The 72,089-nt window shown below is 44.0% G+C and overlaps 4 protein-coding genes across 6 annotated transcripts; 3 read left to right on the forward strand and 1 right to left on the reverse strand.

Annotated features, from left to right (window-relative positions):
- The first annotated feature begins 6,321 nt into the window (after window positions 1-6,321).
- Window positions 6,322-10,853, forward strand: LOC142658567 (lipocalin). Its single transcript, XM_075834138.1, has 7 exons — window positions 6,322-6,480; window positions 7,372-7,511; window positions 7,635-7,711; window positions 8,195-8,308; window positions 8,390-8,491; window positions 10,332-10,348; window positions 10,740-10,853. Exons 1-6 carry the CDS (start codon window positions 6,385-6,387, stop codon window positions 10,343-10,345), a joined length of 543 nt encoding a protein of 180 aa, XP_075690253.1. The 5' UTR covers window positions 6,322-6,384; the 3' UTR covers window positions 10,346-10,348; window positions 10,740-10,853.
- Window positions 10,854-13,837: 2,984 nt separating this feature from the next.
- Window positions 13,838-34,371, forward strand: LOC142658568 (olfactory protein-like). 2 transcript variants are annotated; one of them, XM_075834139.1, is made up of 8 exons: window positions 13,838-14,158; window positions 22,742-22,884; window positions 28,368-28,504; window positions 28,596-28,666; window positions 29,265-29,375; window positions 31,319-31,420; window positions 33,938-33,963; window positions 34,153-34,371. In XM_075834139.1, exons 1-7 carry the CDS (start codon window positions 13,915-13,917, stop codon window positions 33,961-33,963), a joined length of 834 nt encoding a protein of 277 aa, XP_075690254.1. In that variant the 5' UTR covers window positions 13,838-13,914; the 3' UTR covers window positions 34,153-34,371. The 2 variants fall into 2 exon arrangements, with proteins under 2 accessions (XP_075690254.1, XP_075690256.1); XM_075834141.1 differs by having other exon boundaries at window positions 34,261-34,371.
- A 3,690-nt stretch (window positions 34,372-38,061) lies between these two features.
- AMBP (alpha-1-microglobulin/bikunin precursor) lies at window positions 38,062-46,457 on the forward strand. Of its 2 annotated transcripts, none has more exons than XM_075834781.1 (10): window positions 38,062-38,289; window positions 40,733-40,875; window positions 41,163-41,239; window positions 41,322-41,435; window positions 43,640-43,741; window positions 43,977-44,014; window positions 44,962-45,037; window positions 45,546-45,713; window positions 46,093-46,266; window positions 46,368-46,457. In XM_075834781.1, exons 1-10 carry the CDS (start codon window positions 38,182-38,184, stop codon window positions 46,397-46,399), a joined length of 1,032 nt encoding a protein of 343 aa, XP_075690896.1. In that variant the 5' UTR covers window positions 38,062-38,181; the 3' UTR covers window positions 46,400-46,457. The 2 variants fall into 2 exon arrangements, with proteins under 2 accessions (XP_075690896.1, XP_075690895.1); XM_075834780.1 differs by lacking the exon at window positions 38,062-38,289 and adding an exon at window positions 40,128-40,315.
- A 16,006-nt stretch (window positions 46,458-62,463) lies between these two features.
- Window positions 62,464-63,846, reverse strand: NRARP (NOTCH regulated ankyrin repeat protein). The gene is made up of 2 exons (XM_075834142.1): window positions 63,590-63,846; window positions 62,464-63,501 (listed from the first exon to the last, which is right to left on the reverse strand). The coding sequence occupies exon 2, from the start codon at window positions 63,152-63,154 to the stop codon at window positions 62,810-62,812; it is 345 nt and encodes a 114-aa protein (XP_075690257.1). The 5' UTR covers window positions 63,155-63,501; window positions 63,590-63,846; the 3' UTR covers window positions 62,464-62,809.
- Between the last annotated feature and the right edge of the window lie 8,243 nt (window positions 63,847-72,089).

Raw genomic sequence — 72,089 nt, forward strand, 5'->3', positions numbered from 1 at the left:
TCCAAATTTTCACTCCTTTATTATTGTGTTGAATGTAGAAATTATCTGTAGTATGCTCCCCCTAGTGGTGGCTGCAGGCAGACAGAATTTTATAATTTAACTCTTTGCAGGGGACTTGGAGCTCTGTATCTGAGTGGACATTAAAGGGGTTGTCCAGGCAGGCGACGGGTTTTCATACTGATGACCTATCCAAAGGATAGGTCATCAGTATATGATCAGTGGGGGTCCGACACCCGGGCCCTGCAACGATCAGCTGCTCCGGCTGCCCTCGGGCACCAAAAGTTATTCAGTAGTGTACCCATCACAGCCGTTATACAGTGTATGGAGCCTTCTGCTTCCAGGACCTACCACTGCATAACTTCCGATGCCAGAGAACAGCTAATCGGTGCGGGGTCCGGGTGTTGGACCCCCACTATCATATTCTGATGACCTATCCAGTATGAAAAACCACCCTATGCCCTACAACCCCTTTAACTTTAAAGAGGTTCTCCTCTTTGGACAATTCCTACTTGTTACAAAGGTACTTAGAAAATAAGATGATTACAAAGTGTCTCCCTGGTAAGACCCCCAGTGATCAGTTGTGATCTGTAGGCAAACCTGGCAGTAAGTGTTCAATTTCCCTGCAGCTCCACCACAGGGGAAATGAAGTATTACACAGTGTCCATTCATATCAATGTGTTGTGTGTGTAATGCAGGACAGGACAAATCCTCCAGAGACGCTCTATATAACCGCTCTCCACGAGGACAAGACATGAGGATCCTGGACAGAAGACCCCCCCCCCCTCTATTAACTCAGGATTCCGTAATAGAGTGTAGGAAAATGAGTTTTCTAAATTGGACACCCTTTTAGGACTGTGTCAAAGACGCTTCACAATATGTCTTGGTTATAATCCGCCTTTACTTGTTTAATATTAGCTGTATATAAAAGGCTGTACATGGATTGAAGCTTTACTCTCTAAATAATGGAGGGGGGTCTCGAGCATGGGTACCCCAAGAAGATGTCCATATGTCATAATAGAATACATGGACAGCTCCTTTAATGACAGGCATTCATGTGGCCTAAAACAGGACAATGGTCCATCATAAAATGGGAGGGTGAAAGGTGCACCCTATTATCCAAAGTATTGCACCACTGTACCCCCAAGTATTACCTACAAAGAGGCACGGCTCAGCCCAAATCACGCTCTATAGATACAGGACCCCCAGTGTCCTATATTCTATCAGTCACTTCAGTTATGTTGGGTCTTTACGATCCGGATTTTGGGAGCTCGGTTTCTTGTATAATGAGATTATGGGATAATAAGTGTCGCGTTAAGACGTGAAATGAGCCCGCGCAAAAACGAGGCATTCCGAGGCATGTCTATAACCATTCATGCGACAATAACCCAGCAGGCTGCGCTCAGATTTAACAGGATCATTTCGACGTCCTGCAGGGAACCTCGACTCGCCACAATGATGGAAACCCCAGGGGAAAGTAAATCCTTTTATAATGGAACGGAAAATTTTATGCAAAGCAGATTATCTCGCCTTATTAGTGAAGCGGGCGAGGGGATGAAGGGTTACACATTCCTGGTTAAATCAACTTGGTTACATAATAGACGTGGACCGGCGTGTGCGAGGGCATCCATGTTTTAAGGCGGCCTTTGTGCAGGCGATGAGACTGATGTCTCCCTGCGACATAGAGGGGACGTTGACCCTGCAGATCTATTATTTTGAAGACAATCCCCGGTGACGACTTTCTCCCTCCATGTCACAGGGCAGTTCTATAGTGTGAGGACCCTGCAAACAGCTCCTCTTATCTCAGCTTCCTGGACCCCTGTGAGTGTGACATAAGTGCAGGAGGAAGATTGGTCACATCTGAATTTTTAGGTTTTCAGTTCAGATAAATTTATAAAGTGCCTTTAAATCCAAACTATTTAAAGTTCGTTCCTCTTTCAAGGGGTCATCCAGTTTGGACAATCACATTCAAATGGGTTTACCCGGCAAAATCACAGGGGAGGGGAATCAAGCCATCCATGAAAGGGGCATAAAGTCATCCATGTGAGGGGCATAAAGTTATCCATGTGAGGGGCATCAAGTCATCCATGTGAGGGGCATCAAGTCATCCATGTGAGGGGCATCAAGTCATCAATGTGAGGGGCATCAAGTCATCCATGTGAGGGGCATCAAGTCATCCATGTGAGGGGCATCAAGTCATCCATGTGAGGGGCATCAAGTCATCCATGTGAGGGGCATCAAGTCATCCATGAGAGGGGCATAAAGTCATCCATGTGAGGGGCATCAAGTCATCCATGTGAGGGGCATCAAGTCATCCATGTGAGGGTCATCAAGTCATCCATGTGAGGGGCATCAAGTCATCCATGTGAGGGACATCAAGTCATCCATGTAAGGGGCATCAAGTCATCCATGAAAGGGGCATCAAGTTATCCATGTGAGGGACATCAAGTCATCCATGAGAGGGGCATCAAGTCATCCATGTGAGGGGCATCAAGTCATCCATGTGAGGGGCATCAAGTCATCCATGTGAGGGGCATCAAGTCATCCATGTGAGGGGCATCAAGTCATCCATGAAAGGGGCATCAAGTCATCCATGTGAGGGGCATCAAGTCATCCATGTGAGGGACATCAAGTCATCCATGAGAGGGGCATCAAGTCATCCATGTGAGGGACATCAAGTCATCCATGAGAGGGACATCAAGTCATCCATGTGAGGGGCATCAAGTCATCCATGTGAGGGGCATCAAGTCATCCATGTGAGGGACATCAAGTCATCCATGAGAGGGGCATCAAGTCATCCATGTGAGGGACATCAAGTCATCCATGAGAGGGACATCAAGTCATCCATGTGAGGGGCATCAAGTCATCCATGTGAGGGGCATCAACTCATCCATGTGAGGGGCATCAAGTCATCCCCATGAAAGGGGCATCAAGTCATCCATGAAAGGGGCATCATGTCATCCATGTGAGGGACATCAAGTCATCCATGAAAGGGGCATCAACTCATCCATGTGGTCCCTCAGGGCTGAGAGCAGCATTGGGCATGAGCCTAGGAGGTCCCTGGTAGAGGAGAATTTGAATAGGGCTGGTCTAAAGGTGTACTTCCCCTTTAAATATCTTGCACTACACAGTATATAGGTAAATCCATCTATTCCGTAGCTTCGGGGGGGGGGGGGGGGTTTGCGATTTGCTGTCTCATGGTTTGTTACACAATTGCTCGTTGTACACAGACTGTTAAATAACATGTTTTCCATCTACTCTCAGACACATCGCTGCAGATGTGGGAATGTGCAAGGCGCCCAAAGACAATTCAATAAATCCAAATGACCGAAGCCAGGTGGAAGCAAACAGCTCAGCAAATGTATTCTGGGCGGCCGAAAAATAGCGAAAAACTGACTAATTCATGCAAGTGTGGGTGGGTAATGCCAACAACACTGCTCATATTAAAGAGAATCCCCCTAAAATAGCTCCAGTGAATACCCTGATTCTGGGAAAGCTGCTTCAGCTTCCATAAGGGAGATAACCCAGCTTTCCTGGACTCCTGAATAGAAAGTCTGCATAATAATTCTGCAATCAGGGCCGGCCTATGGGGTGTGCGACCTGTGCCATCGTACAGGGCGCATCACTCCACCAGATGGAAGGGGGCGCTGCGCTGGCTCCCTTCCCCTGCTTGTGTTTCTGCAGCCCCCGGGCCCGGCGACTCTGCCGCTGCCTTTCTACCCGAGCGCTCTTTCTCTTATCAGTGGCGTAACTACCGCTGTGGCAGACATAGCGGCCGCTACGGGGTTCGCAGCATGAGGGGGCCCGTGCCGCCCGCTGGGACGGGGCCCCCCGTCCCCCCCATGCCCGGTTGTGTTGCTAGCAGCCGCCATGGCTGCTACAGTGGTAGCGACGCCACATTCAATAGTCCTTAGGACGCAGATACTATTGAACACTATGGCAGAGCAGGGACATGACGGCGTGATGACATCACTGGATCACACCGGCCTACGCAAGGATGCCGTCGTCGTTGTGCAGAAGCTCTGTTCATCGTGGGAACGGGGCCTAGGGGAGTATATTGCTTTAGTTTTATTTGTTTGGGGGGCACTCTCTATAAGGGGGAGGTGGGTGGCTTTATGGCACTGTCTACAAGGGGATGGTGGGGGGCACTGTCTACAAGGGGGAGGTGGGTGGCTTTATGGCACTGTCTACAAGGGGATGGTGGGCGGCACTGTCTACAAGGGGGAGGTGGGGGCTGTATGGCACTATCTACAGGGGTTCTGTATGGCAGAATCTACAGGGGGGCACTAGCTACAAGCGGGGCTTTGTGTGGCACCCAGGGGAGGGGAGGGAGGACATTATACTGTGTAGGGGCACTACAGAGGGTAATAGACTGTGTGTGACACTTAGGGGGCATTACACTGTGTGGGCACACTTAGAGGACAAAATACTGTGCCCTTAAAGGGGCTATAATACATTATATTATTAAATATTATTATTATACTGTAGGGGGGGGCACTAAAGGGCATTATACTGTGTGAGGGGCAATATACCGTATGTGGCACTTAGGGGGCATTAAACTGTGTGGGGGCACTATAGAGGGCATTATATACTGTGGGAGGTCGTTATACTTTTTTTGGGACATTTTTTTTATGATGGGGTGGGCTGCCGAAAGAAAATGTCACATCTATCCTAAGGCCGGCCCTGAATGCTGTGATACCTCCCCCATTTGGGCAGATTTGCCATTCAGGAGTCTGGGATAAGTTATGAGCTGTCACTTCTCTTCATTGTGAAATCAAAGGTTCTGCAACTTTTTACTTTGTCTCAACACCTCCCCATTTTCAAGATCTTTGATTGCGGTCAGTGAAAGGGAACATCAATTTATATCCTAAAGCTGAAAACCTGTCCTGATCCTCCTGCTGACAGCGGTGATGGCTCTGACACATAAAGTGGTTGTACTTAATAGGACTTGTCATTTTTAGCCTTATCCTGGTGGGTGGTTCTTGTGTCTCGACTTTCATGGTGTCCAGTAGAAGAGGGTGGTAATATCTCACACCTACTGCCATGAGATTGTCAAGAGACGGTGAGGCTATGGTAGGAGGATATCTGTGGGTGACACACTGTTATGGGGACATCTATGGCTGACACACTGTTATGGGGACATCTGTGGGTGACACACTGTTATGGGGACATCTGTGGGTGACACTGTCCTGGAGACATCTATGGCTGACGCACTGTTATGGGGACATCTGTGGGTGACACTGTTATGGGGACAACTGTGGGTGACACTATTCTGGAGACATCTATGGCTGACACACTGTTATGGGGACATCTGTGGGTGACACACTGTTATGGGGACATCTGTGGGTGACACTGTTATGGGGACAACTGTGGGTGACACTATTCTGGAGACATCTATGGCTGACACACTGTTATGGGGACATCTGTGGGTGACACACTGTTATGGGGACATCTGTGGGTGACACTGTTATGGGGACAACTGTGGGTGACACTATTCTGGAGACATCTATGGCTGACGCACTGTTATGGGGACATCTATGGCTGACATACTGTTATGGGGACATCTGTGGGTGACACTGTTATGGGGACAACTGTGGGTGACACTATTCTGGAGACATCTATGGCTGACACACTGTTATGGGGACATCTGTGGGTGACACACTGTTATGGGGACATCTATGGCTGACACACTCGTATGGGGACATCTATGGCTGACACACACTTATGGGGACATCTATGGCTGACACACTGTTATGGGGACATCTATGGCTGACACACTGTTATGGGGACATCTGTGGCTTACTTTGGGGGACTTTGTGGGTATGTTGTTGTCAGGCTTTGTCGGGCAGCAGAAGTCCTTGTCTAGTGGGTACGTGTGCAGGTTTCTGGTGGCGGTGCCCTCGCTGCCATATATACTGTACATTACATACTACACCCACTTGTGGGGATCTGGGTTACTTGTATGTGCGATGTGTCAGGATCAAAGTGACTATATCCCAGGAGGAGGCCTGGTGGATGGCAGATGTTCCAGCGCCTCCGGCACATCCAGGATACGGCTCCGTGCGCAGCTTTTACATGGAGATCGGGGTTTCTGCACCTACAGGGACTTTGTTATTCAATCTAATGAAGACAATGTGCTGCACGGCAGGAACAGGCAGAAAAACTGATGACACCTTTGTACCCCTCCACGCCCCCGGCCCAGCTTCCTCCCCTACCCACTGGGCACATTCCATAACATTCTCTGCAGGGGGCACATAGGGGTGATGCTAAGACTTGCCAGATCCAGCCCCCGACCAGCACCCAGCTGTGGGATTGTCTCTATATAAGTGCAGCAGGTCCAGCATCAGCATCAATACATCAAAAGGACTTTAAGAGCAACCTAGGACCATGAAGGGACTCATGCTCAGCTTAGCCCTTGTCGCCCTGTCTGCCCTGTGTGCCTACGGGGATGTGCCCATACAGCCGGACTTCCAAGAGGATAAGGTGAGTCACAATCCATATCAATCCAACCTAGAACATGGCAACACAGGCTCAGCAGGACCAGTTCAGCTCTGCTATGTAGGCTGAATGTAGACAGTTGGGATATATACACACGCAGATATAGCAGAGCTGAGTTTGTCATTTTGCTCATGGTGATATCAAAATATCTGTAAGTTTTACACAGGACTGAGACGGAGGGTACATTTACAATCCACACTGCAAAAACCATGGGGGTGGTGTGCAAGCAAGTAAATGGGGTTGTATGTCACCCATAGGTGATTAACCCCTGTAGTCAAATGGAGTGTGACCCCCATAGACAACTAGTCACAGTGTGTAGGGAAATGTCTCAAATTTTCCAAAAAGATTTTGTTACAAGATCTCAATATCTCTGCTTGCTGTTAGTAAATGTGAACATTCCTTTTCACATGCCGAGGCTGAAAGCCTGTACAGACATAATACGTCTCGCATCTGTTTTTCTACAATAGTATCCAGTCTACCCAATCCTCTGTGAACTAAATCTATCATCACAAATCTCTCTCCGGGCCTGATAGTTTGTTACAATGTATCAGTGCAGGTAAAATGTATCAGTCTGAAGTCCAGTCAGTTTATCTCACAGAGGATAGTCTAGACTGGATACAATTGTAGCAAACCCTGTAAAGTATTAGGTTATGCTCCCACGTTCAGAAACCCTCTTCACTGAGAGCAAGCAGATATCTCTGCTTGCTGTCAGTGAATGGGATTTCTGAATGTGTGACCGTAACCTAATACTTCACACACTAATGCCATGGTAACCATGCAATGTTACAATATTGATCACGGATATTTGGTTGGTTGTCGGGGGTAGCGCCACCATTTTTCCTTGCTGCGCGTAAATCACAACGCTCCCTTTTACAGATTTTAGGAAAGTGGTACGGCATAGGATTGGCCTCCAACTCTGCCTGGTTCCAGTCCAAGAAGCAGCAGATGAAGATGTGTACGACCGTCATCACCCCCACTGCTGATGGGAACCTCGATGTCGTCGCCACCTATCCCAAGTAAGGAAAAAAAATTAAGGACTCCGCATCTGGGAAAGCTGGGTGACAACCCATATGGGCGTTTCTACGGCTACGAGCACCCGCTTTGTGAAATAAGTAAATCCTATTATTGTAATATTCCAGGCTGGATCGATGTGAAAAGAAGAGCATGACCTATGTCAAGACCGAGCAACCCGGACGCTTCCTGTCCAAGAGTCCACGTAAGTCGCAGCCACGTTGGGTCTTGAGTGTATCAGGGAGATAGAAGTTGTTACAATGTAGAAGCCGTGAAGAGAGAGAACACACAAATAGTTCTGCTTGACCTCTCCATTTTTTCCCTTTCTCCGCTGTTACATCTATTATAATAGCCCTGACTACCCTCCAGTATAGTGTGTGGGGAGATGAGTAGCTGCAGGATACATCTGGCGCCGCTTATCTCCAGAAGTAACTATAGGATTGGAGCAGAGGGGTAGTTTGAAATTCCTGGTTCTAAAATGTAATGTTGAAGGAGAGCCTCGGGGGGTCATGTACAGACATCGCTGGCTGTTATTCGCCCCCCCCTCCCTATATACTATGAGATGGCGTGCGGTCAGATATGCGTATACAGAGCTGATTGCTGCGTGCTCTGCGGACTCTGTTGGAGCTACAGAAATAATACATAACATGTGAACGCATGAATAATGGAGGATTCCGCTTCATCCAAGGTTACGGCAGCGACCACATCATCCGTGTGGTGGAGACCAACTACGATGAATACACGTTGATGCACACGATCAAGACCAAAGGCAATGAGGTCAACACCATCGTGTCTCTGTTTGGTAAGTGCCCCCCACATCACGGGTCGGGAGTCATCTGTTGTGTCGTCACTTTGTATCGACGCGTCTCGTTTTACATTTCAGGCAGAGGGAAGGAACTGAGACCTGAGCTCCTGGAGAAATTCCAACAACTGGCGAAGGAACAAGGACTGAGCGATGACAACATCCTAATTCTGCCTCAAACTGGTAATATATAATATATAGGGGCATACTTCATACAAAGACCCCACCCTAAAACACGCAGAACAACAGCTGTGACAACTACTATGCCCTTATATGAGCTATAGTGCCCCTTCACTGTCAGCATGCCCTCATGACAACCACTATGTCCTTATAGCAGATATAGTGTCCCTTCACTGCCAGCATGCTCCCATGACAACCACTATGTTCTTATAGCAGATATAGTGTCCCTTCACTACCAGCATGCCCTCATGACAACCACTATGTCCTTATAGCAGATATAGTGTCCCTTCACTGCCAGCATGCTCCCATGACAACCACTATGTTCTTATATGAGATATAGTGCCCCTTCACTACCAGCATGCCCTCATGACAACTACTATGTTCTTATAGCAGATATAGTGCCCTTCACTACCAGCATGCTCCCATGACAACTACTATGTCCTTATAGCAGATATTGTGCCCCTTCACTACCAGCATGCCCTCATGACAACCACTATGTTCTTATAGCAGATATAGTGCCCTTCACTACCAGCATGCTCCCATGACAACTACTATGTCCTTATAGCAGATATAATGTCCCTTCACTGCCAGCATGCTCCCATGACAACCACTATGTTCTTATAGCAGATATAGTGCCCCTTCACTACCAGCACGCCCTCATGACAACTACTATGTTCTTATAGCAGATATAGTGCCCTTCACTACCAGCATGCTCCCATGACAACCACTATGTTCTTATATGAGCTATAGTGCCCTTCACTACCAGCATGCTCCCATGACAACTACTATGTCCTTATAGCAGATATAATGTCCCTTCACTGCCAGCATGCTCCCATGACAACCACTATGTTCTTATAGCAGATATAGTGCCCTTCACTACCAGCATGCCCTCATGACAACTACTATGTTCTTATAGCAGATATAGTGCCCCTTCACTACCAGCATGCCCTCATGACAACTACTATGTTCTTATAGCAGCTATAGTGCCCCTTCACTAAAAGTATGCCCCCATGACAACCACTATATCCCTATAGCAGATATAGTGCCCCTTCACTAAAAGCATGCCCCCATGACAACTACTATGTCCTTATAGCAGATATAGTGCCCCTTCACTACCAGCATGCCTCCATAACAACCACTATGTCCTTATAGCAGATATAGTGCCCCTTCACTACCAGCATGCCCCCATGACAACCACTATATCCCTATAGCAGATATAGTGCCCCTTCACTACCAGCATGCCTCCATAACAACCACTATGTTCTTATAGCAGATATAGTGCCCCTTCACTACCTGCATGCCCCCATGACAACTACTATGTCCTTATAGCAGATATAGTGCCCCTTCACTACCTGCATGCCCCCATGACAACTACTATGTCCTTATAGCAGATATAGTGCCCCTTCACTACCAGCATGCCCTCATGACAACCACTATGTTCTTATAGCAGATATAGTGCCCCTTCACTACCAGCATGCTCCCATGACAACCACTATGTCCTTATAGCAGATATAGTGCCCCTTCACTACCAGCATGCTCCCATGACAACCACTATGTCCTTATAGCAGATATAGTGCCCCTTCACTACCAGCATGCCCTGCACACAATAAACCGCATGATTCCCCACAGTCGCTCCTCTTATATATTATTACCTCTCACCTGCTCTTATGCCCCCATGATAACCACTATGTCCTCATAATAATTCCCTATAACAACAGTGCCCCCAATAACAGGCGTTAGGTCAGTACAGTAATAATTATACAAGTCTGCACATAATAATCTCCATGATTCTTCTTCTATATTATTTCCTAAACTGATCCAATATTCTGTTTCCTCCTCACAGATAACTGCATGTAGAAGGTGAGTACAGACCCGTCCACATGATTTTTTTCCTGTTATCTATTATTTTACTTCTACCATGTCGTGCCCTGTCCTAGTGAATGAAGACTACAACCCCCATCATGCCACCTCTCAGCTCAGCCTATGGCAGCGGCTGTAGGAGGGCTTGTAAATAGTTGCTGTCATTTCCCAATATCAGCCCATTTTACAACTGTGATTGGAAGGTTTTGCAACCAAAATGTAAAATTCGAAAATGGTTTAAGACAATTTATAATAATGGAGGAAGAAGGCAAATCGGCTGGTGAATTGTCTGGATCGATACGGTCCATCCTGCAGTCCCAGGACACTTGACTTTGCTCAGTGATCGCATGGCTAGAATGATCCTAATTGTTGTTTTTCTCTTTCTCCATAGTGAGAAGATTCAGTACCTGAATGTGTCCACTAGATGGCGTCTATGTTATAGATGTGTTAGCTCGCTACAGTGATATTTGTACAAGTCCACTCAATAAACTGCATGATTCCCACAGCCGGCTCCTCTGATGGATTATTACTTCTCCCCTATAGAAAATACTTATAGACGACTCCACCCAGACATGCAATGGGAAGCTCCTGAGCACCAATGCAAAATCTGGAACAGGACCCCCCATCTACCATTTATAACACTGGTGTCTTCTAGTGGGGTAGAGGGGTCTGTGGGCCTGATGGTGACTGCCACCTCTGTCCCTCTCTCCCTACCTCTCCATCGCTGCCATGTTGGGATCACAAGTTTTATACTTGGTCACAAAAACACATGAAAAATAATCTTAATAATGATTGAATGTCCGCACTTGCTGCACATAGAGACTTCCAATCAATCCAGGTGAAGTGGGGGAGAAGCTTCTATTGCTCTAATACTCTGTGCTACTTCGTCTTCCATTTGTATGCATGAACAGGTCGCTGCCCCCAAAAGATTAGAACTCTCCTCTCCTAAAATACTCTGTGCTGCTGGGTAAGCCGGCTTCTTTCGTTATCAGTGACTGTAAGGAGCTTGACACTGTGCCCATCTGCACTAACATCATCACATGATTGGGCAGGACACTGTTACCCACGAGAGCAGCACACTCCTCCCCTGAAATACTTTGTGCTGCTGGGGGACCCCACTCCTTTCAGAATATATTCATAATCTACCCTCCTTTGTCCATGTCCCATGCAGTCCTGTCCTCACTATCATCATCATCATCATCATAAATGGTTAAATAGTTACTCCCCCTACCAACAAGATCAGCCCACTCCAGTCCTGAAATAATCTGTGCTGCTGAAAACCTTGCTCTTTCCAATAGGAGCCTGTGACTTTTCGCTCATCACTTTTGGGACCTATCTGCTCTCCTGACATGTCTGTTTGAGGAAATACTGCAGCAGCATTTCTTAGAACTCTGCATTTTTCCATTCCTCTGTTGTTCCTCCTGGAAATTTATGAATTAATTGACAACTGGATGTTACCATTCCCCTTGTCAATATCGCATTTGACAAGTGTCAGAGTATGAAGGAACACACCCTATTGACATGGGGAATGGTCTCGCCCAGTTGTCAATATATTTATACATTTCCAGGAGGGATAACAGGGAAAAAAGGTGATGCAGGATTCATTATTTCATGACTAATGCAAGTACTTACTAGAACAGACATGACAGTCCGCTTTAACATTATGACACAGTCCACCACCAATAACAGATCAAGTCATCAGTCTCCTGAAACACTTTGTGCTGCTGTAACAGCCTGATCCTTACATTCAAAGAGAAAACCCGCCCAGAACGAAACAGAAATTGGGTGATTTCCAATACAAAACCACCAAATTTACACACATTATGTTCTATGGCTGACCCATGACCTGAGGCAGCCTCATGTAACCTCACGAGTATCTGAAATTACAGGTGTTATCACTGAGACGAGAGGGAAACGGCCAAGATGTTCTTCTCTATCAGATAAGAAGCTGAAATTGGCAGAATCTGGACTCGTAATCACTGATAAAAAAAGGTGTGAATAGGATTTGATCTACTAATAGGGAGGTGGTAATACAATCTGTACTCGAGTCTAACGGACGGGACTTTACTAACCACCTATGATCTGTTCAATTCACACGACCCTACAAGTCAAGTAAAGCTGGCGCCCCCGTGTCCCGGCATTATCGCTTTTGCATTCAGATTTAGGATTTGTAGATAGGAGACTACAGGCAGCACGGTGGCGCCATTCATAATACTATTACAACCCAGCGAGAAGAGCTCTGGTTTGCAATTCAACCAATATTAGGGTTTGTATGATTTATTATCCAAGATCCAAAGCACCAAAATGTCCTCTTATGAAATTAGGCCCGACAACCAAGATGATACCTTAGGCCTAGCTGCATTGTTTATTGGAGTCTGAGATAGTCTGAAATCTAACTCCTCCATGCTTTATACTGCAGCACTGTTTCTATTGATTGATTGCAGCTTAGAAGTACAAGCTTAGCAGAAGTCAGTGAATGGAGTATAAATCTTATACTACAAGCAACTAAACCAAATATGAAACAAAAAAAACAAATGATTATTAGATAATTGTCACACCTAGATTGAGGGGAGGGGCCTCTGTAAGGGGGAGGAGCCTGGAGCAGGTTGATGTGTGTGACACTATCTCAGACTACCCTGGAGCTCTAGATTCCCCACCATGAAATGCTTTTGTAACAAATGATGTGCATCTGCAATGGAGCATTTTTAGTGTTACGAGATCTGTAAGTCCACACGATACATCACAATGGTGCCCTCTCCTAGCGTATGTTAAATGCCCCCTAATCCTGATCCACAGCCTGTAAAATACTCCACAGTTGTATGAGCTATTCTTCAGACTTCTTAGCAGAAATTTGCCAGCATGTCCTGCTTGTTCAGCGTCTGCAGAGTTTCCTTTGCTGATTTGTATAATGGGAAATGTAATATTTACACCAGACACTGCCCAGTAATCTCTTAAAATGTCAGTAAATACTCCCTGCATTATAGAAGCTCAGCTAAACTGATATGGTAGTGTCTGTCAACGTGATTGCTGACTGTTTCCAGTAACAACCAGCAGAATAGTGAGTGCAGCTCTGGAGTATAATACAGGATGTAACTCAGGATCAGTACAGGATAAGTAATGTAATGTATGTATACAGTGACTACCAGCAGAATAGTGAGTGCAGCTCTGGAGTATAATACAGGATGTAACTCAGGATCAGTACAGGATAAGTAATGTAATGTATGTACACAGTGACTCCACCAGCAGAATAGTCAGTGCAGCTCTGGAGTGGGTGGAGTAGGACGTGTGGAGAGAGCTGCTGAGACTTCCGTGCAGGCCTTGGATCCAGGGACTTTCCTTATCCTATCTGCCCAGGCCTCATACCATCTGCCTGGGCTTGGAAAGTACCCTGAGGGGGGTTCCATCCTAGGATGGAGCCTCAGACCTCTACCTCCCGGAGCATGCCAGCGGGGGGTAGAGGGTCATCCCACCTGGCTGGGAATATGCAAACAGTCGCGGGGGTGAGGAGATCATCTCGGGGCAAGGCTGTCCTGGCTCCCCCTGAGGCTGGAACCCTGGATAAGGGTATGGAGACGCGGTCCGGCAGGGTGATCGAGGTGTTGTCATCTGGAGAAGGACCAGCACCGTCCGGACATTTGGATGACGGTCGTGTGGAGGAATGGGGTCAGCTGAGGACCGGAGAGACGGTGGAGAACTTCAGCTCCCGTCTGGCTATGCGGTTGGAGGAGTATCGGGACCTCAGGAAGTCGCTGCAACGGCTCCGTGCGGACTTGGCGGTCGCCAGAGGAAGGGCTGCAAAATGCACAGGAGGTAAGAGGTCCCGATACCGTTTAAATGTGAAATCCTTGTTGGAGGAAATAAAAGAAGTGGAAGAGAGACGTGAGGAGATTTTGGCAGGCGGAGGGGTGTTTGGAGAAAAGTTAAAAAACGAAGAGAGGTTTGCCGAGATGGCAGCACCTATAAAAATAGAAAGTATGGAGGAAGACAGCAGAGCCCCAGACACAACAAAGGAAAATGTGGGGGAGAAAATGGAGCATGAGAATGCAAAGTCCAGAGAAGGCTCAGATTCTGATGCACCCAGGAGCAGTGAGGAGGAGGAGGGTGGACTCACAGCTGGGAGAAATCAGGAGAGTTTTGATACTGACAGTGAGCGGCCTCCAGGATTACTCACTCAGATCCGTAACGTGGAGTCGCCGGTATCCTTCCAGGGATTTTGTTTCGGTGCAGAATTACCCGCAGAGGAGGAAAAGCAAAAGAAAAAAAAATTTAAGAAGAAAAAAAAGGAAAAGGAAAAAAAATCTGCTGAAGGTTCATTTAAAATGGTGTATACAGCAAGATCCTTCCTGTGCTCTGAGCCTGATGAAAGTCAGGATCAGGGCGCAGGTCCCGCAAGACCCCCAGCTCAAGCCTCTGCAGTGGGGCTGGAGCGGGAATGCGGGGAGAGTGTTACGGGTCCGGCATTAGAACACGTGGTGGTCAAAATGGCGCCGGACGCCAACCCCTGCAAAGGGGGCGGTACTGGTGGCCTGGTGACGCCAGGGGGTGTGTCCCCGTGTCCGGTGAATGGCGAGCCCGGGAAACTGGTCTTTGATGCGAGTCAGGGGTCGGGAGAACGGGTAAACCAGAAACCGGATGTGGTGTCTGAAAGCCGGAAGTCTGTCGGTGTCGCAGTAAAGCCGTCAGACGTTCCGGACAAGGGCGGTCACAGAGGGGGCTCCGGCTCTGTTGGCCACTCCTCTGTGGGAGGGGGGAGTGGTCCGGCGCCGGAGGCGGCTCCAGTGACGTCAGTGGCTCCTTCGTCCGCATCGCTGAAAAGTGGTGTAGGCGACAAGGGGGCTGCTGGCGTCGGGGGTGACGGTGGCCCCTTTCCCAAAAATGTTCAGCACTTAGAACAGATGGAGGTTAATGAGGCGGAGGGCACAGTGGGGACACCGCTTATAACATCTGGTGGCGTCCCTGCAAAGGTGCCTGATGATGCGGAGACTGAAGCAGTGTCTACCCACACAAAATGTACAGCAAAAATACAGAACATAGAACCAGGCCTGGCCAGAAGGATGACTGCAGGGGGACCTGGTGGGTTAAATGAAAAAGTTGCGGCTGTGGATGTGGAAACTGCTGGGGGTATGCAGGTGTCTGCAAATAAAGTTGCTGGAGTGTCTGCTGGTAATGGGGTGTTGAGTGCTGTGTCTGTGGGTGGTGGGGATGGGGTATCAACCAGGGGCAATGGGCCTGGCGCTCCTCTTGCTGTGACATCCGGCAGGTCTTATGCTGGTGTGGCAGCGGGGGGACAGCGGGCCCACCCATCTTCATCCTCAAGGTCCGGGGACGGTAACTTGCAACAACGTCTCTTGGACGCTTTAAGAGAGGGAAGGCAAACCCTAACCATAGGGGGAGTGCAGAAGGACCTGTCTTTCTGGATAGACAGATATGGTCTAAATGCCTTCCGAGAGCAACGAGGAGATCAGTGGTCGCTCCCAACAGCCGGGCAGGCTGTAGCCAGGAGGAATGTGGTCCGTCTCCGGTGGCGTGGCAATGATGCGTGCCCTCCCAGAAAGAGGGTGGTGGAGCTGCTGCTGGGGATGGGCTTCAAGGCGAGTGACATCTTTGCCTTGATACATCCTCATGGCTCGGTCGAGTTTGACATCAGCTTTGTTCACCTAGGGGGCCTTGAGGTCTTCTGGGGGAACTACGAGCTGATGAAGGACGAGCCTGGCTGGCGAGACTTTGCTGCACAAGCAATTTCTCGCCAAAGTGGTCCCAAGAGAGTGACCGTTCTTACCCGTAATGAGTCACTCTCTTGTATTGATATCATGACCTGGTTGGGAAGGTACGGAGAGGTAGTAGAGATGCCACGGAAGAACATGGATGAGTTTGGCATCTGGTCAGGGGCCTGGACGTTCATGGTTAAACTAAAGCGTCTGGGACAGACGGTGTCCCACATACCATCGTCTGCTTTCCTGGGAAGAGATCGGATCCTTGTCTTCTACCAGGGGCAGCCGAAGTTGTGTCACCGGTGTGGCGACCCCTCACATTTGAGTGCAGGCTGCAAGGTGCAGAAGTGTGCTCATTGTGGGGGGATTGGTCATCTAGCCGCATCGTGTGACCGTATTCGGTGCAACCTGTGTGGTGACTTAGGTCACCCGTTCAGTCGGTGTCCTCGCTCTGTTGTCAATGCTTGTTCCAAACCTGCGGAGGATGAAAGGAGGGAGGCCTCCGTGGGTGAGGGTGCGGGCAGGGACGATGGGGCACAGGGGCAAGGGAAGAATGCAAAGAAGGGTCCCCCTTCTCGCCAGAGAAGGGCGGAGAAGCGAAGGAAGGAGAGGATTTGGAGGGCGCTCCAGGAAACTGGGACAACCTCTGATTCGGATCTGGATGCCCCCCCTGAATCTGATGCCCCTGGGGAGGCCGAATTGAATGGGGAGATGAGGAGGATCCAAAGGGAGCAGAGGGCTGAGGACTCTCAGTCCTCCCACTATGAAAGTGTGGGAGAGGAAGAGAGGACTCAGCCTACAGCAAAAGGGACACCGGGCAAAACCCAAGGGCCAAATACATCTGGCCCCGCCCTGGCCCAGGAAGGTAAATCCTGTACCCCCCTGGTGCGCTCTACTGATCGATACCATGCTCTCGTGGACATTCCAGCCTCTCATACTAAGAGGGAGGGCATGGTAGGGCACCCTAGAGTCGTTGAGCCTCCCCTGCTGCAGGGGCCGTTGCCCCCAGAGGGGGAGGTTGACCCGGTACTTGGGGATGAAGATGGGAATAGGGTGGTGAATATGGACTCCTCAGTTTGCAAGAAGCGAGGCAAAGAAGGGGGGTCCTCATCAGATAGAGGGGGGGGTGGGAAGAAGAAAGCCGTCTAACTCAAACATCCATGATGGCGGCACCCACTCCGTTGACGCTGGCATCAATTAACGTTGCCAGCATTAAGTCAGATAGGGCGAGATTTGCAGCCTTTGATTTTCTTGGCCGAGTTGAAGCCGACATTTTGTTTTTGCAGGAGACCAGGCTGTCACTTTTGGCAGACGTCGTTAAATCTAGGAGGGAGTGGCGACGCGGGCCCTCCTACTGGTCTCTTGCGGCTGAGCCCTATAGCGGAGTGGCGGTCCTTTTCACCGCACCGGTAACATGCCGACGGATGATTGAGTTAGAAATGGGGAGGTGCTTGATCTTAGATGTCCTCATGAGGGGACAGGAATTAAGACTAATCAATATATACGGACCCCAGAGCAAATGGGACCGTAAAAGTCTCTTCATGAGGATTAAGCCTTTCCTTTTTTCAGGTCGACAAGTTATCTTTGGAGGGGACTTCAATACTGTCATGAGACCCCGAGATAGAGGAGGTTCCGGAGATAAAAAATTGACCTACGATAGTGTAGCATTAAAAAATATAGTTAGCGATGCTCGCCTGGTGGATATCCACATCAGGCATACCCCAGGCCACTCGGGTTTCACCTATCGTAGAGGTAGTTGTAGGTCTAGGATAGACAGGTTTTTTTTGAAGGAGGAAGCCATCTCTTCACCAGTGTCCGTTGTTGAGGTGGAGTTCTCCGATCACTGTATGATTATTTTCTCTTTGAACATTGCAGAGTCCCTCCAGATGGGAAGAGGTATATGGAGGCTGAATTCTACTCTCTTGGAAGAAGCGGAGATAAGACAGGCCTTTGAGGATTTTCTTCAGAGCCAGGTACCTTTGTTGGATCTCAGTGGTACTAAGTCTGAGTGGTGGGAGTTGTTTAAAGTCCGGGTGGCAGGATTTTTCCGCAGGCTCTCGAGCCTCAGGTCCATGAGTAGGTACCGCCTATATCAGGAACTGAGGAGGAAACTCGAACATCTGGTCTCAACCGGGGGTAGTGGGGAGGAGATCTCCGTGGTGAAAGCTTTGCTCAGGAGGTGTCAGTATGATAGGCACACATCTTTAGTTCTTGAGAGGGATTTCGGGAGGTACCGCTCGCCCGACCCCTACAGGAACTGTAAGATGTCAGTGAGTCGTAAGGTTGTGACAGGACTGATTGATAGTACAGGATCTCTGAAGAGATCCAAATCAGGGATCTTGGAGGTCGTCAGATCCTTCTACTCGCACCTCTTGGGGAAGCAAGATCCAAACCGAGACGAGATGTCGGCTTTCCTGGCTGAAACCATCCCTGAGCCAGGGGTAGACCCCTCTCTCGGTGTTTTGATAGATTCGATCAAGGAAGAGGAAGTGGGATTGGCGATTGATGGGCTTGCCCTCAAAAAATCGCCAGGGCCGGATGGCTTAACATCCGAGTTTTATAAGACTTTTAAAGGAACCCTAGTTCCCCTCTTGACTGAGGTGTTTAATGAGTGCCTTTCCTCGGGTACTTTGCCAATGTCAATGAGGAGGTCGGCCTTGATCGTTTTATCGAAGGGTAAAGACTCGACCCGTATTGAGAATTGGCGTCCCATAGCGCTGCTCAATACGGACAGAAAGGTTCTCGCAAAGGTGCTGTTTAATCGGCTGGTGAAGTTTGCATCCCGGCTCCTTTCGCCGGTCCAGCATTGCTCTGTTCCAGGCCGCAGCACATTTAGTGCTGTCCTCAGTGTCAGAGAGGCAGTGGAGCAGGGAAATTCTGGTCGGTGGGAGGGGTACATCCTGTCCTTGGACCAGGCCAAGGCTTTTGACCGGGTGGACCACGAGTACCTCTGGTCGGTCCTTCTGAGGTACGGCCTACCGGGGGGGTTTGTCAATTGGCTACAGACCTTATACACTGGGGCTGAGACTTTTGCGCTGGTGAACGGTTGGGTTGGAACCCCCTTTGAGGTTGGGTCTGGTGTCCGCCAGGGTTGTCCCTTGAGCCCTTTGCTATATGCGTTCGCAATTGATCCTTTTCTTAAAAGGATCGATCGTGGGCCATTGGCGGGAGTCGGGGCCGGCCTGGAGGGGCCGGAGGCCACTCAGAGGGTGGTTGCGTACGCAGACGACGTCTCCATTTTTGTCTCCTCGAGAGGGGAGGCAGAGTGGGTGATGTCGGAAGTGGAGCGTTACTCATTGGCATCTGGGTCCAAGATCAACCGGGATAAGTGCAAAAGTCTCTGGCTGGGAGGAGGAGATCCTGGTTTTGATCTCCCGGACACCCTTCCAGAGCCTCAGGGGTCTGCTAAGATCTTAGGAGTCGAATTTGGCCCGGGTGATTACCCCAAGAAGAACTGGGAGGATAGGCTGAATCTAGTTGCCCAGAAGGTCGACCAATGGAAGGGTTGGTCTTTAACCCTGAGGGAAAGGGTTCACTTGGCCAAGGCCTACCTGGTGCCCATGTTGCTTTACCTGGGCAGTGTGTGCATCTTGCCAGAACCTCTCTGGACTCGGGTCTATAGCCTGTTCTTCCAGCTGTTATGGGGGAACAGGCTCAACCTAATCAAGAGGGAGGTTACTTACCTACCAAGGACACTAGGCGGGTTAGGTATGGTTAACCCGGTGGTGTTCCTAGTGAACACCTTTGTTAAGATCAACCTGGCAAACCTCTGGCAAGAGAGGGCTCCTTGGTGGATATCCTCCTGCAGGGGGTGGTTTCGGCCTTTCTTCCAGGAATGGGAGAGAGGAGGGCAAGTGAAAGACCTGCGTACACCTCACGGACATCTCCCGGCTTATGCCACCCTGGCGCTGAAGATTGTTCGCCGGTGGGGTCTGGAGGTGTGGGAGATCAGGACCATGTCGAGAAAATTTCTTGACAGGAGGGTCCTGATGACCCACTTCCAGAAGCCCCTGGCGCTCAAAGACTGCCCAAGTAGTGACCTCGGGGTGGGATTAAAACTTTTAAATTCAGCGAGGATTCCCCAGAAGTTTTGGGATCTGGCTTGGCGTTGCTTCCATGGGAGACTGTATGTGAGGGACAATCTAAAGTGCAGAAGCTCTGATGATCGGGATTGCCCCCGGGAGGAGTGTGGCGGAGTGCTGGAAAGCATGGAGCATTTCCTGCTTCATTGCCCTTTCAATACAGAGGTATACAAAAGGGTGGGAGCCTCCATTGGTTGGCCAGGCCTAACCAGCCTCTCCTATGCTGGGTGGGCCTATGGAGTGTTCGGAGACCTCGGTGGTAGGGACCATTGCACCTTGTTTCTAGTCAGTATAGTGGTCAGGCACTTTATGTGGAATGCACGATGTCTAGTTTCTACCCAGAAGAAAATCCTCCTAGTGGATGAGGTTGTTAGCAATATCATGGGTGACCTGGTGAAGGTGCATTCTTTGGAGGTTGGCAGATTGGGAGCATCCAAAGCCTCTCGTCTTTGGAGGGGCTTTTCCTTTTGGGTGCCTTAATGTGTCTGCCTTCATGAGGGAGGGGGAGTCGTCACCGGTGCTCAACTGGAGGTGGGGGTCTGCGTTCCGCTGAGGCACCAATAAAAAATATAGCGATAGGACTCGGAATAAGGGAAAGGTGAGGGTCAGCATAGGGTCAGCTTTCAATAGGGTCAAGAAAGGGTTAGTAATAGGGTAAGGAGATAGGGCAAGCGATAGGGAGGGTGCAGCGGTGGACGTGGTACCTTGGCCTCTGGGGGGGAGCTGGGGGGGGCTTTCCCTTCTCTCTATCTGGTGATGGGCTAGGTAAGCACTGGAAGATTTTTGTTTTGTTTAGGATTGAAATGGCAGGAAAAAGGTTTACAAGCGACCGAACTTGGTGCTTTCGGGTACGGTGTATTTTGTATATGGTTTGGTATTTGGACAGGTTGGTGACGTGTATTGTATTATAATGTAGAAATGTTGTTAGAATAGGGATAGACTTAAGGGGGTTAATAGATAGGTTGGGAGGGGGTCGGGGGGGGGGGGGGGGTTTGCCTGACCCAGCCCCGGACTATGCGGACATGGGAGGACATGGGGCGGGGGGCTGGGCTGGGGTGTTGGGTGTGGTGGTGGGGGCCAGCATCTGGACTATGCGGACGTGAGAGGACATGAGGCGAGATGCTGGCTGGGGTGGTGGAGTTTAGGTAAGAAGGGTAAGGTTAGGGAAAGTCAGGATGTGTATAGTGTGATTAAAAAATATATATATATAAAAAAAGGATAAAAAAAAATAAAAATAAAATAAAATTGGGATTAGTATTATTATATTTTGGATTTTTGGGGTTATTATTATTATTATTTTATTATTATTATGTTGTTGTTTTATTATTATTATCATCATTATTATGTTGTTTCTTTAGGCCCTTGGTTGACGCGGGTCGGGGGATTTTCTGTTGGTACTTTGGATTACGTTTATATGATGTTTGTATATATTCTAGTTATTGTTTAGTTTCGGATGAAGTGTAGATGTAAGTATATAAGAGTGGGGTGTATGTGGCCGGGTCTGGTATAGTTTTCTCTTCTCATATACAGAGATGTATATAAGAAAATTTGTTTATAAGAATTGGGTTGTGACTTTTTGGTTATATGGAATTAGTTATGTATTTGTTTTTCAGTTTATGTTTTGTAAATTTATATAAAATAAAGAGATACAGGATATAACTCAGGATCAGTACAGGATAAGTAATGTATGTACACAGTGACTCCACCAGCAGAATAGTGAGTACAGCTCTGGAGTATAATACAGGGTATAACTCAGGATCAGTACAGGATAAGTAATATAATGTATGTACACAGCGACCCCACCAGCAGAATAGTGAGTGCAGCTCTGGAGTATAATACAGGATGTAACTCAGGATCAGTACAGGATAAGTAATGTCATGTATGTACACAGTGACTCCACCAGCAGAATAGTGAGTGCCGCTCTGGAGTATAATACAAGATGTAACTCAGGATCAGTACAGGATAAGTAATGTAATGTATGTACACAGTGACTCCACCAGAAGAATAGTGAGTGCTGCTCTGGAGTATAATACAGGTTGTAACTCAGGATCAGTGCAGGATAAGTAATGTAATGTATGTACACAGTGACTCCACCAACAGAATAGTGAGTGCAGCTCTGGAGTATAATACAGGATCAGCGCAGGATAAGTAATGTATGTACACAGTGACTCTACCAGCAGAAATGTGAGTGCAGCTCTGGAGTATAATACAGGATGTAACTCAGGATAAGTAATTTAACTATTCTCTTTAACTGAACTTTTTATGTAGATTAATTCTGAATATAAACGATGAAATGGTGTTCATTTGTGGATATATCCTTTAATTCTTCATTATGGGGGCAGAAAATGATGCTGAAACTCAGAACTTGTGTTTAGAGATAGACACAGCTGTGCCCCTTATTATAAGGATAAAGCTCTGCATAAAACATCACAGATTGATTTCAAGTTTTTTTGGCAACTACTGCTCCTTAAACTGAAATTGATGCCTCGTTAAAAGCACAACCAGACACTTCGAGTTGCACGTTACATAATGCACTTACTTCCAACAATGACTTTTTATCTCCGGCTTCCATGTCTTGCTACCGATTTGTGTATAAATAGGGACACCGACCATCAGGACCTCACATCAACTCATTGCCGCAATCGCAACCATGCTCCAAGTCACATCAGTCGTCGTGCTCCTCCTCTTCATCCAGTGTCAAGCTATGGATGTCAAAGTGCAAGACAATTTTGACGAAAGCAAAGTAAGTGGAATGACATAATGCAAATTTATATAAAAAATTAAAGAAATAGGATATGAGGTATTGCACTTAGCAGCTTAGAACTTTCTCTAATGCTGAATGTTTCCCCCTGACTGTCGTTCCTCAGAGTATTTACATGCCAAGCTAAACATAAAATACTGCCCCCTATGGAGAGGGACATAACTACTTTAATACTGCCCCCAATGTACAAGAACATAACTACTGTAATACTGCCCCCTATATACAAGAATATAACTACTATAATACTGCCCCTATATACAAGAATATAACTACTATAATACTGCCCCCTATGTACAAGAATATAACTACTATAATACTGCTCCCTATATACAAGAATATAACTACTATAATACTGCCCCTATATACAAGAATATAACTACTATAATACTGCTCCTATAAACAAGAATATAACTACTATAATACTGCTCCCTGTATACAAGAATATAACTACTATAATACTGCTCCCTGTATACAAGAATATAACTACTATTAACTACTATAAATACTGCTCCTATATACAAGAATATAACTACTATAATACTGCTCATATATACAAGAATATAACTACTATAATACTGCTCCCTATATACAAGAATATAACTACTATAATACTGCTCCTATACACAAGAATATAACTGCTATAATACTGCCCCCTATATACAAGAATATAACTGCTATAATACTGCCCCCTATATACAAGAATATAACTACTATAATACTGCTCCCTATATACAAGAATATATCTACTATAATACTGCCTCTATATACAAGAATATAACTACTATAATACTGCTCCCTATATACAAGAATATATCTACTATAACACTGCCTCTATATACAAGAATATAACTACTATAATACTGCCTCTATATACAAGAATATAACTACTATAATACTGCTCCTATATACAAGAATATAACTACTATAATACTGCCCCTATATACAAGAATATAACTACTATAAATACTGCTCCTATATACAAGAATATAACTACTATAATACTGCCCCTATATACAAGAATATAACTACTATAATACTGCCCCTATATACAAGAATATAACTACTATAATACTGCTCCTATATACAAGAATATAACTACTATAATACTGCCCCTATATACAAGAATATAACTACTATAATACTGCCCCCTATACAAGAATATAACTACTATAATACTGCCCCTATATACAAGAATATAACTACTATAATACTGCTCCCTATATACAAGAATATAACTACTATAATACTGCTCCTATATACAAGAATATAACTACTATAATACTGCCCCCTATATACAAGAATATAACTACTATAATACTGCCCCTATATACAAGAATATAACTACTATAATACTGCCTCCTATATACAAGAATATAACTACTATAATACTGCTCCCTATATACAAGAATATAACTACTATAATACTGCTCCTATATACAAGAATATAACTACTATAATACTGCTCCCTATATACAAGAATATAACTACTATATACTGCCCCTATATACAAGAATATAACTACTATAATACTGCTCCTTATATACAAGAATATAACTACTATAGTACTGCTCCTTATATACAAGAATATAACTACTATAATACTGCCCCTTATATACAAGAATATAACTACTATATACTGCTTACTATACACAAGAATATAACTACTATAATACTGCCCCCTATATACAAGAATATAACTACTATAATACTGCCCCTATATACAAGAATATAACTACTATAACACTGCCCCCTATATACAAGAATATAACTACCATAATACTGCCCCCTATATACAAGAATATAACTACTATAATACTGCCCCTATATACAAGAATATAACTACTATAATACTGCCCCCTATATACAAGAATATAACTACTATAAGGGCATGACCACACATGGCGGAATTCCTCCGCAACTGTCCGCATCAATGCCGCACAGAATCTGCGTTGCAGATTCTGCAGCGGATCTGCACAAAATGTGCAGAAAATTGATGCGGACTGGCCGCTGCGGACTGCATTAAAAGTGCTTCTCTTCTCCCTATTCAGTGCAGGATAGAGAGAAGGGACAGCACTTTCCCTAGTGAAAGTCAAAGAAATTCATACTTACCGCCCGTTGTCTTGGTGACGCGTCCCTCTTTCGGCATCCGGCCCGACCTCCCTGGATGACGCTCCAGTCCATGTGACCGCTGCAGCCTGTGCTTGGCCTGTGATTGGCTGCAGCCGTCACTTACACTGAAACGTCATCCTGGGAGGCTGGACTGGAGACAGACGCAGGGAGTTCTCGGTAAGTATGAACTTATATATTTTTTTACAGGTTGCTGTATATTGAGATCGGTAGTCACTGTCCCGGGTGCAGAAACAGTTACTGCCGATCGCGTAACTCTTTCAGCACCCTGGACAGTGACTATTTACAGACGTCTCCTAGCAACGCTCCCGTCATTACGGGAGCCCCATTGACTTCCTCAGTCTGGCTGTAGATCTAGAAATACATAGGTCCAGCCAGAATGAAGAAATGTCATGGTAGTAAAAACAATACGCTCCGCAGCACACATAAGATCTGCGGACTTCATTGCGGAATTTTGACTCTCCATTGAAGTCAATGGAGAAATTCCGCCATGAGTCCGCAACCAGTCCGCCACTGCTCCGCAACAGACAGAGCATGCTGCGGACACCAAATTCCGCTCCGCAGCCTATGCTCCGCAGCGGAATTGTACGCATCGTGTAAACGAACACTGCTAAATTAAAGTGAAAGTCAATGGAGAAACGGCTCCGCTGCGGATTAACGCTGCGGAGTGTCCGCAGCGGAATTTAAGTGAAATTCCGCTATGTGTGAACCCGCCCTAACACTGCCCCCTATATACAAGAATATAACTACTATAATACTGCCCCCTATATACAAGAATATAACTACCATAATACTGCCCCCTATATACAAGAATATAACTACTATAATACTGCCCTCTATATACAAGAATATAACTACTATAATACTACCCCCTATATACAAGAATATAACTACTATAATACTGCCCTATGTACAAGAATATAACTACTATAATACTGCTCCTATATACAAGAATATAACTACTATAATACTGCTCCTATATACAAGAATATAACTACTATAATACTACCCCCTATATACAAGAATATAACTACTATAATACTGCTCCTATATACAAGAATATAACTACTATAATACTGCCCCTATATACAAGACTATAACTACTATAATACTGCTCCCTATATACAAGACTATAACTACTATAATACTGCTCCTATATACAAGAATATAACTACTATAATACTGCCCCTATATACAAGAATATAACTACTATAATACTGCCCCCTATATACAAGAATATAACTACTATAATACAGCTCCTATATACAAGAATATAACTACTATAATACTGCCCCCTATATACAATAATATAACTACTATAATACTGCCCCTTATATACAAGAATATAACTACTATAATACTGCCCCTTGTATACAAGAATATAACTACTATAATACTGCCCCCTATATACAAGAATATAACCACTATAATACTGCCCCTATATACAAGAATATAACTACTATAATTCTGCTCCTATATACAAGAATATAACTACTATAATACTGTCCCCTATATACAAGAATATAACTACTATAATACTGCCCCTATATAGAAGAATATAACTACTATAACACAGCCCCCTATATACAAGAATATAACTACTATAATACTGCCCCCTATCTACAAGAATATAACTACTATAATACTGCCCCTATATACAAGAATATAAGTACTATAATACTGCCCCTATATACAAGAATATAACTACTATAATACTGCCCCTATATACAAGAATATAACTACTATAATACTGCCCCCTATATACAAGAATATAACTACTATAATACTGCTCCTATATACAAGAATATAACTACTATAATACTGCCCCCTATATACAAGAATATAACTACTATAATACTGCCCCTATATACAACAATATATCTACTATAATACTGCCCCTATATACAAGAATATAACTACTATAATACTGCTCCTTTATACAAGAATATAACTACTATAATACTGCCCCCTATATACAAGAATATAACTACCATAATACTGCCCCCTATATACAAGAATATAACTACTATAATACTGCCTCCTATATACAGGAACATAACTACTATAATACTGCCCCTATATACAAGAATATAACTACTATAATACTGCCCCCTATATACAAGAATATAAGTACTATAATACTGCTCCTATATACAAGACTATAACTACTATAATACTGACCCTATATACAAGAATATAACTACTATATTACTGCCTCCTATATACAAGAATATAACTACTATAATACTGCCCCCTATATACAAGAATATAACTACTATAATACTGCCCCTATATACAAGAATATAACTACTATAATACTGCCCCCTATATACAAGAATATAACTACTATAATACTGCCCCCTATATACAAGAATATAACTACTATAATACTGCTCCTTATATACAAGAATATAACTACTATAATACTGCTCCTATATACAAGAATATAACTACTATAATACTGCTCCCTATATACAAGAATATAACTACTATAATACTGCTCCTATATACAAGAATATAACTACTATAATACTGCCCCTATATACAAGAATATAACTACTATAATACTGCCCCTATATACAAGAATATAACTACTATAATACTGCCCCCTATATACAAGAATATAACTACTATAATACTGCTCCTATATACAAGAATATAACTACTACAATACTGCCTCCTATATACAAGAATATAACTACTATAATACTGCCTCCTATATACAAGAATATAACTACTATAATACTGCCCCCTATATACAAGAATATAACTACTATAATACTGCCCCTATATACAAGAATATAACTACTATAATACTGCCCCCTATATACAAGAATATAACTACTATAATACTGCTCCTATATACAAGAATATAACTACTATAATACTGCCCCCTATATACAAGAATATAACTACTATAATACTGCTCTGCTCCTATATACAAGAATATAACTAATATAATACTGCCTCCTATATACAAGAATATAACTACTATAATACTGCTCCCTATATACAAGAATATAACTACTATAATACTGCCCCTATATACAAGAATATAACTACTATAATGTTGCTCCCTATATACAAGAATATAACTACTATAATACTGCTCCTATATACAAGAATATAACTACTATAATACTGCCCCCTATATACAAGAATATAACTATTATAATACTGCTCCTATATACAAGAATATAACTACTATAATACTGCTCCTATATACAAGAATATAACTACTATAATACTGCCCCCTATATACAAGAATATAACTATTATAATTCTGCCACATGTTTATTTTGAGTTCTTAACATTCATTATTTTCGCTATTTCCGCAGTTCGCTGGTAAGTGGTATGGCATCATAGCAGCATCAAACTGTCCCATTTTCCATAAAATGAAACATGACATGACCCTTCCCATCATTGTCTACGCCGTAGACGGCCATACTGTAAAAACCAGCGTGGCTTTCAAGACGTAAGTAGGTGATAAGTGTGATGAGGAATGAGGATGTCTTTTGCAAATAGAGTGATACAATAATTATGTTTTACTTTCTAATCCTGCTTAGACCTGAGGGCTGCAAGCAAATGGATGCCACTTTAGAGACTATCACCAGCGGGCACTACAAACACCACTCTGGTGAGTATATTCAGCCGTGTCTCCTCACATCATCGTACCCTTTTTAGAGCTTGCAGTGTTTAGCACAAAAATAATTTATTAGACTAATACATTGCAACAAACCCACAGCTGTGTTAGCACGACTCGGTAAGGTCAGCAGAATATAAACATTTAATGTTTCCATTCACTGACACAAACCAATACCTTAAAATGTTGAGGAAATGAAGCACAAAGTATATTAGAATGTTGCAGAACTTTTCATTATTAAAGTTATAACCCAAAGAAAATTAACACTATGATGCCTGGGGCTACGAGCTGACTCAAAGGGCACCTGAATTATGGGCTAGATTATGGATGTCCTAGAACGGGGACTCTCTGAGGGTCACTGAATCATGTCCTTGTCCCATGTAAAACTTGGCTATTATTGGCGCTTGGTGTTTGGTAGAAGTGGCTTGTTATATCCCCACCTGTCACCTTCCAGGGTCTTACTGGGACTAGAGAGGTGATGGACATATTTTGACTGGTTGTTGTGGGTTCCCCAGATTTGCACCATTGAGCAGTGCTGGTAGATACTACATGTTCATCCCATATAATCATGAATCCCATAATTTCCACACAGTGCATGGAGATAATGAAATCATCATAGCCAAAACAGATTACCAGTCAATTGCTATGGAATATACAAAGATCATCCATGAGGGAGCGTCCTGTATAACCCTCAAACTGTACGGTAAGTGATACATGGTGCTCGTAATATGTAACGCTACGACTTGTAGCGAAGAATAGTTGTTCCGAAGGTTAAAGGGGTTGTCCCTTTTTATTCTAAAGGTCCCCCCTAAGTAAAACCGATTTTGGCCGGTGCAGCAAGCGCCGATCAACCAGACATCATTGATTGGCGCTCGTTTGCTCCTGTCACGCGGAGCTATGGATGGGGATGAGCGCTCGTTACTCCGTTCGCTCGTCCCCACACATTATTATCATGTCGGCGGCGCGTCTCCCGGTTCACACACCAAGATGTGCTGCCGACAACGATAATATTTCACTTTTTTAAAACGATACGACCAGCGGATGATCCAGCGTTTGCTCGTTCCTCTGCTGATCGCTGCCCTGTTTACACAGGGAAATTATCGTCTGCCTGATAATCGCCCAGTGTAAAACCCCCTTAGGCTGGGTTCACACGTGGCGGAATTTCACTTAAATTCCGCTGCGGACACTCCGCAGCGTTAATCCGCAGCGGAGCCGTTTCTGCATTGACTTACACTTTAATTTAGCAGTGTTCGTTTAGACGAGGCGTAAAATTCCGCTGCGGAGCATAGGCTGCGGAGCGGAATTTGGTGTCCGCAGCATGCTCTGTCTGTTGCGGACCAGTGGCGGACTCATGGCGGAATTTCTCCATTGACTTCAATGGAGATTCTAATTTCCGCAATGAAGTCCGCAGCTGTCATGCACATGTTATGTGTGCTGCGGATGCGTCTTGCTTTTTTAACTTGACATTTCTTCATTCTGGCTGGACCTATGTATTTCTAGGTCTACAGCCAGACTGAGGAAGTCAATGGGGTTCCCGTAATGACGGGAGCGTTGCTAGGAGACGTCAGTAAATAGTCACTGTCCAGGGTGCTGAAAGAGTTAAGCGATCAGCAGTAACTGTTTCTGCACCCGGGACAGTGACTACCGATCCCAATATACATCTATCTGTAAAAAAAAATGAAGTTCATACTTACCGAGAACTCCCTGCTTCTGTCTCCAGTCCGGCCTCCCAGGATGACGTTTCAGTCTAAGTGACGGCTGCAGCCAATCACAGGCCAAGCACAGGCTGCAGCGGTCACATGGACTGGCGCGTCATCCAGGGAGGTCGGGCTGGATGCCGAAAGAGGGACGCGTCACCAAGACAACGGCCGGTAAGTATGAAATTCGTTTACTTTCACTAGGGAAAGTGCTGTCCCTTCTCTCTATCCTGCACTGATAGGGAGAAGGGAAGTACTTTTACCGCAGTCCGCAGCAGCTAGTCCGCATCAATTTACTGCACATTTTGTGCAGATCCGCAGCAGAATCTGCAACGCAGATTCTGTGCGGCATTGATGCGGACAGTTGCGGAGGAAATCCGCCACGTGTGGTCATGCCCTTAAGTTGGTCGCAGAGAGTCTCACTACTGGAAGCTCCAGCGATCATCTGTAATCTGCAGAGGAAACCCTTAGCAAGTTTACATTTTACTGCAGCGCCACCACAGGGGAACTGAAGAAGTGCATGGTGCCCATTGAAATCAATGAACTGTTCATGTAATGCATGGGCATGCCCGATCCTCCGAAAAGAGACACTCTTTGTAGCTGCTGTCTGCCCTAATAGGGTATTTGGAAATAGGGTCTCTAAACCACAGAACCTCTTTAAATGGTCCCTCATGACGGATGGGGCCAGCTTCAGGTGTATGTGGTCCCTTGGACTACCAAGGTACTATGGGCCCCTGTCTACCTCCCCTTGGCTTAAAAAGCATAGAGCACGTTCACTGAGATTGCCATTGGGCCCCTGAAACCCAGTCGGCCCTGGAATCTGCCCAGTTTGCCTAGTGCCAGCCCTGGGTATAAACCTACCCTATGGTATACCCATAGATATCAATGTTAGTGTAGCGACGTATGGAACGCTGTGGTATAACTGGTTTTAATGGTTATTCTTCCTTAGGGAGAGAAATGAATGTGCCAGAAGATATAAAACATACATTTATAGAGCACATCCACAAAATGGGCCTCGCTGATGAGGATATACTGATATTCCACCAAGGAGGTAAAGAAAAAACGGAGAAATGGGCGATTGTGCGGATGTGACTGGGATATGTGAGGAATATAGGGCTGTAATATGGGAATGTATGGGATATAGGATTCATATGAGACTGTATGGGATATAGGATTGTAATATGTGAATGTATGGGATATAGGGCTGTAATATGGGAAGGTATGGGCTATAGTACTAATATGGGCATGTATGGGATGTAGGGCTAATATAGGAATTTAAGGGATATAGGACTAATATGGTTGTGTATGGGCTACACGACTGTGATATAGGAATGTATAGGATAGCAGTATGAGAATGTATAGGATCTTAACATGGGAATGTATAGGATATATATGGGAATATATGACATATAGGATTGTAATATGGGAATGTATGGAATATAGGATTGTAATATGGAAACGTATAGGATTGTAATATGGGAATCTATAGGATATAGGATTGTAATATGGGAATGTATAGAATATAGGAGTGGAATGTGAGAATGTATAGGATATAGGAGTGGCATATGGGAATGTATAGGATATAGGAGTGGAATATTGGAATGTATAAGATATAGGAGTGGAATATAGGAATGTATAGGATATAGGAGTGGAATATGGGAATGTATAGGATTGGAATATGGGAATGTGTAGGATATAGGAGTGGAATATGGAAATGTATAGGATATAGGAGTGGAATATGGAAATGTATAGGATATAGGAGTGGAATATTGGAATGTATAGGATATAGGAGTGGAATAAGGGAATGTATAGGATTGAAATATGGGAATGTATAGGATATAGGATTGGCATATGGGAATGTATAGGATATAGGAGTGGAATATGGGAATGTACAGGATATAGGAGTGAAATATGGGAATGTATAGGATATAGGAGTGGAATATGGGAATGTATAGGATATAGGAGTGGAATATGGGAATGTATAGGATATAGGAGTGGAATATTGGAATGTATAGGATATAGGAGTGGAATATGGGAATGTATAGGTTATAGGAGTGGAATATGGGAATGTATAGGATATAGGAGTGGAATATGGGAATGTATAGGATATATCAGTGGAATATGGGAATGTATAGGAGTGGAATATGGGAATGCATAGGAGTGGAATATGGGAATGTATAGGATTGGAATATGGGAATGTATAAGATATAGGATTAGAATATGGGAATATATAGGATTGTCATATGGGAATGTATAGGATATAGGAGTGAAACATGGGAATGTATAGGATTGGAATGTGGGAATGTATAGGATATAGGAGTAAAATATGGGAATGTATAGGATATAGGAATGGAATATGGGAATGTATAGGATATAGGAGTGGAATATGGGAATGTATAGGATTGGAATATGGGAATGTATAGGATATAGGATTAGAATATGGGAATATATAGGATTGGCATATGGGAATGTATAGGATATAGGAGTGGAATATGGGAATGTATAGGATATAGGAATGGAATATGGGAATGTATAGGATATAGGAGTGGAATATGGGAATGTATAGGATATAGGAGTGAAACATGGGAATGTATAGGATTGGAATATGGGAATGTATCGGATATAGGAGTGGAATATGGGAATGTATAGGAGTGGAATATGGGAATGCATAGGATTGGAATATGGGAATGTATAGGATATAGGAGTGGAATATGGGAATGTATAGGATTGGAATATGGGAATGTATAGGATATAGGATTCGAATATGGGAATATATAGGATTGGCATATGGGAATGTATAGGATATAGGAGTGGAATATGGGAATGTATAGGATATATGAATGGAATATGGGAATGTATAGGATATAGGAGTGGAATATGGGAATGTATAGGATATAGGAGTGAAACATGGGAATGTATAGGATTGGAATATGGGAATGTATAGGATATAGGAGTAAAATATGGGAATGTATAGGATATAGGAATGGAATATAGGAATGTATAGGATATAGGAGTGGAATATGGGAATGTATAGGATATAGGAGTGGAATATGGGAATGTATAGGATATAGGAGTGGAATATGGGAATGTATAGGATATAGGAGTAAAATATGGGAATGTATAGGATATAGGAATGGAATATGGGAATGTATAGGATATAGGAGTGGAATATGGGAATGTATAGGATATAGGAGTAAAATATGGGAATGTATAGGATATAGGAATGGAATATGGGAATGTATAGGATATAGGAGTGGAATATTGGAATGTATAGGATATAGGAGTAAAATATGGGAATGTATTGGATATAGGAATGGAATATGGGAATGTATAGGATATAGGAGTGGAATATGGGAATGCATAGGATTAAAATATGAATTCAAACTTGAACATTTCGTTTTTAAGTGGAGTTATGCTTTAAATACTGTAAAATGCCCACAGCTCGAATAGATAAGACCTCCGTATATATAATAGCTCAGCTACCTTCAATGAATAGATGACATAACAGAATGGTCAGTGACACATTGAACATAATACGGCTGACACTCCGTTTTCAATCTTTTCGCAGATGAATGTGTTCCCAGTGGAATTTAGGTAAGTTTGTATCAGGATTCATCTGTAAGTCTGGTAATATAGTGTATCTATTTCTCGATCTATATCTTTATTTTTCCCCCAATAACTACTTGATAATCACAAAATTGTCACAATCCGGCACCCGCCCGGGTCCAGTACTTTTCTGTATTATATATTCTCCTCCTGACATTATTTTATCGCTTTCCACAGAAGTTCTATCATAAAAGTGAATCTAAGTAAACTGCGTCTACCAATATTGACTGTGAAAGGTCGACTGCCCCCGGGTTCACCGACCTCTGACCTGCTTATGTTTTACAGAGATTGCACCAAGCAAAACCCTCACATCTCCCTGAAACTCGCAACCCAACCCCCGCCTCTTACTAAACCCGGTTTTCTTCTCTAATCAATTTTGGAATTAAATAAAATCAAAGAAAGCAAAAAAATTGTGTTGTGTATAATGCACTGATCCCACTTGTTTCTTCTCCATGTGTGATACTGTCTGCTGAGCTATGTATCTAATCCCATCATGTGTGGTACGGTCTGCTGAGCTGTGTATCTAATCCTATCATGTGTGATACTGTCTGCTGAGCAGTGTATCTAAGCCTATCATGTGTGATACTGTCTGCTGAGCTGTGTATCTAATCCTATCATGTGTGATACTGTCTGCTGAGCTGTGTATCTAATCCCATCATGTGTGGTACGGTCTGCTGAGCTGTGTATCTAATCCTATCATGTGTGATACTGTCTGCTGAGCTGATGTATCTAACCCTATCATGTGTGATACTGTCTGCGGAGCTGTGTATCTAATCCTATCATGTGTGATACTGCCTGCTGAGCTGCTGTATCTAATCCTATCATGTGTGATACTTTCTGCTGAGCTGCTGTATCTAATCCTATCATGTGTGATACTGTCTGCTGAGCCTCTGTATCTAATCTGATCATACGTGATACTGTCTGCTGAGCTGTGTATCTAATCCTATCATGTGTGATACTGTCTGCTGAGCTGCTGTATCTAATCCTATCATGTGTGACACTGTCTGTTGAGCTGATGTATCTAATCCTGTATCTAATCCTATCATGTGTGACACTGTCTGCTGAGCTACGTATCTAATCCTATCATGTGTGATACTGTCTGCTGAGCTGTGTATCTAATCCTATCATGTGTGATACTGTCTGCTGAGCAGTGTATCTAAGCCTTTGACTTGAATGGAGCTCTGTTGCAGTTCTCTGCATAACACTCTACTACGGTGGGAGCACTGCTTGCAGTATAGTGACAGTATCACAGGCTATATATCTATAGGGCGCACAGCTCCATCACATCACTGTAGTGCGTTACAAGGTGAATCTTTGTTTTTTGCTGTTTGACATAAACTTCTGCTTCCTGGTTAATGATTTTGAGTAAATAAAAGTGAAAGTCCAAAAGGTGATGAGGATGAGACAGGAAAATAGAAGAAAAGACAAAATCACCATTAAAATAATTCCCAAATATATCATGAGACTGATACATGGTACCTGGAACCAGATCACTACTGACAAACACCTATCACTGACCCTGTACCCCAAGTGTCATTACACCAAGTGTCAGTGTTATTCTCCTGTACCCCAAGTGTCATTACCCCAAGTGTCAGTGTGTTATTCTCCTGTACCCCAAGTATCATTATCCTGTCCCCCAAGTGTCAGTGGGATTATCCTGTACCCAAAGTGTCAGTGTATCATTATCCTGCACCCCAAGTGTCAGTGTATCGTTATCTTGTCCCCCAAGTGTCAGTGTATCATTATCCTGTCCCCCAAGTGTCAGTGTATCATTATCCTGTCCGCCAAGTGTCAGTGTATCATTATCCTGTCCCCACAAGTGTCAGTGTATCATTATCCTGTACCCCAAGTGTCAGTGTATCATTATCCTGTACCCCAAGTGTCAGTGTATCATTTTCCTATACCCCGTGTCAGTGTATCATTATCCTGTACCCCAAGTGTCAGTGTATCATTATCCTGTACCCCAAGTGTCAGTGTATCATTATCCTGTCCCCCCAAGTGTCAGTGTATCATTATCCTGTACCCCAAGTGTCAGTGTATCATTATCCTGTACCCCAAGTGTCAGTGTATCATTATCCTGTACCCCAAGTGTCAGTGTATCATTATCCTGTACCCCAAGTGTCAGTGTATCATTATCCTGTACCCCAAGTGTCAGTGTATCATTATCCTGTCCCCCCAAGTGTCAGTGTATCATTATCCTGTACCCCAAGTGTCAGTGTATCATTATCCTGTCCCCCCAAGTGTCAGTATATCATTATCCTGTACCCCAAGTGTCAGTGTATCATTATCCTGCACCCCAAGTGTCAGTGTATCATTATCCTGTCCCCCAAGTGTCAGTGTATCATTATCCTGCACCCCAAGTGTCAGTGTATCATTATCCTGCACCCCAAGTGTCAGTGTATCATTATCCTGCACCCCAAGTATCATTATCCTGTCCCCCAAGTGTCAGGGTATCATTCTCCTGTACCCCAAGTGTCAGTGTATCATTGTCCTGCACCCCAAGTGTCAGTGTATCGTTATCCTGCACCCCAAGTGTCAGTGTATCGTTATCCTGTCCCCACAAGTGTCAGTGTATCATTATCCTGTCCCCCCCAAGTGTCAGTGTATCATTATCCTGTACCCCAAGTGTCAGTGTATCATTATCCCGTCCCCCAAGTGTCAGTGTATCATTATCCTGTCCCCCAAGTGTCAGTGTATCATTATCCTGCACCCCAAGTATCATTATCCTGTCCCCCAAGTGTCAGGGTATCATTCTCCTGTACCCCAAGTGTCAGTGTATCATTATCCTGCACCCCAAGTGTCAGTGTATCATTATCCTGCACCCCAAGTGTCAGTGTATCGTTATCCTGCACCCCAAGTGTCAGTGTATCGTTATCCTGTCCCCCAAGTGTCAGTGTATCATTATCCTGTCCCCCCAAGTGTCAGTGTATCGGTATCCTGTCCCCACAAGTGTCAGTGTATCATTATCCTGTACCCCCAAGGGTCAGTGTATCATTATCCTGTACCCCAAGTGTCAGTGTATCGTTATCCTGTCCCCACAAGTGTCAGTGTATCGTTATCCTGTCCCCGCAAGTGTCAGTGTATCATTATCCTGTACCCCAAGTGTCAGTGTATCATTATCCTGCACCCCAAGTGTCAGTGTATCGTTATCCTGTCCCCCCAAGTGTCAGTGTATCATTATCCTGCACCCCAAGTGTCAGTGTATTGTTATCCTGTCCCCCAAGTGTCAGTGTATCATTATCCTGTCCCCCCAAGTGTCAGTGTATCATTATCCTGTCCCCACAAGTGTCAGTGTATCATTGTCCTGTCCCCCCAAGTGTCAGTGTATCATTATCCTGTACCCCAAGTGTCAGTGTATCATTATCCTGTACCCCAAGTGTCAGTGTCATTATCCTGTCCCCCAAGTGTCAGTGTGTCATTATCCCGTCCCTCAAGTGTCAGTGTATCATTATCCTGTACCCCAAGTGTCAGTGTATCATTATCCTGTACCCCAAGTGTCAGTGTCATTATCCTGTCCCCCAAGTGTCAGTGTGTCATTATCCCGTCCCCCAAGTGTCAGTGTATCGTTATCCTGCACCCCAAGTGTCAGTGTATCATTATCCTGTCCCCCAAGTGTCAGTGTATCATTATCCTGTCCCCCAAGTGTCAGTATATCATTGTCCCGTACCCCAAGTGTCAGTGTATCATTATCCTGTCCCCCAAGTGTCAGTGTATCATTGTCCCGTACCCCAAGTGTCAGTGTATCATTATCCTGTCCCCCAAGTGTCAGTGTATCATTATCCTGTCCCAAGTGTCAGTGTATCATTATCCTGTCCCAAGTGTCAGTGTATTATTATCCTGTCCCCCCAAATGTCAGTGTATCATTATCCTGCACCCCAAGGCAATGCATAACATAAATAATAATACAAATAATCTAATTATAAAAGTAATAAAGTTTATTGATCCCTTTGGTTTGCACATAACTTCAGGTTCAGGGATCTTCTAAACTTGCTGACTTTTTATTGATTTGCTGTCGCGGCTGCGATGTGTGGGAGGGAACACAGTGTCCCCTTTAAGTTCAGATCAATACGTCTTCTTACCATTGGTCGGATTTTGTGATGAAACGCCAAGTCCTTCAGGTCATCTCCTCCACTGACGCATTGAACAATTAGGAGCGGACAGGGGCCACAGCGTTTCTAGAGGACGATCAGAGAGCGGAGCGTCAACATGAAGATTTGCCTGTATCTCCTGCCAATTTTCCTGGCCGTAGGGACTGGGAGCCCAGTTCAGACTGAAGACGTCATCCCAACACAAGAAAACTTTGATGTGAATGGGGTAAGAATTAAAGACGAGCGGAGACTGATCACTAACAAACCGATGCTGCAAATATTTATAGGATTTTTTAAAGGGTTAAGATTTTCCGACCCTTCACTAATATGTTACAGAATTACATATATAGCAATTCCACAATATATAGTTATTATCAGAATGGCTCCGGTTACAAATAGACTGCAGACTGATACATTGTAGCAAACTATCAGAGAGCTGTGTGCTGCGGCTGCTGATGTATTTCGCTCACAGAGCATTGTCTGGACTGGATACATTTGTGTCAATCTCAATGTTTCCTTACAGTCGCAAAGATCTCAAGAACTCCGTCCCTGCTAAAATTCTCGCAATCGTAGCGCAATTTTTTTCCCTATAGAGAAACAATGAGGTTGCGGCGATCTGTAATTTTACCAACGTGGCGCCCCAGAAAAATCATCTCCTACCAGAAAATCTAGTCCTAGGGCTTACGCAGACGACAGGGAAAGTCGGTCGCGTGACTGACTTTTTTTTGGCGGCGTCCCACGGCTGCGTTACAATGAATGCATGTCTATGGGGCTATTCGCACGGCCGTTGTTTTAAAGGACCGTGTGACCGTCCCGGGAAAAAATAGGACATGTCGTATTTTTGCCCGTTTTCCCTAATTAGACTCAAGTCTGTGAAGGATCCGTGAAAACGTGTCCCACGCGGGTGCAAATCAGCCATGAAAGACTGCTGTTTTTCATGGACGATTTGACACCCCCCGTCGTGCGAATAAGCCCTGCAGGGGCAGTCCAGTCTAGTGTAAATAAAGCTTTATCATTGTATAATGAATAGTTCTAGAACTATCTAATGTCATTTGTATTTCAATTCTTTATTCTTTTCAAGATCTCTGCTTACTGCCATTGAATGGAAAAATTCTCGCTGATAATTCATCCTGACCTAACACTTCTCGCAGCTGCGGGGCTGGTAACAAGTCAGAGCTCTGATACACTGTTACGAGCTGTACATCAGTCAGTTGGACAGGATCAGGACAGGATGCATTGGTTCCTCCAGATGAAGAGCGGTTATTTGCTCGCTCTGCTCTGGCTGAGCGGGGTTCCTTTAAGGGGATCACTTTTATATTATATCCATGTTGGGTACTCAGTCTAACAACCCTCTGCTACTTCGATGCCTAGTGTTATAACATTAGACGGAGAATTAAAGGAGCACTTCAGCAAAACATATGCTCCGTCCAGGGCCTGAGGGGGCGGAGCATGACACAGCGATTCCAAGAACACCAAAGTAAGAATCCCTGTGTCATGCTCCGCCCCCTCAGGCCCTGCACTAGGAATAATACAGTTCCTCAGTTTTTCCTGGAGTGAAATGTACCTATCAATCTAGCAACAGGGTAATATAGTGGGCTCACCTGAATCTAACATTAATTACCTTTTTCACATGAACGCCACCTTTGCACAGAAATTAGTTATATTCAGTATATGCAAATTAGCATTTTGGAGCAACAAGGGCGTCAGCATTGCTCTAAAATTCTCTGTCTTCTAACCCCCTCCCTCCCTTCTTTCTTTGATTGACAGGGGTCAGGCAGTGTAATAGCCGATTTCACGCCTGACCCCATAGTCTCCTGAACGCGCGCGGCTCTGCTTCATAATCGGCGCATGCGCAGTACGCCCTTGACGTTTCTCCGGTCTAATCGTCAGTACTGCGCATTCGCCGGTTACAACAGACTACACTCGGAAGAGCAGAAGAGCGAGTAGTCTGAAGTCGTCGGCGCATGCCCAGTACTGCCGATTAGACCGGTGAAACGTCAAGGACAACGGCGCATGCGCCGATTATGAAGCAGAGCCGCGCGGGAGTTCAGGAGACTATGGGGTCAGGCGTGATCTCGCCTATTACACTGCCTGGCCCCTGTCAATCAACAAAAGAAGGAGAGAGGTCTGGACTGGGGAAAGACAGAGCATTTTGGAGCATGGTGACGCTCTCGTTGCTCCAAAATGCTCATTTGCATATACTGAATATCACGATTTTCTCTGCACAGGTGGCGCTCATGTGTGTGAAAAAGGTAATAAACGTTAGATTCAGGTGAGCCCACTATATTACCCTGTTGTTCGTTTCATACGGACATTTCTGGTGATCGACTCCCTTTATGTACAGGCTGAAACGTGTTAACGTTTGTCATTTAGGCTACATTCACCAGAGCGTGACAGATTTCCACGCGTAAAAAAAACCGCTGCGTTTTTTACATCAGCGTGCTTTGTGAGTGGCGTGTGTTTTTCATGTAAGCACTTTAATTGTGGTTTTCACGCACACCATTTACCTAAATGGGCGCGTAGCACCAATACAGGACATGCAGTGAGTTTCATGCAACGGACACTTGCTGCATAAAATCTCACCCATGTGTGAATAGCCCCATTGGAATGACGAGAATCACGCTTGTCTGAATGAGCCCTAACCCAACGTCTCGATCTGCTCTTCTCAGATCTTTGGCAAGTGGTATGATATCGCCATCGGCTCCACGTGTACATGGCTGAAAAAATACAAGCACAAATATGACATGGGGACTATGGAGCTCAGTGAAGGGCAGACGGATGAGGAGATCAAAACTCTCAGCACCAGGATGAGGTACAGACATACATTATTATTGGCTATAAGGGGCTCCGGGGCTGCAGCTGCACCCAACACCGGGTGCTAAAGGGATCCCAAGTGTCACATAAATGGACACAGTATTATAAATGGCAAATGATTTTGCATTAGGGCCCAGAATCTTCAAGCCATTTTTCTGCCCCCCATAATATTGGTGCAATGTGGCCCTGATGGGATGGTCCTGCACTGCCCTCTAGTGGCTGATTGAGAGTACTACCTGCATTGATGCAGAAATTCCAAAATCGCTATGAATTATTTCCTAACAGGCGTGGAACATGCACACAAGTTTCCGGTACCTACCAGAAGACTGATGTCCCCGGGAAATTTACCTACTTTAATGACAGTAAGTTTACCGACACGCTTCCTAATTTTTAATGTGCCGTGCCATTACCGTCTGTATAGCAGCTCTTCTGTCCTCCCTGCAGAATATGGAGCAGAAATCGTGAATTACATTGTGTTCACCAACTACCAAGAGTATGCGACGATGCTGATGAGGAAAACGAAGAGAGGGGAGACCACCACTACCGTCAAACTGTACGGTGAGTCCGCCGGAGCGGCCACGTAAAAGATCGCAGCAAGATACAGCCGCTAAGTCAGAGAAAGTTAGGCTAAATATCATGTGCTCTGTTACACACCAGATAACAGGTTAAAGGAGCACTCCGCTCAAAACTGATATGACTATTACGGGTCCTTAGGGGATAGAGCATGGGGTTTGTATTTAATATGTGTCATGCTCCACCTGTACTTGGCATAACACAGTGCAATCGTTCTGGTCGGAGTGTTCCTTTAATGTTTAAATTGATACGAACAGGGATAAAACACTTTTCACGGGAGTTTCAAGGGATTGTATTAAAAGGTAGCTCCACCTGGAAATAACCATTATCCTGATGGCTTTCTATATCAACAGTTTTGTTGTAAAGGGTGATAACCAGTCTTTGCATGAAATAGGAGGAGGTTGTCACGGCTCCGCCCCTTTTAACTAGCAGGACTGAACTGTAAGGCTGTGTTCACACGGCATACCAAAAACGGCTGTAAAATACAGAACGGTTTTCATGCGAAAACAGCCCAAATTTCAGGTTTTTTTTAAGCAACTTTTTTTGCTGCGTTTTTTACGGACATTTTTGGAGCTGTTTTTCTATTGAGTCAATTAAAAACAGCTCCAAGAACGGCTCAAGAAGTGGCACTAAGGGTATGTGCACACACACTAATTACGTCCGTAATTGACGGACGTATTTCGGCCGCAAGTCCCGGACCGAACACAGTGCAGGGAGCCCTGGCATCATACTTATGTACGATGCTAGGAGTCCCTGCCTCGCTGCCGGACAACTGTCCCGTAGTATAATCATGTTTTCAGTACGGGACAGTAGTTCCACGGCGAGGCAGAGACTCCTAGCATCGTACATAAGTATGATGCTAGGAGCCCGGCTCCCTGCACCGTGTTCGGTCCGGGACTTGCGGCCGAAATAAGTCCGTCAATTACGGACGTAATTAGTGTGTGTGCACATACCCTTATTTTTACGGAGTGTCTTTTTACGCGCTGTTTTTTGAAAATGAGGTGTAAAAAAAATGCCCCGTGGGAACAGAACGCCGTTTTTCCCATTGAAATCAATGGCCAGATGATTGTAGGCGTTCTGCTTCCGATTTTTCGGGACGTTTCCCACCCGAAAAACGTCTGAAAATAGGTCGTGTGAACATACCCTAAGGGTATGTTCACACGACCTATTTTCAGACGTTTTTTCAGGCCGTAAACACCCCGAAAAATGGCAAAAAATGCAGGGGCTGAACGCCTCCAAACATCTGGCCATTGATTTCAATGGGAAAAACGGCGTTCCGTTCCCACGGGGCTTTCTTTACGCAGCCGTTTTTAAAAACGGCCGCGTAAAAACCGCCTCGTAAAAAGAGGTGCATGTCATTACTTGAGCCGTTTTTGGAGCCGTTTTTCATTGACTCATTAGAAGAACAGCTCCAAAAATGTCCGTAAAAAACGCAAGTTTCTTAAAAAAGGCTGAAAATCCCTTGAAAACAGCTCCGTATTTTCAGCCGTTTTTTGTAAAGCGTGTGAACATAGCCTGACGTCTCAAAGCACGCGCCCGTTGCGTGAAACTCACTGCATGTCCTATTTTGGTGTGTTTTTGCGGATCACGCACCCATTGAAGTCAATGGGTGCGTGAAAGTCAGGGACAGCGCACGGACGTCATCCGTGATTCACACCCCAATTGCTAAAGAAATGCAGAGAAAAAAAAATGTGCACCAACACGGACATCAAAAACTGATGCCCCACGGAGCTGCGACGCTGGAAAAACGCTGCGTTTTTTGCGGACGCAAAACGGACACGTTCGTGTAAATCTCGCCTAAATTTCGCCTTATAGCGTATCCTGTACAATGAATGTGAATCTTGCATTAGCTTTAAGGCCCCGTGCACACGACCGTAGTTTTCATCCGTAATTACGGATGAAATGGCGCACCCAACCCATTCGTTTCTATAGGCCACGGGGACACTTTTCCGTATATTTACGGATGTGTCCGTGCTGTAGAAATGATTCGCAAATTATAGAACGTGTTCTATTCTTGTCCGTAAATTACGGCACAGGCTCCTCAGTCTATGGGCGCTTCCGTAATAGCGGACGGATAAGGATGTGCATCCGTAATTTGCGGACAGTAAAAACCCAGTCGTGTGCGTGAGGCCTGAGGGCTCAGAAATGAAATGCATTCAATTAAGAGTTGCTCTGATTTCGGAGGACAGGACGAGCCCCGGAGCTGCGGCAGAGTCTCATCGATGACTTCAAGCAATTCGCTTTGGATCAAGGAATTTCAGAAGATTCCGTTTTCGTCCTTGAGAATAAAGGTAATTTTCTCGCGGTCAATACTTCTCCTTTAAATCCATCTGTAAAAGAACTTGAAATTTAAAGGGCCAGTAGCCCTAATGTGCCGCAGCATGATAAGAGAAGCTGCTATCAGTCACATGTATGGATGTAAAATGTCTGATAACAGGGAGCAACAGCTTTCCCCTGTCCTACAGACTGGTCTCTAAATGAGGGAAAAAAATATAATATAAAAGCTTCTTTTCCTTCCGTGAACAGGTGAATGTGCTCCAGGGGACATGGAGGTGAAACACAAGGTAAGAGCTGGTCTGTTATAGGGTATGGTACGAAAAATGATACCCTGGAACAAGAAGGTGGTGGATTACAGGGATTTATGGATTATCTGACTGGCTTCAAGATCTCTGCCTGCTGTCAGTGAATGGCAACATTGTTGTTTGCATCCAGAGACTGAACATCCGTCCCGATCAAGTCCCGTTTACGCAGCTGTAGGGCTCGTTTTAAGAAGGAGAGGGAGCTCTGATACACGGATAGGTTGCAGTCACGCGTGGCGTATTTGACTTGAACTTAAAAATACGCTGTGGAAAACGTTACAATGCGGGTCTGTGGGAAAAATATTTTGCAACGCAAGAAATTAGGAAAATTGGGGAATAATTTTGCCATTATATTTTGTACGGTTTTACGCAAAATATTTTTATGCTACGGAAATATAAGGCAAATACGCCACGCGTGACTGCACTATAAAACTGAAAGTGGAACTATGTCTGTACCAGTTTACAGTGTCTGGATGTTATCAAATGTTCTACTCACTGACAGCAAGCAGAGATATCGAAATGATTCGAATTTTTTGATTGTACAATGCGCAAGTTACACAGATGACCGCTCCAGCATTATTGGCGGCATCTCATCAACCAGATCACCCATCGTTGTTTCGGGTCATGCAGTACGACATTTTGGGGCAAACTTGAACGTCTGTCCTTACGGTGGAGGCACGGAGAGCAGCTCGGCAAGAACCTCTGGCACCGCTGATCTCTGAGGAGAGAACAAAAGGCTGTTCTATGGCTAAGGAAGCCTGGTGACTTTAGAATAAGAAAGAAGAGTCAATAGGGATGCCCAAATGCCCATTATTACCCCACCGCTCCTATATGCCGACTCAGCGATAAGTAAAAATGTGTTGGTGTTGCTTTAAGACATTATACGTTATTACAGGTATGACCTTACGCTGATTTTATTCTTCTGTATTCAGAGATCTGTAAGAGCAGCCGCTAATGAGGCAGAGGAGGGGTCCGGAGATGCAACGCCATTTACAAACAATAGGGCAGGTGAGTAACGCTATTAGGATATCTGTGAAGGGAACATCATTTTTAGGAAATAATCGCAGTTTGTGAATGAACATATTCCGGTTTATATCCAGAGGCTGAAATCTGGTTACACAGCTGCAGTTTGTGCCAGACCGACTACTTTTCACACGGCTGAGGGTTTGTTACAATGTATCAGTGTAGACAATCCCTTTGTGCGCTAAAAACAGCAAAAGCATGAACATCTCTATTGTCCTGGACTCCGGGCTGACAGCGCTTATATACTCGGATACATTATAACAAGCTTTAGTTCTGTGACCGGCTTTTTGCCTCTGATTGTAAACTTGAACGGTTTTATGCCCTGACAGCAAGCAGAGATCTTGAAAACAATGAGGCATTGAAAACGTTTCTAATAAAGTTGCACAACTGTTCAATATACATTTGTTTCCATTATACTGGACGTCTACAGTAGGTGACAGATGTCAAATAATGTCCCGCGTGTTCTTCATGTACCGCTTCTTTGCCCCCGCAGGCTCTTGCCATCTGGCCCCGGCTTCTGGTCCATGTCTGGGATCTTTAAAACGCTATTTCTACAACTCTTCTTCCATGGCCTGTGAGACTTTCCAATATGGCGGATGCCTTGGAAACCTCAACAGCTTCGATACGGAGCGATATTGTCTCCAGACCTGCAGGACAGAAGGTGGGTACATCCTGGAAGCTGCGGCCACAGCTAGGTCTGGGGGAGACCGGAATAATACACCCACCAGAGACCTCTGTGCACCGCGACTCTGGTAGGAAGCGGATTGTCCACTGAAAATCCTCTGGGGTCTCGTTGCCCCCATGAATACAATGCAGTGCCCCTGCTACGAACACCATATCACATTATCTCTCTTCCCCGCAACCAGTTTTATTTATTGGACCCCCAATCAGTAACATAACTGGCGCCATTTCTAATCCCCAAAAAATACCCCAATATAGCAGTCTGCCTTTCCCTTTAATGGGTGGTGGTCCCATATTCCTGATACCATCCATGACTCCTCCATTGACCGAGGCTGATCCATTGGTCTTCTCTTTTCCAGCTGCCTGCCGCTTACCGATCGTCAAAGGCCCCTGCCGAGGGGTTCAATCCCGCTGGGCATTTGATGCCACTCAAGGAAAGTGTGTTACCTTCCAATATGGCGGCTGTCAAGGAAACGGCAATCACTTCTACACAGAGAAGGAATGCAAAGAGTACTGCGGGGTACCTACAAATGGTAAGAAAGTCACATCGGTGTATCCATTGCTCACTGTCATTAACCCATGAGATGCCAACGCGGAGCTCCTAATCGACTATTCTTTCTATTTTACAATCCAGATGAAGAGGAATTTCTAGACATCAACAATTGAAGGGCTGATTTCCCCTCTATCTTCTCGGGACTAAATAAAAAAATAAGATCTAATTGTAGCTACTTGCAAAGTCATTTATTTTTATATTGGGTGGAGATATCCTTTAAATGAATCTGGTGTGTAATTATTTAGATAGTATCAGCCTATGTCAATTTGTAGTACCACATTATGGCCACCAGATGGCAGCACAAGACAAAAGATCACAAAGACTGCTGAACTTTATGAAGAATTTTGAATAACTTTTAGGGAATGTTCACACACGTAACAAAAAACTTCTGAAAATACGGAGCTGTCTTCAAGGGAAAACATCCTCTGATTTTCAGCCGTTTTTTAAGCAACTTGCGTTTTTTGCAGTGTCTTTTACGCCCGTTTTTGGAGCTGTTTTAATGAAAAACTGCTCCAAAAACAGCTCAAGAAGTGACATGCACTTTTTTTTTCTACGAGGCGTTTTTTTACTCGGCTGTTTTTAAAAACGGCCGCGTCAAAACCCCCCCCCCTCCCGTGGGAACGGAACGCCGTTCTTCCCATAGAAATCAATGGCCAGATGTTTGGAGGCGTTCAGCCCCGGCATTTTTTGTCGTTTTTCATGACGTTTACGGCCTGAAAAATGGCTGAAAATAGCCCGTGTGAATATACCCTTAACGCATACATGCAACTTATTTTGGCTACAAATAAATATATAAAGCACTAAGTGGTCGATTAATTATATAATCGTGCCCCCTCCCATTTCTCCAAGTCGATAAACTTTTCTGTATTACATTCAGCATTTTCCAGATAGTAAATTCAATTTTATTAAAGTGGTATTACACAGATGAGACATCTAAAGTAAACTCCTGAAACACTCTGTGCTGTTAGCACCTTATAGTGGAAGGAATAGCAGTCCTATCTGTGCACCCCCCCCCCCCCACCCAACGTATTTACATTCCTCACAAAGACACCTGTAACCCTGTCCTCACTAGAGATCAGATGAGCGGACAAGTCACAGCCCCCCACAAAATGAGCAAACTAGTCTCCTGAAATACTCTGTAATACTGGAGAACCCTAGAAGTCTGTAACCTCCCACTCAACTCGTTTTTAATGTCATTTTTAGGTCCAAAAATCTGTGTTGACTAATTTCTTAATATATCTTTACAGTCTCACTACATTAAAAAAAAAAAAAACCTGACTACCTGCAGTCACCACTAGGGGGAGCTTATCAGTAATAATAATAATAAAAAGGCTCTAGTAAACTCATAAGCTCCCCCTAGTGGTGGCTGCAGGTAGCCAGAATCTTATACTTCATGCCATTGAAGGGGATTTTAAGCTCTGTAATAAAAAAACGAAGCTAGGACCCATATACACAGATATATTATCAGGACTGGGCATCATAACAGGTGCCCACTGCAGTCAATGGCACCTGTGCTCTGCTGGCAGGATCTGCAGGTCCTTTTAACCATGTAGTGTTATTACCATCACACTCGTACCTGAAGCCATTCCAATAATGACCCTAGGGTGGTACTCTTCAGCTTGCCTGTCACTAGTCTGCTGCTCCAAACAGCCATATAACAGACCAGTCTGCAAAATAACAACCCCATACATCTGCATTCACCACCTCCAATAGTGGATGCTTAGCTACAATGTCTATGGTCCAAATCTCAGCTCTTTATCTGAAGTTACAAAGCATTCTGCAAAAAAAAAAAAAAAAAAAGACTATTGGGGGAGGGGAGATTACAACATCAAATCCCCCCCCCCCCCCCCCTCTCCAAGCTGGGCATACAGGCATCAATCCCTCCCTGCATTTTCTGTGTGGCTGCACAAGGTGAATGAAGTCTTTGAAAAGTTGGTAAAAAGGGGGAGAGGACAGAACAGTGCGGAAGGGCTGGGCCTTTAACCCCTTCCCTGCCAGGACTGTCAGCAGGAACACAAAATGATTTGTCGCTTTAAGAAGCCGGGGAGGGGGGTCTTGGATGGGACCTCGTCATCTGCTACATATGACGTGTCCCTATGATTAGACTTGTCTTCTTCACACAATGCTGAAAGAAATGCTGAGCGGTCACAGCTCGGAAGTGCAATTGTATCCAGCCATGTCGGGGTCCCTAAATCTCAGTGTTTTCCTCTCAGAGCTCCTCTTGCTTAAACTTACACTCATGTGCCTCGCCCCATTTAAAGATGCTCATATAATACCGCCAGTACCTTGGTATTTTCTGATTTACCTGAGGAGCCTTTCCTTACATTACAGCAGTGATCTCCAACCTATAGCGCTGCAGCTGTTACTACAACTCCCAGCATGTCCTAACAGATCTAAATGGGAGTTTATGCAGTGCCAGCGAAGCGATGATATACAAGCAGAAGACTGAGCAGAGAACTGACAAGTACATTATTTTATTAGATCACTGAAGCAGATTTAGTGAGTGCAGCTCTGGAGTATAATACAGGATGTAACTCAGGATCAGTACAGGATAAGTAATGTAATGTATGTACACAGTGACTCCACCAGTAGAATAGTGAGTGCAGCTCTGGAGTATAATACAGGATGTAACTCAGGATCAGTACAGGATAAGTAATGTAATGTATGTACACAGTGACTCCACCAGCAGAATAGTGAGTGCAGCTCTGCAGTATAATACAGGATATAACTCAGGATCAGTACAGGATAAGTAATGTATGTACACAGTGACTCCACCAGCAGAATAGTGAGCGCAGCTCTGGAGTATAATACAGGATGTAACTCAGGATCAGTACAGGATAAGTAATGTAATGTATGTACACAGTGACTCCACCAGTAGAATAGTGAGTGCAGCTCTGGAGTATAATACAGGATGTAACTCAGGATCAGTACAGGATAAGTAATGTAATGTATGTACACAGTGACTCCACCAGCAGAATAGTGAGTGCAGCTCTGCAGTATAATACAGGATATAACTCAGGATCAGTACAGGATAAGTAATGTATGTACACAGTGCCTCCACCAGCAGAATAGTGAGTGCAGCTCTGGAGTATAATACAGGATGTAACTCAGGATCAGTACAGGATAAGTAATGTAATGTATGTACACAGTGACTCCACCAGCAGAATAGTGAGTACAGCTCTGGAGTATAATACAGGATATAACTCAGGATCAGTACAGGATAAGTAATGTAATGTATGTACACCGTGACTCCACCAGCAGAATAGTGAGTGCAGCTCTGGAGTATAATACAGGATATAACTCAGGATAAGTAATGTATGTACACAGTGACTCCACCAGCAGAATAGTGAGTGCAGCTCTGGAGTATAATACAGGATGTAACTCAGGATCAGTACAGGATAAGTAAAGTAATGTATGTACACAGTGACTCCACCAGCAGAATAGTGAGTGCAGCTCTGGAGTATAATACAGGATGTAACTCAGGATCAGTACAGGATAAGTAATGTATGTACACAGTGCCTCCACCAGCAGAATAGTGAGTGCAGCTCTGGAGTATAATACAGGATGTAACTCAGGATCAGTACAGTATAAGTAATGTAATGTATGTACACAGTGACTCCACCAGCAGAATAGTGAGTGCAGCTCTGGAGTATAATACAGGATGTAACTCAGGATCAGTACAGGATAAGTAATGTAATGTATGTACACAGTGACTCCACCAGCAGAATAGTGAGTGCAGCTCTGGAGTATAATACAGGATGTAACTCTGGATCAGTACAGGATAAGTAATGTAATGTATGTACACAGTGACTCCACCAGCAGAATAGTGAGTGAAGCTCTGGAGTATAATACAGGATGTAACTCCGGATCAGTACAGGATAAGTAATATAATGTATGTACAAAGTAACGAATGTTGATTATACCTATATATTAACTGTGATAAATATGGGATAGTATAACTACTTAAGTCGGCTTTAGTCTCGAGTAAGGTCCTTTTCTTCCATTTCTAAAGTCTTAGATATCATAAGCCCTACATTTCAGAGATCTGGAGCATCCCACCACCAGCACATTATAACCAATAAGCATTGTCCCGACCTGCCCAGCGGTCTGCATCGGAAGTACTCCCTCTGCTGGACAGTGCATGAATATGGCACTTGGAAGTCCTGCACTGGCTGCTGTCTGATAATAGATTATTGTACCAAAAGGGGGGATTCAGGGTAAATAACAGCTTGTGCTTGGGGCCCAATTCCAGGCAAAATCAGAATTGTCTGCTGTTACTTGGATTGATGCTGTAAAGAGAATCTGTCAACAGAGAAGAAGTTCAGTTTATATAGAAGTTTATCCTGCTCTGCTCCAACCACTATTACTGATCCCACTTTAGAGAAAATTGATGCGATGGATGAGTGAAGGACCAAACCAGTGGGTGCACCAAAACCAGTCCACGGCAGGGAGTTAGGGTTCCCCAGTTAGATATATACAGGAGTATAGAAGCACCCACTGTATATTAGAGGCTGCTTCACCAAGGGTGTACGTCTCATAAAGGCGGCCCATGCGACTGCTATAGGACCCCGGCAGAGAAGGGCCCCAGCCCAGGTTAACTACATCCATTATCTTTATGGGTGGTGAAAACCGGATTCCTGTCCACAAGGGGAGAAAGAGACGATGGTGATGTCACGATTAAAATTGTGACATCATCAAGGGGGGGTATGGTAGTGTTAACCAGCACCAGACAAGTGTCCCATTTAAAATCATTTTTATGGGGCCCTCTCACCTCTATATACACCCCCTGATCGATGTAGCAGAGCCAAGCTCCCATAAGACATGGCGCATTGTGATCTCCTTGTGTTATGCGTTTAGCCTTTACATAGGACTGCAAGTAAACCTAATGCATTATCGCAACGCACAAACCCCATAGAGGTTAAATTGAAAAACTCAGCACTGCTACATCTGTATATGGTAGCTATTGCATATGTAGCTGCATATAAGGGGCCTGGGGACCTGCGCTCACATATTGCATTCACGAATTCCACAGCAGACACAACAATTTGTGAGTATGTGTGTGTGCAGGGAGGGGGGAGCCCTGAGTTCTGGGCTGTGTCTGGAAATTGGGGGACGGAGGAGGGGGGTGGGGAGTCTCCTTATGCATCTATTTTATACAGTCCAAATCTATTCTACCCGCTGGTTAATGCATTTGAATGTGAAAGGCAGGCAGTGTTAGGGTGAGATGCCTCCTTTGTGACTGCCCAGGCCCGCTGGATTTATTGTGCATTTGGAAAAGCGAGGGGGGCTTTTCTGCGGGGCACTCATTACCATAGCAGCTGCTGCATGAGGCCCTCGCAACAAGAGAAGGACTCGGCTGTACAGACCATGAATAGGCTGAGGCGACCTGAAATAAAGGCTCGGAGAGGCCGGGAAGAATGGGCTTGGATCTGGGTGTTGCGGGAAGGGCGGAGTAGAGGAAAGGGGGGGTTAAATATTAGGCGGCCTTTAGTTTCTTGAACTTGTGTTAAGGATTCAGGGCGAGGGGGGCAGGGTTGGCAGGTGTGAGAACGGCTCTGTCATGGCACCCGGTCCTGCCCCATTTGGGTGTCCTTTTGTATTTTTCCTGTGACCCACCACAGTCACCTTCCACACACCCACAGTATAATATTGAAATGTACCCGTATCTGGTCTGAGGCCCTGTCCCCTTATCATGACCGTCTGCGGGGTTAATGGATCACCTCTCCCCGGAGAGGCAACTTTATGGCAAATAGCTAGTGGGAAACTGGATTTATAGGACAGACTCGTGCGAGGAAGAGACGACAGTGATGTCACGATTAAAATTGTGATGTCATCAGGAGTTTTAGAACTCAAGACGCATCGCAACGTCGCAACCGTCACGACGATACCTATAATTCTTGTAAACGGACACAATGCAATGCAGTCAGGATGTACGGACCCCCTAACTGCTGTGATATAATGGCCAGGACAACCCATAGGGAAAGGCTTTTAGTTTCCTGCAAAAGTGCTTCCACCATGGAGCTTGCAGGTCAACCTTATATGCCTGTTTGGGCAACCATTTCCCGTATGTATCACTGTATATGGATATACCATAGACAAGGCAGAGACTGATGCAGCGAGCGGCAGGCCTTCAATAGTCTGGAAAATCGGTTAGTCCAGGGAAATAGGGAGCCCTGAGCAAATAGACGGAGAATGGGGGCAACATGAACTGGGGCTCCTTCTTCAGTCACGGTACCCGTCTCTGTTAAAGGGTCACCCCCCAACTAACTTTTATAGCAAATCTACAGTCCACTAGGACCCCCACAAATTCCTGGGAGCCTGGCCGTAATTCCCAAAGCACCCAAAAATTTGTAAGGAGCTGAACCTACCCGTCCGCCATCTTGAAAACAACTCTAAAATTGAAACGGGGGGCAATTTAAAACATCAAGAACAATTTAAGCTGAAGTCAAAGAGTTGTCACAATGATATTCTGTGACTTGGACGCAGACAAAGTGCCCTTTAAAATGCCATCCCCCCCCCCCCCCCCCCACACACACACACTTCGGGTTTATGCTTTTGCTCCGAAGCACCTTGTCTGCCTCACATCTCTATATAGCCTGGTTGTATTCTCATGACCCCGACTAACAGCATGTAAAGAAGGGGGGGGGGGCACGGACCTGCCTTTGACAGCCTGCTTAATTTCCAGAGACCCCCCCTTTCCCTCTTTCCTCCCCCTTGCACATAAGGGAGGGAGACTGAGCAAGAGAATATCCATCTGCTCTCCAGTCTGAGGTCCTTACGCAGCCAGAACAATACAAGGAAATGCTTTTAAGCCGAAATTCCTTCTGGAGATCTTGGCAAGAACGCAACGCGCAACTCTCAGCATCTCTTCCCAGTGACAGCGAAACTTCTACCCCAAACAAGCCGGGTAGAGAAGAAGGGGGGCGGCCATATTTGTTTCACGTTAAACCGTCATTAAGGCCATACGCTCCATACCTTGGTCACAAGCGCAGACAGGAGCGAGGACTAGTTGGGCTAGTGACTTAACACAGCTCCGTCTGTGTCGGGGGGGCTCGCTCGTCTCATTTGCCATTCAAATGCTGGAGATGTCACGTTACGATTTGGCGCTGGGCGAGGGAATCTGGGCTGGAACACGCGCCAAGAGTTTACGTTGTGGACTGGGAACTGGCTTGTGAGGATAGCTCTGGGTGCCAGGCTTCTATTCCCACTGCAAATCCTCACAAGATGGGATTTTTTTTCTTTTTTCTGCCTGGAGATGACAAAGAATCTCTCCGATATTCTCGCCAAAGCAGTTCTGATAGTGAATTCCTGAGGCGCGGTTGTTTTACGGCCTTCGTTAAGCGTACTACGGATTAAAATAGAGAAGCGGGAAGGAGCGGTTACTAACTGACACGCGTTTCGCCGATCATAGAGGGATCTAAGCTGGCGCACCCTAGCATGGCGACAAGAAAAAAATTATTATTTCAGAACTACTAACTCAATGTTTAACATCCTGATCCACGGGAAAATGATTGTCAATGGCAAGTTCCTGTGTCCCCTTCGGTTCCTGGTAGAGCTGGGTGACAATCACTATAGCACAATCACTGCTCCCATGGGGCTTTTCACCCAACTTTCCTTGCCTAATGAATGGCAAATGATCCTAGATATAATCCAGATTAGTCAGGTCCATCAAGTAGAATTTATCATCCTGCTGCGTTGATCCAGAAGAAGGCAAAAACCTGCATGAGGTGGATGCCCGTTGCCCCATATAACGGGATAAAATTACTTCCCAACTGCAATATGGCAATCGGAATGGATCCCTAAATCAACATCCCATGTCCGGAATCTAGTTAGTAAACATAACCTGTAATATTACATTTCTTAAGAAAGGTGCCCGGGCCCTCGTACTTGCTGAATGAATCAACCATCACAACATCCTGCGGCAGAGAGATCCTTAGTGTCACTGCTCTTACAGTAAAGAATCCCGTCTATGATGGTGAAACCTATTTTCCTCTAGACGTAGAGGATGCCCCCTCGTCCTCGTTACAGGCCTGGGTGTAAAAAAGATTACTCCGGTCTCTGTCCTGTCCATTCATATATTTGTACGTTTTAATTAGAATGCCGTAAAGTCATGTTTTTTCTAAGCTGAATAGCCCTAAACTTGATCATCTTTCTTGGTACTGCAATCCACCTATTCCCTTAAAGGGCACACATCAGCAGTTTTGAGCCCTCAAAATTGCTGACATCACTATATATGAGATGGGGAGAGTAGTGTAACCATACCTATGTTGTCAGTTATGCATAAAACTAAATCCCCATTTTGATGTACCTGTGTCACGATCTGTGGGTATGTGGACCCACTGGGCCATACCAGGGATAGCAGCTGGCCACACAGTGTACCAAGTAAAGTCTATAGTCCGAGTAAGGGTACCTGTGGTAGTTCAGGCAGTAGCGATGGTTAGGCTCGGATGGGACCTTGGCGGCAGACACCAGGCGTGGTGTAACACAGCAGAAGTGATCGGTGGCACAACACGACGCCAACTCTCTAAGGTACAGGAACAAGGTAGCACAGGATATAGGTAGCAGGAACGGGAATACTGGGAACTGGAAAACACTAAGGGACCATTTGCAAGACTAACATGGGTAAACACAACGCTCAGGCAATGGGTGAAGGGGCAGGGCCCTTCTTATAGTCCAGGGTGATTAGACAATTGTAAACATGTGTGCGCACTGGCCCTTTAAGGCCAGGACTGAACTCGCGCGCGCGCGCACTCTGGTGGTCACTGCAGGCCAGGACGGCCGCATGTGCTGGCATCTCAGGGAAGGAAGGTGTCGGCAGGATAAGGGGAGTCTGTGGTCGCGGACGTTACAACATAGTGCCGCGATCGCAAGTGCTGCAAGGGATGGCTCTAGCAGTCTCCTGATTGGATGTTAGAGCCGTCACTCAGGGCAGAGGGGAGGGGCTGGCAGCGTTCAGTGCAGAAAGTTTGCAGCACTGAAAATAAAGATGCAGTCTGCTTGGCACTTGCGATCGCGGCACCAGGGACATGGAGATTTCTACATAAGTATGGTTACGCTGCACTCCCCATCCTCTATATAGCGGTCAGAATTTTTGAGGAATCAAAACTGCTGACAGGTTCTCATGGTGGCCCTCTGCACCCATTCTAGTTCAGCCATGTCCTTCTTATATAGAAGTGACCAAAATTGAACACAATATTCCATGTTTGGTCTGACTAGCGATTTGTGTAGCCGCGAAACTATATTCTTGTCATGTGCATCGATGCCTCTTTTGATGCATCCCATGATTTTATTTGCCTTGGCAGCAGCTGCCTGGCACTGGTTGATAAAGTTTACTGTCCACCACTCTCCCCAAGATTTTTTCAGTGGCCGTTTTACCCAGAGCTTTACTATTTAATACGGAATTGTAGAATAACCCGAGTGGATAACCTTACATCTCTCTACACAGAGTGGACGCTTCTTTTTCCCGCTAGCTGATTTTTTGCAGCTATCTGGGGAAAAAGAAGTTCCCTGCTTGAACTTTTGGCGGATTCCGCACGAACCTCCCATTGAAGTCAACGGAAGGAAAAATAACGGACGACCGCAGGAATAATTCTGCGGCAGATTTTGCTGCGGGACCCGCCCCGCAAAATTCACAGAGTGAACTGACCATAAAGGGGTTATCCGGGTTTTTAAAATTGATGGCCTATCCTTAGGATAGGTCATCAATATTAGATCGGCTTGGAATCCCTGCCAATCAGATGTCCGAATGGGTCACGGCGCAGCCTCTCCATTGTTTGCCTCCCCGCTCGTACTTGCATGCGCCGTCACATTTGTAGCAGCCGTACAAGGCACTGAACCATTCACTGGAACGGTTGCAGATGGACCCCAGCCAGTCCAATATTGACGCCCTATCCTAAGGATAGGCCATCAATTTAAAAAACCCAGACAACCAGTTTAAACTTAATTTACTATTTTTCCGCCCATGCCTCCAGCTTCCCAAAATCCCTCTGTAACACTAGATTATCCTCCTCCATGTTAATTATTTACAGAGCTCATCATCCTCTGCAAATATCAAATCTAAATTCTGTAAAACAAAATAAAAAGTGACCGGGGTGAGGAAACGCATAAAACAAAAATGAGGAATTACAGAGGACAGGACAGAGATCTGAGTAATGATCTTTTTTACACCCAGGCCTGTAACAAGGACGAGGGGGCATCCTCTACGTCTAGAGAAAAATAGGTTTCACCATCATAGACGGGATTCTTTACTGTAAGAGCAGTGACACTAAGGATCCCTCTGCCACAGGATGTTGTGATTCATTCAGCAAGTGCAAGGGCCCGGGCGCCTTTCTTAAGAAATGTAATATTACAGGTTATGGGTACGAACTAGATTCCGGACATGGGATTGCCATATTGGAGTCGGGAAGTAATTTGATCCCGTTATATGGGGCAACGGGTATCCACCTCATTGAGGTTTTTGCCTTCTTCTGGATCAACGCAGCAGGATGATAAGTCACCCGACAGATCCCACAGCATTGCACCACAGCTGCTTCGGTCTTCCCCGCCGCTGCTTTTTTACATGGCTGTCGCAATGATGTGCCCAAGTACCCACATGATCACTGCAGCCAATCACTGGCCTCAGTGGGTATACAGCAGGGGACCGTTGAGACCAGTGTTTGGCTGCGGACATATATAAGGGAACGTCATTGCTGCAGCCATGTCAACAAACAGCGTCGGAGAATACCAGAGAAGCTAAACTGGAAATTGTCAGGTGAGTTTAGCCTCTTTTTTTGTTTTATTGGACTATCCCCCCCCCCCCCCCCCTACCTTGGCCACTTTTTTTATTTTTTTATTATTAACTCGGAAAAACCCTGTAATAAAAATATTAAAAAGAAGAGGGACCTATTACTGACCCCTGTGATTCCCTACTGGCAACTGTGACCCAACGTGAGGATGTTCCATTAATAACTCACCTCTGTTTTCTATCATTCTCCTGCAGGACCCTAGGAAGGTCGAGTGCCACCCCTCGTGGTAGCTGTAGTGACTGACATATTAGTTGTCCCCCATATTTACCAGGAGATTAAACATAAGACGTGGCAAAATATAATTTTTACATCTTGACTGAAGAGAAAAATACTCTTAAAGGAAACACCACTCCAATAATGAACACACACTGGAGTATTCGCCTAACAGGGGTTAAATCAGAGTTTCTATGGCCCGCTTTCTACACGGGTCAACAAACGGGTCAGTCCTTTGGAAAGGTACTGAATGGTCTCATTGACAAGCAGGGAACGTAGCCGTGCAGGTCCAAAACAGCATTTGCCAAATACAGCCAATCAGGAGCCGACTAAAGAGGAGGGAAATGTGCAGTGGAGGATGCAAATCCATATAGACCTAGTCCTCCTCGCAGCTGAGCGTTTGTGACAATTGTATCCAGTCTAGACAATCCTTTGTAAACTCAACACACCAGTTCCGCAAATCTCCCTTCTGTCCTGATCGTTCGATACATAAATCTTATTCACTGTCAGCAAGCAGAGATCTTGAAAATGGTGAGGAACGGAAGCAAAAAAGTCTATTATAGAGTCACACAACTTCTCGTTATACAATGGTTACTCTTTATGTACATAAACCTAGGAGAACCGGCTCGTAGGCAATATGTGTCACACTAGTGGCCACCCAAACCGGCTTAGAGCCCTCCCCAATTGTCTCAATTAATGGTGAGGTGCCCCCGGGGGAGGAGCCCCGCTCTACATGTGCAGTTTTTTAGCCAATCACATATAAGATCTTAGTGGATGTACTTAACAGCACCCCTCCTCCAATAAAAAAAAGGGTCTGTAAAGTTTCCTTTAGGGTATATTCAGACGGTGCGGTCAAACAATGTTTTGCCCGCGGTCCTTGAATTCGCTTCATTGTCCACGGGCGAAAAACGCAGCGGTAAAAAAGCGCAAGCAGTTCAAAATCCGCCTCAAAATTCTTGAAATAATTCTGAGGCAGATTTTTTCTGCCTGCAAAAAACTGTGTAAACAGGGACTAAGGGGTCCTATAAGACCCGCAGCACCGAGTCCTGTTTTTACTGAACTGAACTTAGATCTCATACGGTTCTATAATACCAGGCGGATTTACTCATTAAAAGGGGTTGTCCAAGACTAGAAAAACATGGCTGCTCTCTTCCAAAAACAGCGCCACACCTGTGCACAGGTTGTGTGAGGTATTGCAGCTCAGCTACATTCACTTCACGGGAGCAGAGCTGGAATACCAGACACAACCCATGGACAAGTGGCCATGTTTATCTGAATCTGTACAAGTCTTTTAAAGGGTCTGTTTGGTGGCCAATACTGTTTAGACGGCCTAAGACTATCCTCTTACTATCAAAGCAGGTCTATCCCCTCCTCCCCGCCCTGGAATTTTATGTCTTTACTGAAAAGCAATCCTTAGAATAATAATTTATACATCCTCTAGAGCCAAGGGTTGCAAAATGAACGTATTAAAGGGCCACTAACTCTACGGTTTCGAAGGTATAATAGTGCAGCAGCGTTCTAAGACTCACCGCTGATATCAGTCACACATGGATGTGACTATCACCAGTTTCTCCGCACTGGAAATGTGTGACAAAGTAGTGATCGTGGGAGGCAGGGAGTTTTCAAAACTCCGGCAGTCACCCAATTAAAGAGTCCTACGATTACTCGTCTCATCTTAATATAACTGATAAGAGTACAATAGATTGTATTCAACTACAACACATGGAGACCGGATAGATTTCAGGTTAGTGTCCCTTTAAGACGGTTACCACATGATACGTAATAACACGTTTTATTGTACAACACATTGCTTACGCAGATTTAGCTTTACCCAATTTGACCAGATGACCTGCGTATGCCACATGTATGAAAATTTTACTTTAAATCAGGTCTGTCAGGACAGCATTGGATAGAGGGGGAGACGCTGAGCTCGGGGATATATAGTTTTCTATGATTTCATTCACTATTTCCATGTAAAAAGCTGTTTTAACTGTGGCCTGAGAAAGCCTGCGAGTCCTGCATCCCCCGCCCACACAGAGTGATTGACATTTGAATTTGTATTTAGTAAGAGCTGTCAATCAATGTGTGTGGGCGGGGAAAGCAGGACTCACAGGCTTTCTTTGGCCACAGTTAAACAGCTTTTTACACGAAACTAGTGAATTAAATCATAGAAAACTATATATCCCCGAGCTCAGCATCTCCCCCTCTATCCAATGCTGTCCTTATATAGAGACCTGACAGAGTCACTTTAATTAAAAGAACTCTAAAAACTTGACAATATAAACATAGAAAAAAAGGCTTATAGAGTAATTTTTCTCCACAGTAATATTTTATATATAATGTTAACCAAAGTGGCTGTTAAGCACTGTGGAGAGGCGGCCACCAGACAAATACATTAGGGACTAGAGGCCTTACGCTGGGGCGCCTCACTAGTCAGTGATTTTTTTTATTTCACAACAAATCTATCAAATAAATATTGTATTAATCCACAATATGTCTGCCCCAGTCCTGGAGAGACTTCGTGATCATATCACCAAACAGATAATTAAAAAAAAAAAAATAATAATAATTTAAATTTAAAAAAAAAAAAAAAAAAGGGACAACCAGACATTTTTTTTTACATTTTTCTTTTTTATAAAACAAATCTTTCAGGGGCTACAGATTATATAATACACTGCAAATATGCTGTATTTTACAGACTTTTTTTGTTTTTGTATTTTTATCCAGTTACAACATGGCGATCTCAAAACACAGCTTCAATATAAGCCTATAACTTTAATTAACATAATTAAAAAAATGTTTCCATATCTAGAACACAATTGATCACAGAACAACTCCTTTCTGGAGCAGATTACAGCCACACACCATCCTGTTCATCCCAAGAATTAAAAAAAAAAAAAAATGTAAAAAAAAAAAATGGGAGGGGGGTAGGGGGGCGCACAATGTAAAAAGAAGAGACAAAAGTGAAATAGGACAGACCATTCAGAAGTCAGCCTGTGCACCTGCTCCTTACGCAAAGCGAGTCCAGTGGTGGCATGCAGGGTCAATGCAACAAAAAGGGTAGGGGGGGGGGGGTTGGGACGGGAGTTGAATTTGAGAACATATGGCAACCACGAATATCTTAATCCCAGCCACACACACAAAAATGTAGTTAATTGCAAATCATATCCAAGTTTCACAGTCAGATATTATATTTAAAAAAAAAATAAAAAAAATAAAAAACATGTCCCTTTAAAAAACAGGCACTTTTTTTTACATTATAGAAAAAAAAATTAAATATAAAAAAAAAAAAAAAAAAAAAAAAAAAAAAAGTCAATTTTTTTTTCTTGGGATGAACATAGGGAGTAATTACATCATAAATATTATGACATTACTGGTGGCAGATCCACTTGAATATGTGCAACAAGCTCTATATTTTTCCATTTTTTAATACAAACTATCCCTTTCTCCCACAGACCCTTTAAATTTGTTGTTTTTTTTTGTTGTTTTTTTTCACTCCAGCTGCCCACCCCCTCCCCGGCCCACCCCACTTGAAACGATCGCACAGAAGCGGTATCGGTACCAAGTAATACACCAGCCTAACCACGTAGACTGATTAAATAAGAAGTAAAGAAAATGCTGAAAATTCAGCACAAGACTTTTTTTTTTTTCTTAAAAAAAAAAAAAAAAGTTTACACCTCGACTTTCTACACTATACAAAATGCTTAAAAGGGACCTGGATACAGAGCACGGATAACATGGTTTATGTGGTTCTTGTGGCTGCAGGGTCTTGGATCTCTGTCCAGCAAAGGATTGTCTCCTTCAGGCAATGTAAGTGCAAGGATGGAGCCTCACATGAGCCAAAAATGCTGCGATCATACAAGGGTGAAGCTTCGAGACAAACCTGCGGGCAGGACAGCGCCGTGCTCAGTGCAACTCCACAGCAGATTGATAAACCTTATCGGATCGGCCGTGCACATGTACCACTAAAATAAAAAAATATCCAAAAACTCTACTTCATGGCTGCGGGATGCAGACCTCGGGCAATAAATGCTCAGGCCCGGTTTAAAAGGACTCCAGAAAAGTCCCAAAATACTTAAAAAAATACTTTTGGAAACTTTTTAAAAGTGGAAAAATAATTTAAATTTGCAGCCAAAAAGTTGTGGGTCAAACACCAGGAAATTAATTCAATAATCTGGATTCTAGGCAATATAGATCGTGGCCTTGTCATCAATCACAACAATGCAAAATGGCTTTAGGGTAAATGGGCATCCACGAAAACTTTAAAAAGATGCTGCTTTAGTGCAGGCAAACCACAAGACACACAACACGTAACACGTCTCATCTGCAACTCATAATCAGATCCATCTGCAATGCCATTTTTTTTGTTTTTCCAAAAGCAGAATCAGTCTGATTCCAAGCACACGCACTTCAAAAAGGAACAGCCTTTGTCCCATTTGCAAGTTTCAAAAACAAAAAATAGCACAGCATAAAAAAAAAAAATCCTCAATGTGGTTCTAAATATCTAGTCAGTAGTCAACAGGTCAAATTCACAATCCTGCAACTCACTTTACATACAGTAGGGGGAGCCCTTGCGCTATCGCCTGTGCAAAACAGAACATGGCAATTTTACACACTCACATATAGATCTGTGTATAAAACTACCAGATTGTAAAATTGACATTTTATTATTCAAGTTTTCTCTGGCCAAACATTTTACGGGATGTTTACTATACGTCAATAAAAAAATTTAGGACGTGAATATTTTTGAAAACGAAGGGATTTAAGGAGAGGGGGGTAATAAAAATGGAATAATCTGTTGGAACAACCAACACCAAAAGTGACCCTTATGAAAGGGCCTGGCTAGATACCTATGGGGTCCTGAGGGTAAGGGGGGGGTAAATACGGCTGAAATGTTAAATATATTAAGAAGATGGGAAGAAAATCTAGACGTAGGCGTTACATGCGAATGAAAGAACACGGAACAGAACCTACAAGTGCAGCATACAGTATCTGGTGCTGTTTTTGAATACTGTGCTAAGAGTCGAGGTAGATGACCAAAAAAAAAAAAAAGTAAAAAAAAAAAAAAAGGACAAAATAATAGTAATTAATATGTCTTCGTGGGCCCCAAACTTCCTAAAACCTGGAGACCAACAGCAGCTTTTCATGTCAATTAGAAAATAAAAATACATATACAAATGAAGAGGCAGGAGTTGTTATTATCATACAAAAAAAACCACCACAATCTTTCGGTTGTACCTAAGAACAAATTCCTCATTGACGTGTCAAAAAAAAATAAAAAAAAATCATATAAAGGCCCTAACCATCGTAAGAAACCAAAGTGTCAATGATTTAGTAGCCAAAAAGGAACAGGCGATCCAATGATCAGAACTTTTGGGGATCACCCCTGCAAATCTTGAGCTTCGCCCTAGTCATAAGCAGAGCAGCCTCTTTACTGGAAAACAAAAATTAAGACATAAAAAGAAATTGATTAAAACCCCCAAAAAATTGGAAGTAGCGGAAAAGGTCTAAGCGTCCTGAAGGAAGTCACCGGCTACTGGAAGAGTACTTGGCCTTGGTGATGAGATAGAGGACAATGTCTTGGTGGCCACCATAGGCCGCTATGTGTAGGGCGCTCCAACCGTCTCTGTTTGCCAGTCTGATATCTGCGCCAAACTTGACCAAAAGTTTCACCAACTCAAGGTTCCCGTCAATGACAGACTGGTGCAGAGCTGTCTGGCCCTCCGGACCGAAGGAATTGACATTAAACTCACAGTTGGTCATGTTCTGGAGTAGGGACTGGAGTTCCTTAGTGTTCCCTTTCCTCACAGCTTCCTGGAACACCCGCTGGGTGTGAGGAACGGAGCAGGTGGACACTTCTGTCTGACTCATGGTTGAGTGGGCTCCAGATGGAAAGATCTCTTCGGAGGATGGAGGTCCAGATGGAAAGGTCTCTTCAGAGGATGGTGGCTCCAGGTGAAGATGGACCAAGAGAAACGGCTTTGGCCAAAGAGGTGGCGGGGAAGTCTTTGCAGAAAAGGATCGCCCAGGAAGGTTCCTTGAAGCCTTGATCCAGTTGCCAAGGTCTCTGCGGCAGCAGATCTACTAGTCGGTGACTAGTTCTAGAAGGTGGCCAGTCTTTTGAAGGGTGGCAGTAGATCCTAGACCTCCTCTCTCTCTCTTTCGTCTTGCAGTGTGTAACTCCTTCCACAGAGTATGCACAGCTGGATGCAGGAGGCCTGGAAGGGAACACTTGTAGTAATCCCAGTTTCAGGACAAGGATGCAATGAATACAACTCCACCAGTAAAGGCTTGCACTGTAGTTACCAGAGATCCAAGGCTTGCACTGTAGTCACTAGGGACCTAAGTCTTGCTCTTTGGGTGCGGGCACACTAGTATTCCACACACTAATGATCCAGCGCTGGCACAGTGGGTACTGGCGATCCGATGCTTGCACAGGCTCCAGCAGGGACTTCTCCGGGACTTTTCACGGTTTCCTCCCGGTAGTACATGGAGAGCTGGGTCCACAGAGCGCTGCTGCTGCTGCCGCTGGAGAATGAAGGTCTGACACGACTCAGCTCCGGGCAGTGCGGCCCCTTTTAGGTAGACTCTGATTTGCATCACAATACACCGCCATCCTCGCCTCCTATTGGAGGAGAGCCCACGTGGGGCCAGCCCCCCTGAGCCAACCCATAAGAGTGGAACGTTGAGAATCTGGGCGGGTCTAAAAGTTTGAGTTTAGGGAGAGTGACAAAAGTTCTCACGTACTAAGGAGAGGGGGCGCCCCCTTGTAGCGGCCTCCCCCCTCACCCCAGAGACTGTGCTGTCATACAAGGCAAGGCTCACCCTAACCTGTGGCCCTACAGGGTCTCCACACTTTTGAGGAGGGATGATGGTTCTGCAGGGACTTGTGGTTCCCCAGGACCGGTATATAATGGAGTAATCCAGAATGCAACTTTGTTGCCAATTTCTAGAGCAGCTCAGTTATAGATTTTTTTCTCTCAATGGCAGATATACTAAAGTCTTCTAATAAAGGGGAGGAGGAGGGGGAGGGGGAGGGGGAGGGGGGGGTCATCTCTTAAAGGGATACATACTTTTCTTTTATGTAAAATAATTCAAGTTACTGCTCTAGCAGGATCATATAGCGAGATGGGAAAAATAAATATGTTGGGTTAAAGAGGGGCATTTAAAATGCAAATATAACTTGGGTAATGGGAAGGGGCAACAGAGGGTCCATTCAATATGGCCAATGAAATGCATTACGATTTCTTAAGGGTGCAAAGCGACAGGAAATCGGACACACTGCCCTCATGCGATAGTCGGGTGACGTATAACCCACGGCACTAGTCTTGCATACAACACATTAGGCAGCAATATGGGCCAATAAGGTCTACTATATACAATTTATTGCACCCTATGTAGCCCTATGGGACCAGTGACATCACTGCGTGTCCAACAACAGTGTGATATTTATATATATCCTGTAAAAAAATGGAGCGGAGGGATTGAGGGGATCTAAACTGCTGGGTCCATTTTCCCCCTAATAATACATTCCCTTCCAGGCTTGACAGTTGTCTCTGTAGTGGACAGTGGTTGAGGGGCTGTATTTCTTTTCTTTGAAGATAGAGGGCAGTAATAGACAGAGAGCAATCCATTCAGCCAGCTCAGAGACCACCATACTCCTCCCCATCCCCCTTCCAACACCAAATTGTGCATCAAAAGAGGTATTTTAATGACAAGAGGGTACTAAAGAGACAGAGCGGTGAGAAAAGGCTCAGGACACAAGGTATCACCTGTCAGACCTTTAACCTCTCCGAGACTGAGCCAGTCATTAAAGGGTTTAACCCCTACCCTGCCTGTGGCCTGGCCGAATAATTCATATCCTTAAGGGTATGGGCCGAATGCAGAAAAAATGGTAATTGAAGCTACAATCAGTCAAGGTCATGGATCTCTAAGCCAGATGGTCCAGATGCATTACCCGGGACGGCCAAAATATGAGGCAGTGTTCCCCAACCTGTGGCAAAACTACAACTCCCAGCATGCCCGGTTGAGAGCTGTGGTTTTGCAACAGCTGGAGAGTCATGACCCATTAAAAAAAAAAGAGTCAAACTTTTAAAGCAATGGAAGCTGGCCATAGACGGGCAGATATATAGAAATAATGAATCCCTAACATTGCCCTGTGAACCCTCCTGGAGAATCCAGCAGCCATTTATTCTACACAGCATTCTAGCTTTGGAGCAGCAGACACAGGCTGCCATAAAACAGCGCTGCGAGGGAATCTGAATACTCCCAGCATCATCCCCGCTTTATTTGTGGGAAGTTCCCAATCTCAATTGTGAGGTCCGGGCTACATCAATACATTTGAGGCCCCCTGCACACGACCATGCCCGTAATCACTGTCCGTGATTACAGGCACAGTCGGCCGCGGACAGCCACCCGCATTTGTGTATACTGTATATGGGAGAACGGTTCGTAAAAATAAAAAAATAGGGCATATCATATGTTTTGCAGAGCCTTTCTACGGGAAGGTATCCATGGTCTATAGAAGTGAATGGGTCTGTAATTACGGATGAAATCTACGGTGGCGTGCATAGGGCATGATGCACGGTCCGTGATTACAGGACACGGCCGGCTGCAGTCATCCGTATTTGCGGACCGTGTTCCCATTAAAAACTATGGGAGCACGTCCGTAAAATAAAAAAATATACAGGAAGGTGTTCGTCGGCCATAGAAATTAATGTGTCGGTAATAACGGACGAAATCTACGGTCGTGTGCATGGAGCCTAAGGCTGGATTCACACCAGCACATTACGTCCGTAATGGACGGACGTATTTCGGCCGGAAGTCCCGGACCGAACACACTGCAGGGAGCCGGGCTCCTAGCATCATAGTTATGTACGACGCTAGGAGTCCCTGCCTCTCCGTGGAACTTCTGTCCTGAAAACATGATTACAGTACGGGACAGTTGTCCTGCAGCGAGGCAGGGACTCTGAGCGTCGTACATAACTATGATGTTAGGAGCCCGGCTCCCTGCAGTGTGTTCGGTCCGGGACTTCCGGCCGAAATACGTTCCGTCCATTACGGACCGAACATGCTCGTGTGAATCCAGCCTTATAGTGAGATTTTCCAATTTTAACTATCGAGTGACAGCTGCAGCTCACAGGAGTGCAATGACTTGTATTCAACTCTATATACTCCTATGGACCGCAGCTGTAGCTCAATAGTTAAAATGAGAAAACCTCACTACAAAAAGTCTGTGTGTAGCCGTGGCCTAAAGGGAGGTCTTTCTGACACTTCGCAAAGTCCCCTCCGCCACGTTCTGAATGTATCACAGCTAGTTCTCTAAATGTCTCCCCAGGTGAGCTCAGGTGTATAAAAGCCGGCACCTTTATATCTTACGTAAGAGGAGCGGGACGGTAATATCTGGTTATTTTACAGCGCGGGTTATAAAGGCTTGAGAACTGGAGCAGAGGATATGTGCGTACGTGACACCATAATGGCCATGTATCACAACGCAAGGTCCGGGGTGTGATCACATTGCAGCATTTAATCTGGGGCCGAGGGTTCAAATACTACAAAGGCTCCATCTGTGAAGAAGCTGTATGTTCTCCCTGCGTTCTTAGGGTACATCTGCTGTATTGAGAAGCGTGGTCAACTAAGCATTTCTATGCAGAGGCATTCTGCAAAAAAAACCGTATACAGTGCGGCATAGTTTTTTTTTGTTTTTTTTTTTAACATAGGAGCCTATGGGTACGTTTCAGCCTTCCATCAGGCGTATACTATAGACATATACGTTTCCAAGAAAGCTCAGACGTGATGTGAACAGAGCCTTACCTGCACTGATACATTGTAGCAAACTATCAGGATAGTAGAGAGATTTGTGCTGCTCATGTGTTCACCTCACAGAGGATACAATTGTAACAAACCCTCAGCTTTAAGAAATAATTGGTCAGAATGGGTGTTCAGCCCCTGGATGTAAACAAGAATGATCCAAATTATTGACGCTCAGCAGAGATCTTGAAAATAGTGAGGAATTGAAATACAGAGTATATTAGAAAGTTGCAGAACTTTATGATTATTACAAAGTGCCAGAAATCTGCACCCCCATGATAAGAAGTAAATGTATCAGCCCCCTGTGAGCTGTCCTGTGTCATTCAGCGACTCCGAGAGCGATCACGTGATGCCCGAGTAACAGGGCCAGACATGCTACATTTTAACAGACCATTGAATACCCTAATATAAAGAAAGCTGTCCCGGCATAGCCTCACTGAACACCAAAATTGAGAATTGGATAAATAGAAATTCCCTAAAAAAATCAGTTGGGTTTCTTTTAACAAGCAGGAACAATTATATAATAAATAAGCTCCACTAGGACAGAACAATAAAAAGAAATGCATATTAATGCAATAAAACTGAGTACAAGCGTCCCCGGTCTCCCTTTGGCAGTGAATTTCCAATTTTCTGCTAAAGGCAATGAGAAAGAATTCAACACCCTGCTGCATAGTCTGTGTAAATCCAGCTGGGAAAGGGTTAAGCCCCGCAGGCTGGGAGCAGACAACATACTGGGCAGGTCACAGCTTGAGTTACTGACTGCTGGATTCCAGGAAGGGCTCTAAACCACTGACTGCAATCCTCTATATCCCATGTACATAAGGAACAGAGCCGGACCACCTGGAGTCAGCTACAAGGGGCTCATTCCCAATACAGGCTGCCTGGAGCCGAGTCACAGGCTGGAAACTGGTATTAACACCACAGATATATGCTGGTAGTGGGATGCCCACATTGTTGCATTTTTAACACTATAAATACTAATACATAATACTGCCCCCTATGTATAAGAATATAACTACTATAATTACGCCCCCTATGTATAAGAATATAACTACTATAATACTGCCTCTATATACAAGAATATAACTACTATAATACTGCTACTATATACAAGAATATAACTACTATAATACTGACCCTATATACAAGAATATAACTACTATAATACTGCCTCTATATACAAGAATATAACTACTATAATACTGCCTCCTATATACAAGAATATAACTACTATAATACAGCCACCTATATACAAGAATATAACTACTATAATACTGCCCCCTATATACAAGAATATAACTACTATAATACTGCCCCTATATACAAGAATATAACTACTATAATACTGCTCCTATATACAAGAATATAACTACTATAATACTGCCCCTATATACAAGAATATAACTACTATAATACTGCCCCCTATATACAAGAATATAACTACTATAATACTGCCTCTATATACAAGAATATAACTACTATAATACTGCCCCTATATACAAGAATATAACTACTATAATACTGCCCCGTATATACAAGAATATAACTACTATAATACTGCTCCTATATACAAGAATATAACTACTATAATACTGCCCCCTATATACAAGAATATAACTACTATAATACTGCCCCCTATATACAAGAATATAACTACTATAATACTGCTCCTATATACAAGAATATAACTACTATAATACTGCCCCCTATATACAAGAATATAACTACTATAATAATACTTTCTATATACAAGAATATAACTGCTATAATACTGCTCCCTATATACAAGAATATAACTACTATAATAATACTTTCTATATACAAGAATATAACTGCTATAATACTGCCCCTATATACAAGAATATAACTACTATAATACTGCCCCTATATACAAGAATATAACTGCTATAATACTGCCCCTATATACAAGACTATAACTACTATAATACTGCCCCCTATATACAAGAATACAACTACTATAATACTGCCCCCTATATACAAGAATATAACTACTATAATACTGCTCCTATATACAAGAATATAACTACTATAATACTGCCCCCTATATACAAGAATATAACTACTATAATACTGCCCCCTATATACAAGAATATAACTACTATAATACTGCCCCTATATACAAGAATATAACTACTATAATACTGCTCCCTATATACAATATAACTACTATAATACTGCTCCCTATATACAAGAATATAACTACTATAATACTGCCCCTATATACAAGAATATTACTACTATAATACTGCCCCCTATATACAAGAATACAACTACTATAATACTGCCCCTATATACAAGAATATAACTACTATAATACTGCCCCTATATACAAGAATATAACTACTATAATACTGCCCCCTATATACAAGAATATAACTACTATAACACTGCCCCGTATATACAAGAATATAACTACTATAATATTACCCCTATATACAAGAATATAACTACTATAATACTGCCCCCTATATACAAGAATATAACTACTATAATACTGCTCCTATATACAAGAATATAACTACTATAATACTGCCCCCTATATACAAGAATATAACTACTATAATACTGCCCCCTATATACAAGAATATAACTACTATAATACTGCCCCTATATACAAGAATATAAGTACTATAATACTGCTCCTATATACAAGAATATAACTACTATAATACTGTCCCCTATATACAAGAATATAACTACTATAACACTGCTCCTATATACAAGAATATAACTACTATAATACTGCCCCTATATACAAGAATATAAGTACTATAATACTGCTCCTATATACAAGAATATAACTACTATAATACTACTCCCTATATACAAGAATATAACTGCTATAATACTGCTCCTATATACAAGAATATAACTACTATAATACTGCTCCCTATATACAAGAATATAACTACTATAATACTGCTCCTATATACAAGAATATAACTACTATAATACTGCTCCTATATACAAGAATATAACTACTATAATACTGCCCCCTATATACAAGAATATAACTACTATAATACTGCCCCCTATATACAAGAATATAACTACTATAATACTGCTCCTATGTACAAGAATATAACTACTATAATACTGCCCCTATATACAAGAATATAACTACTATAATACTGCCCCCTATATACAAGAATATAACTACTATAATACTGCCCCCTATATACAAGAATATAACTACTATAATACTGTCCCTATATACAAGAATATAACTACTATAATACTGCTCCTATATACAAGAATATAACTACTATAATACTGCTCCTATATACAAGAATATAACTACTATAATACTGCCCCTGTATACAAGAATATAACTACTATAATACTGCCTTTATATACAAGAATATAACTACTATAATACTGCCCCTATATACAAGAATATAACTACTATAATACTGCCCCCTATATACAAGAATATAACTACTATAATACTGCCCCTATATACAAGAATATAACTACTATAATACTGCCCCTATATACAAGAATATAACTACTATAATACTGCTCCTATATACAAGAATATAACTACTATAATACTGCTCCAATATACAAGAATATAACTACTATAATACTGCACCTATATACAAGAATATAACTACTATAATACTGCCCCCTATATACAAGAATATAACTACTATAATACTGCCCCCTATATACAAGAATAAAACTACTATAATACTGCCCCCTATATACAAGAATATAACTACTACAATACTGCCCCTATATACAAGAATATAAGTACTATAATACTGCTCCTATATACAAGAATATAACTACTATAATACTGTCCCCTATATACAAGAATATAACTACTATAACACTGCTCCTATATACAAGAATATAACTACTATAATACTGCCCCTATATACAAGAATATAAGTACTATAATACTGCTCCTATATACAAGAATATAACTACTATAATACTACTCCCTATATACAAGAATATAACTGCTATAATACTGCCCCCTATATACAAGAATATAACTACTATAATACTGCCCCCCTATATACAAGAATATAACTACTATAATACTGCCCCTATATACAAGAATATAACTACTATAATACTGCCCCTATATACAAGAATATAACTACTATAATACTGCCCCCTATATACAAGAATATAACTACTATAATACTGCCCTCTATATACAAGAATGTAAGTACTATAATATGTGAATTCGCGTCCGCAATTAATCCACATTTTTGAGGATAGATTGCGGACCCATTCATTTCTATGGCCGCACGCACACTGTCGTGGTATTCATGGATCTGTGCTGGGGCCGCAAAAACTCTTGACAAGTCATTTTACAGTCCGGATTTGCAGGTTCACACTACTGGTGAAATAATTTTCTTTTGTTGTGCATCAGTGAATCCTGAGGACATATAGATGCACAACAAAGGTTTCTAGCGGCCCTATTGACTGCAATAGACGTGGTTTTGTGGACTGCAAAAACACTACGGTTATGTGCAGGGTCCTTAGAGGACATGTCATACAGGGGGTTATGCACCAGGAGTAATACCGGGCAGGCACCAGGTGATGTAGTGGCTCCCAGTGTATATGTGAGATGTAGTGTATTTAGTCTAATGGCACTAACAATCCAATGGCAGTGATAATCCACCCGTGTGACACGGCAGTGCTTCTTTTATTGATCGTCTATAGTCTGTTGGTCATTCAGACAGGGTGTGGGATAATCTGGAATGTCTGATTATTCTGCCTGAAATCACCAAATCCTACAAAAATAGACCTCAACTAAAACTAGCAATATATAATATATCAGTACTGAATACTGTGCCGCTATGTGTCATATAATATACCAGTACTGACCACTGTGCCGCCATGTGTTATATATAATATATCAGTACTGAATACTGTGCCGCCATGTGTCATATAATATACCAGTACTGACCACTGTGCCGCCATGTGTTATATATAATATATCAGTACTGAATAC

This window comes from Rhinoderma darwinii, chromosome 8, assembly GCF_050947455.1.
Source record: "Rhinoderma darwinii isolate aRhiDar2 chromosome 8, aRhiDar2.hap1, whole genome shotgun sequence".
Classification (NCBI taxonomy): domain Eukaryota; kingdom Metazoa; phylum Chordata; class Amphibia; order Anura; family Rhinodermatidae; genus Rhinoderma; species Rhinoderma darwinii.

Excerpts from the sequence above, each read along its gene's own strand:
- LOC142658568 (XM_075834139.1), top strand. The coding sequence starts at position 13,915 with ATGGAGACGCGGTCCGGCAGGGTGATCGAGGTGTTGTCATCTGGAGAA. Across the intron at positions 14,159-22,741 it reads GGCTGCAAAATGCACAGGAG|GGACACCGACCATCAGGACC; the intron begins GTAAGAGGTCCC and ends GTGTATAAATAG. Across the intron at positions 28,505-28,595 it reads ACCAGCGTGGCTTTCAAGAC|ACCTGAGGGCTGCAAGCAAA; the intron begins GTAAGTAGGTGA and ends AATCCTGCTTAG.
- NRARP (XM_075834142.1), bottom strand. The coding sequence starts at position 63,154 with ATGAGTCAGACAGAAGTGTCCACCTGCTCCGTTCCTCACACCCAGCGG.
- AMBP (XM_075834781.1), top strand. The coding sequence starts at position 38,182 with ATGAAGATTTGCCTGTATCTCCTGCCAATTTTCCTGGCCGTAGGGACT. Across the intron at positions 38,290-40,732 it reads AAAACTTTGATGTGAATGGG|ATCTTTGGCAAGTGGTATGA; the intron begins GTAAGAATTAAA and ends TGCTCTTCTCAG. Across the intron at positions 40,876-41,162 it reads ACTCTCAGCACCAGGATGAG|GCGTGGAACATGCACACAAG; the intron begins GTACAGACATAC and ends ATTTCCTAACAG.
- LOC142658567 (XM_075834138.1), top strand. The coding sequence starts at position 6,385 with ATGAAGGGACTCATGCTCAGCTTAGCCCTTGTCGCCCTGTCTGCCCTG. Across the intron at positions 6,481-7,371 it reads CGGACTTCCAAGAGGATAAG|ATTTTAGGAAAGTGGTACGG; the intron begins GTGAGTCACAAT and ends TCCCTTTTACAG. Across the intron at positions 7,512-7,634 it reads GTCGTCGCCACCTATCCCAA|GCTGGATCGATGTGAAAAGA; the intron begins GTAAGGAAAAAA and ends GTAATATTCCAG.